General features: G+C 55.0%; 4 protein-coding genes across 8 annotated transcripts; 2 read left to right on the forward strand and 2 right to left on the reverse strand.

The window, feature by feature from the left end:
- Window positions 1–13231: 13231 nt before the first annotated feature.
- LOC102406615 (beta-lactoglobulin-like) lies at window positions 13232–17948 on the forward strand. 2 transcript variants are annotated; one of them, XM_006062183.4, is made up of 7 exons: window positions 13232–13388; window positions 14057–14196; window positions 15057–15130; window positions 16227–16337; window positions 17016–17120; window positions 17335–17351; window positions 17766–17942. In XM_006062183.4, the coding sequence occupies exons 1-6, from the start codon at window positions 13293–13295 to the stop codon at window positions 17349–17351; spliced, it is 543 nt and encodes a 180-aa protein (XP_006062245.1). In that variant the 5' UTR covers window positions 13232–13292; the 3' UTR covers window positions 17766–17942.
- A 10716-nt stretch (window positions 17949–28664) lies between these two features.
- On the reverse strand, window positions 28665–39196 carry GLT6D1 (glycosyltransferase 6 domain containing 1). The gene is made up of 5 exons (XM_006062184.4): window positions 39116–39196; window positions 37973–38052; window positions 31089–31136; window positions 30238–30375; window positions 28665–29565 (listed from the first exon to the last, which is right to left on the reverse strand). The coding sequence occupies exons 2-5, from the start codon at window positions 38044–38046 to the stop codon at window positions 28899–28901; spliced, it is 927 nt and encodes a 308-aa protein (XP_006062246.1). The 5' UTR covers window positions 38047–38052; window positions 39116–39196; the 3' UTR covers window positions 28665–28898.
- A 1764-nt stretch (window positions 39197–40960) lies between these two features.
- On the forward strand, window positions 40961–43773 carry LCN9 (lipocalin 9). The gene is made up of 7 exons (XM_006062185.3): window positions 40961–41086; window positions 41221–41357; window positions 41635–41708; window positions 41956–42066; window positions 42260–42361; window positions 42503–42544; window positions 42778–43773. Exons 1-6 carry the CDS (start codon window positions 40991–40993, stop codon window positions 42520–42522), a joined length of 540 nt encoding a protein of 179 aa, XP_006062247.2. The 5' UTR covers window positions 40961–40990; the 3' UTR covers window positions 42523–42544; window positions 42778–43773.
- A 1669-nt stretch (window positions 43774–45442) lies between these two features.
- SOHLH1 (spermatogenesis and oogenesis specific basic helix-loop-helix 1) lies at window positions 45443–59730 on the reverse strand. Of its 4 annotated transcripts, XM_045162382.1 has the most exons (9): window positions 59537–59730; window positions 58895–58967; window positions 58407–58544; window positions 57837–57984; window positions 57258–57376; window positions 57071–57168; window positions 56187–56373; window positions 55661–55731; window positions 54696–55065 (listed from the first exon to the last, which is right to left on the reverse strand). In XM_045162382.1, the coding sequence occupies exons 2-9, from the start codon at window positions 58951–58953 to the stop codon at window positions 54845–54847; spliced, it is 1041 nt and encodes a 346-aa protein (XP_045018317.1). In that variant the 5' UTR covers window positions 58954–58967; window positions 59537–59730; the 3' UTR covers window positions 54696–54844. The 4 variants fall into 4 exon arrangements, with proteins under 4 accessions (XP_045018318.1, XP_045018319.1, XP_045018317.1 ...); XM_045162383.1 differs by lacking the exons at window positions 54696–55065; window positions 59537–59730 and adding an exon at window positions 45443–46018 and having other exon boundaries at window positions 58895–59051; XM_045162384.1 differs by lacking the exons at window positions 54696–55065; window positions 59537–59730 and adding an exon at window positions 50682–50845 and having other exon boundaries at window positions 58895–59051.
- Window positions 59731–60948: the final 1218 nt, after the last annotated feature.

Below are 60948 nucleotides of genomic sequence, written 5' to 3' on the forward strand. Positions count from 1 at the left end.
GATGTCTGCCCGCCCCCCGCCCCCGATGCAGCCTCTTCTGTCCCGGGGGCTGTCGGATGCAATTTCCCTTTACCTCACCCACCTCTACTATCGCAGGGTTGCGAAACCTTATTTGTTGGTAGGGCTGTTCACCCTAGATATCATACATTTTCATTTATGTTTCTTAACAAAATAGATTTCTTGGCCCCTCCTGCCCTCCCCAGAGGTGGGGGTGTCAGAGCTCCAGGGCAGGGAGGGGCCGCGGCCTGCTCTGTTGGCGCATCCACAGGGACAGCATCAAAGAGGCAGGGCCGCTGTCCCTGCCCTCTTGGAGCTCAGGGCCCCCTCCCCATGGGAGCCATGGCCAGGCTGATCCACGCCCCCCAAGAGAGAAACGGGAGCGAGAAACGGGAGCAAGAAACGTTCCCATTTCGGCTTCCTAAGCCCCTGCACAGTACTGAGGATGCTTCTTTCTCTCTGTAAGAGGCAGGAGGACGGGGTTGGGCGGACCATCCAGCCACGTAACCCCCAGCCCTGACACCCGCTCAGGGCTGGACCGGGCCCCAGGCCATTTGGCTCTACACCCCGGCTCTCAGCTGACTTTCCCTCCAGAGGGAAAGCTCCCAGCAGGAAAAGAGGACGAAGGACTGAAGCACCTTTCTGTGACCGCCCAGGGCAGCGGCCATCCCGGCCAGGTGCTGGCAGGGGCTGCAGGCCAGCCTGCTCGATGTCCCACCGTCACTGCCCTCGTCTGTCCCCTACCTGTAAAATGGGGCACGCAGAAGGTGCGACCCCATGGGCCCTGGGTGAGGATGGAGGGAGAAATCAGCCATCCTGCTCCCGGAGCAGCGTCCGCACAGAAAGTGCTCCGTGACCACCAGCGGCCAGCATGGCTGCCCCGGCACCCCCGTCCTGTGACCCCGCCTTCTCCACCATCACCACCAGACGTCTGGGCCAGCCCAAGATGGTGTGACAGCTCCCCAGTGGGTACCTCCTGCCAGCAACACAGTAGTCCAAGTGACCATCGACCGTCGAATGGATAAAGAAGCTGTGGTACGCACGCTGCTGTATTTAAAATGGATAACTAACAAGGACCTACTGCATAGCACTGGGAACTCCGCTCCGTGTTATGTGGCAGCCCGGATGGGAGGGGAGCTTGGAGGAGAATGGATACTTGTATATGTATGGCTGAGTCCCTTCACTGTTCACCTAAGACCATAACAGTGCTGTTAAGCGGCTATCCCCCAGTACAAAATAAAAGGCTTTGTTTAAAGAAGAAAATGTGGTACATGCATACAGTAGGATATTATTCAGCCACAAAAAATAACGAGTTAATGCCATTTACAGCAACATGGATAGACCTAGAGATGATCATACAAGGTGAAGTCAGACAGCAAAAGACAAATATCATATGATATCGCTTATTTGTGGAATCTAAAAAAATATGGTACAAATGAACTTATTTACAAGTTAGAAATAGAGTCACAGATGTAAAAAAACAAACAGTTACCAGGGGGAGAGGGGAGGGATAAACTGGGAGATTGGGACTGACGTAGCCACACTACTATATATAAAATAGATAACTAATAAGGACCTACTGTGCAGCACAGGGAACTCTACTCAATACAATTGCCTGTATGGAAAAAGAATCTTAAAAAGAGTGGATATATGCATGTGTATAACTGATTCACTTTGCTTAAGGCAGAAACTAACATAACAGTGTAAATCAACTAAAAATTAATTAAAAAACAAGAAAAACATAGTCAATTGAAAGCAAGCAGAGCCAACTCTGGCAGAGTTTAATAGGAAACTTTCCCAAAAGACCATGGTGGCCAGACTTTCAATCTGGACAAGATGGTGTGAACCCATCTCCCCCTGGTATTTCTCAAAATGTTAGTTGCTCAGTTGTGTCCAACTCTTTGCCACCTCTCCAGGCTCCTCTGTCCATGGGATTCTCCAATCAAGAATACTGGAGTGGGTGGCCATTCCCTTCTCCAGGGCATCTTCCCAGGCCAGGGATCGAACCCGGGTCTCCCACATTTGCAGGCAGACTGTTTACTGTCTGAGCCACCGGGGAAGCCTCATCTCTCCCCGCTTCTCCTCAAATGTGTACAAACCCAATGTCAGAGCTTCCAAGCACAAGAAGCAAAGCTGATGAGCTGAGAGGAGAGAGGACAGACCTATGATTCGAGCTGGGGCTGAACACCCAGCCCCTTCGAGCAGGTGACCTAGGGGACAGAGTAAAACCAGTCAGTGATGGTCTGCACTGTGTAACCAACCGATCGAGTTTGACTGGCTCGTACACAACACTCCACCCAACACCAGGATGCACCTCTTCCCTGCGCCCATGGACCGGTCACCAAGACAGCCCACACTCCAGACCCCACAGGTGAAGGGCCCGGTCCTACAAGACTGCTCCCAGATCCCACTGCAGATGCCGACTGGAGCTCTTACCGGCGCTCTGACCACTCCACTCCGGGCTGAAGATGAAGGTTCCAGTGACCCCCTCCTCGGGTTTGATTAATCTGCTAGAGCAGCTCACAGAGCTCTGAGGAACATTTTACTCACTCGATCATGGGGGATTTATAAAGATTATACCTAAGGAAGAGCCAGGTGGGAGAGCTGTGTAGGGCAAGGAATGGGAAGGGTTGAGAAATGTCCGTGCCAGGTGTAACACTCTCCCCAAGTCCCCACGTGTTCACCAGCCTTGTGAGTACAATACACCTGGACAACCTTGAGTGCACACCCTGTCCTTTGGCTTTATTCCTTGGGTGTGCATATGTGCTCCGTTGTGTCCGACTCTTTGCAACCCCAAGGACTGTGGCCTGCCAGGCTCCTCTGTCCATGGAATTCTCCAGGCAAGAAGACTGGAGTGGGTTGCCATGCCCTTCTCCAGGGAATCTTCCCAAACCAGGGATCGAACCTGCATCTCTTGCATCTCCTACATTGGTAGGCAGATTCTTTAGCACTGAGCCACCTGGGAAGCTAAAGATAACTACACCAGGACACGAATAGCAAATTTCTCAAAACCAACAACAGAGAAAAAATTCAGGGGGAAAAAAGGAACAAAGTTAAGGATGGCAGCACTTTTAAGTATGATTTTTGCTGGAAATTGTGGTTTTATACACTCCATTAGGTTAAAGAAAGCCCCTTCTGTTTCTATTTAAATAAAAGGTTTTGTTTTGGCTTGCTTTTAACCAAGAATTGCTGTTAAACTCTAACCAACATGTTTTCTGCTTTGAGATAACCAAATCGTTTTTCTTTAACCTATTGAGGTTGTAAATTGCATTAATACGTTTTATAACATCAGATGACCCTTGCATTGCTGGGGAAAAAATAGTTAGTCACGATGGATTGTTATCCAGTGCTGATTTGATTTTCTACTTGTGCCCTGGGGTACATTTTCCACTTACATTCTAGGCAAGCTTTCTTATACTATTGTGTCTTTTCTTTCTAAGCACCAGCTGATCAAACTCAAATGAGATGTATTTATCTTCCAAGTGACAGAGCTCGAGTCAAACATATTAGAAATAATAACATATGGATGTCAATTTAAAGAAGTGCCATATTCTTTATCACCAGCCTCTGGTTCTTTCCACAGAAGGAATTACTGCAGGAGCTATTAAACTAAAGACACCTCCACTGCTATATAAATGTTCCATAGTTATTAAAATAATTATGCTTTTAATAATTGCATTATTCAGTTTAGTTCAGTTCAGTCGCTCAGTCATATCCAACTCTTTACGACCCCATGGACTGCAGCATGCCAGGCCTCTCTGTCCATCACCAACTCCCAGAGTTTACCGAAGCTCGTATCCATTGAGTCGGTGATGTCATCCAACCATTTCATCTCTGTCGTCCCCTTCTCCTCCCACCTTCAATCTTTCCCAGCATCAGGGTCTTTTCTAATTAGTCAGCTCTTCGCATCAGGTGGCCAAACTATTGGAGTTTCAGCTTCAACATCAGTCCTTCCAATGAACACTCAGGACTGATCTCCTTTAGGATGGACTGGTTGGATCTCCTTGCAGTCCAAGAGACTCTCAAGAGTCTTCTCCAACACCACAGTTCAAAAGCATCAATTCTTCGGCGTTCAGCTTTCTTTATAGTCCAACTCTCACATCCATACACGACTACTGGAAAAATCATAGCCTTGACTAGATGGACCTTTGTTGGCAAAGTAATGTCTCTGCTTTTTAATATGCTGTCTAGGTTGGTCATAACTTCCTTCCAAGGAATAAGCGTCTTTTAATTTCATGGCTGCAATCACCATCTGCAGTGATGTTGGAGCCAAAAAAAGATTAAGTCAGCCACTGTTTCCACTATTTCCCTATCTATTTGCCATGAAGTGATGAGACTAGATACCATGATCTTAGTTTCCTGAATGTTGAGCTTTAAGCCAACTTTTTCACTCATCTCCTTCAAGGGGCTCTTCAATTCTTCTTCACTTTCTGCCATAAGGGTGGTGTCATCTGCATACGTGAGGTTATTGATATTTCTCCCAGCAATCTTGATTCCAGCTTGTGCTTCTTCCAGCCCAGCATTTCTCATGATGTACTCTGCATATAAGTTAAATAAGCAGGGTGACAGTACACAGCCTTGCAGTACTCCTTTCCCTATTTGGAAGCAGTCTGTTGTTCCATGTCCAGTTCTAACTGTTGCTTCCTGACCTGCATACAGATTTCTCAAGAGGCAGGTCAGGTGGTCTGGTATTCCCATCTCTTTCAAAATTTTCTACAGTCTAGTGTGATCCACACAGTCAAAAGCTTTGGCATAGTCAATAAAGCAGAAATAGATGTTTTTCTGGAACTCTCTTGCTTTTTCAATGATCCAGCAGATGTTGGCAATTTGATGTCTGGTTCCTCTTCCTTTTCTAAAACCAGCTTGAACATCTGGAAGTTCACGGTTCATGTATTGCTTTTTACTTTTAAATGATTTTGCCCTGGAGAATGGCTTAGAAAATAGCTGTTTTCCAGAATTTAACATATCGTTCAACCAGACACATTCTTAGCAGCACTCAAGACTTTCTGTGAAGTGGGTGTATTTGTAAATTCTGGTCACACAGAGCTGATCCACAACTACATTTCTTGCTCTGTGGCACCAGTCTTTTCCCCCATTCTCTCTTCTGAGCTTCGTGTTATCCTTTGCTGAATTTCCCAAGGAGAAGGCAGAGAATCTGGCTTCAGAATGCGCGTTTCCCTCAAAGAGACACCGAGCAGACCTTGCATTAGGACTGTCTCATCTGAGATACCCGTCCTGCCCCTGGCCATGCTTCTGGGGTTAGGGCCATAGACCCTGCAGGGCAGACGGGGGGGGTCTGGCCCTGGGCTCACCTTTGTTCCCAGTACTGGTAGAAAAGTCAGAGAAACATATTTTGCAGTCTTTAAAAAAGAATCTTTATTATTAGGGTTACTAAACCAAACTTGGATGCTCTCACTCACACGCAGTAAAGCCAGTCTCCTGACGCCAGGGTCGTGGTGAAGAAAAGGGCAGTGTTTCCTGGGTCGGGAATATCCCCTGGAGAAGGAAATGGCAATCCACTCCAGCACTCTTGCCTGGAAAATCCCATGGACGGAGGAACCTGATAGGCTGCAGTCCATGGGGTCGCAAAGAGTCGGACGCGACTGAGCGACTTCACTTTCACGTTTACTTTACTGCAGGTGCCAAGCAAGGAGTCCAAGTGCTCAGAAGACCCAAACTCCCTCAAGGCTTTCAGGGAAGGGTTTTTCAAAGACAGGAGTGGGCTACAGGTTATGTGGGCTACAGGGTATCTGATCAGCTTGTGGACATTCTTCTTACTGGTTAATGTTGAGGTCATCGGGAGTCACCGTGGTCAGCCTTCTAGTTCCACCTGATCTGGGGTCCACCTGGTCTGTGGGCAGCATATAGTTACCTTCTTCCACCTGGTGGGGGGGAGGGTCTCAGTATCTGCAGAAAAACTCACAGGACATGGCTCAGGATATTCTCCATAGCCCTTGTTTAGTCACTAAGTCGTGTCTCACTCTTTGTGACCCCGTGGACTGTAGCCCAAAGGCTCCTCTGTCCATGGGATTCTCCAGGCAAGAATACTGGAGTGGGTTGCCATAGCCCTTGAGGAGGAATTAAATGTCCTGGACTTTGCTTAATGGCTAAGTCATTACTGTATTTACTTGTTTGACTGTTTCCTTTTCTTCTGTATTTTCTCACTTCTCTGATTAAATGTACTCTTTGGAAGTGCGGGAAAGCTTAGGAGGCTAAAGCTTTTTTACAGACAAGAGGCAGGCGGAGGACATGGGGTGGGGGAAAGCCTGTTTTGGGGAGGCCCCATGGGGTCCTGCTCAGTTTCACTAGGACATTGGCGAGGGCGGTGACTCCTCCCTGCCCAGGACATCGCTGACCATATTTTTCCTGATTTATTTGAACTACAGTCCTGTAAACTAAGCTTCATCAAAACTCAATCATGCTTCCTCCTAACTCACGCACTCCTGTGTCTATTCTGTCCACAAACACGGACCCTGCTGGGAGATGAATGAGCTCATAGCCCTGACCTGGAGCAACTCTATCTCATCTCCCTTTTTTTATGTGTCTTCTCTCAGCAGCCCCACCGTGCTTTTAAGAAATTAGGAGACACAGAAGGAGTGATGACTCTCTAAGTCGCTCAGTCTAGTCCCGACTTGTTAGATCCAGTCCAAACCATGTGTGTTGAGGCACGTGTGTTTCGGTGAACTTCAGGAGGCTATTCTGAGAATTAGCACAGTTGCCCAGGAAACAGCCAGTGTTTTGGATGCTTCCATTAAGCGAGGCTCAGAACCGAGTCATCCGCACTCAGGTATTGCAGTCCAGGTAACACGCCTGTCTCATCTGTGCCCTCTTAGCCACTTCTTCCGCCACACTCAGGACCAGGATCTCACCTGCTGCTTAGCTGCTCAGGCTTCAGCATGTGCAGCACCACCCGGGGCTTCGTCATCAACAAGGATCCCGAGCCCCGACGCTTGTGAAGGGAATCTCAGTCTTGGTGTGGGCCTGGTCATGGCTCGTTAGCCCCAAACTCCCCTCATGCACATTGCTGCTGGAAGTCAGACCCAGAGAGACAAGGGCAATGGCCTCTTAATTCCTGTTTGTGTTCTTAATATTTCATCTAATGAATCTTAAATATCTTTACTAAGATAATCTTCTCAAAAATCTCCAAAGGCTCCTTATTGTCTTGTGAATTAAGTAAAATGTTTCTCTGACTTTTTGAGATTTCCAAAAATGTAAACCTAGTTAAAATTTTAATTTGTTCACTCCTAATCTACACAAAATGTATACAGGGTTATTTCATGTTTCTTAAATACACATTATCCTTCTTGCCTCTAGCTTCGCTCGTTCTAGTCCCTCTTGTTAAATTCTTGTCGGTGCTTCAGGTCCATCTCAAATATTTCCTCTTCCTTAAAAGGAACGCACTGCCTACATTTTCTTCTAGGACTTTTAGTTTCAAGTTTACATGTAAGTCTTTAATCCATTTTGAGTTTATTTTTGTATTAATTGTTAGAAAGTAGTCTTGTTGTATTCTTTTGCATGCAGCTGAAGAGTTTTCCTTACGAACAAAGCGAGTGGAGGTGATGGAATCCCACTTGAGCTATTTCAAATCCTGAAAGATGATGCTGTGAAAGTGTTGCACTCAATATGTCAGCAAATCTGGAAAAATCAGCAGTGGCCACAGGACTGGAAAAGGTCAGTTTTCATTCCAATCCCAAAGAAAGATAATGCCAAAGAATGCTCAAACTACCACACAATTGCACTCATCTCACACACTAGTAAAGTAATGCTCAAAATTCTCCAAGCCAGGCTTCAGCAATATGTGAACCGTGAACTTCCTGATGTTCAAGCTGGTTTTAGAAAAGGAACAGGAACCAGAGATCAAATTGCCAACATCCGCTGGATCATCGAAAAAGCAAGAGAGTTCCAGAAAAACATCTATTTCTGCTTTATTAACTATGCCAAAGCCTTTGACTGTGTGGATCACAATAAACTCTGAAAAATTCTGAAAGAGATGGGAATACCAGACCACCTGACCTGTCTCTTAAGAAACCTATATGCAAGTCAGGAAGCAACAGTTAGAACTGGACATGGAACAGCAGACTGGTTCCAAATAGGAAAAGGAGTGCGTCAAGGCTGTATATTGTCACCCTGCTTATTTAACTTATATGCAGAGTACATCATGAGAAACGCTGGGCTGGAAGAAGCACAAGCTGGAATTAAGATTGCCGGGAGAAATATCAATAACCTCAGATATGCAGATGACACCACCCTTATGGCAGAAAGGGAAGAAGAATTTAAGAGCCCCTTGATGAAAGTGAAAGAGGAGAGTGAAAAAGTTGGCTTAAAGCTCAACATTCAGGAAACTAAGATCATGGTGTCCAGTCCCATCACTTCGTGGCAAATAGATGGGGAAATTGTGGCAACAGTGGCTGACTTATTTTGGGGGGCTCCAAAATCACTGCAGATGGTGTTTGCAGCCATGAAATTAAAAGACGCTTACTCCTGGGAAGGAAAGTTATGACCAAACTAGATAGCATATTGAAAAGCAGAGACATTACTTTGTCAACAAAGGTCCGTCTAGTCAAGGCTATGGTTTTTCCAGTGGTCATGTATGGATGTGAGAGTTGGACTATAAAGAAAGCTGAGCACCAAAGAATTGATGATTTTAAACTGTAGTGGAGAAGACTCTTGAGAGTCCCTTGGACTGCAAGGAGATCCAACCAGTCCATCCTAAAGGAGATCAGTCCTGAGTGTTCATTGGAATGACTGATGTTGAAGCTGAAACTCCAATAGTTTGGCCACCTGATGCGAAGAGCTGACTAATTAGAAAAGACCCTGATGCTGGGAAAGACTGAGGGCAGGAGGAGAAGGGGATAACAGAGGATGAGATGGTTGGATGGCATCACCGACTCAATGGACATGAGCTTGGGTAAACTCTGGGAGTTGGTGATGGACAGGGAGGCCTGGCATGCTGCATGCAGTTCATGGGGTCACAAAGAATCAGACATGACTGAATGACTGAACTGAAGAGTTTTCCCAGCACCATTTATTGAAGAGACTGTCTTCCTCATTGTGTATTTTTGTCTCCTTTGTTGTCGATTAATCAACCATTATAGTTGAGTTCATTTTTTGACTCTATTCTGTTCCATTGATCTCTGTGTCTGTTTTCATGTCAGGACCATACTGCTTTGGTGACTGTAGCTTTGAGCTATAGTCTGAAGTCATAGAGCCTGATACCTCCAGCTCTGTTCTTCTTTCTCAAGATTATGTTCTGCTGTTTGGTCTTTAGTGTCTCCACACAATTTTTAGAATTATTTGTTCTAGTTCTGTGAAAAATGATGCTGGTATTTTGATAAGGATTGCGTTGAATCTGTAAAGCTGCAGAAATAGTCATTGGGCAATATAGTCACTTTAACAATATTAATTCTTCCAACCTGTGAGCATGATGTATTTTCCCCTCTATATCATCTTCTATCGCAGTTTTCTGAGTACAGGTCTTATACCTCCTTGGTTAGTCATTCCTCGGTATTTTATTCCTTCCGATACAATTGTGAATGAGATAATTTTCTTAGTTTCTCTTTCTGATAGCTCATTGTTAGTGTATAGAGAAGCAACAGATTTCTATGTATTAATTTTGTATCCTGCTATTTTACTGAATTCACTTACTAGCTTTTTGGTGACATCTTAAGGATTTTCTTAAGAAAATGACATGGTATGGTATGACAAGCTGTCAAGTCACCTGCAAACAGTGGTGGTTTTACTTCCTTTCCAGTCTGGATTTCTTTTATTTCTTTTTGTCTGAGTACTGTGACTAGGATTCCCAATACTATATTGAATAAAAGTGGCAAGAGTGGACTTCCTTGTCTTATTTTTCTGATCTTAGAGGAAATGCTTTCAGTTTTTCACCATTAATTATGATGTTTACTATGGGCTTGTCATATGTGGCCTTTATTATATGGAGGTTTATTCCCTCTATACCCACTTTGTTGAGAGTTTTTATCATAAAAGTATGTTGAATTTTGTCAAAAGGTTTTCCTGCATCTATTGAGATGATTTTTATTTTTCAATTCATTAATGATTTTTATTCTTCAATTTGTTAATGATTTCCATTCTTCAATTTGCTAATGTGGTATATCCCATTGATTGATTTGCAGATATCTTTGTATCCCTGGGATAAATCTCACTTGATCATGAGCTTTCAATGTATTTTTGAATTCACTTTGCTAATATTTTGGTGGGTATTTTTGCATTTATATTCATCAATGATATTGACCTAAGGTTTTTGTTTTTTTTTTGTAAAGTTTTTGTCTGATTTTAGTATCAGGGTGATGCTGGCCTCATAGACAGAGTTTAGAAGCATTTCCTCCTCTTTGATTTTTTGGAATAGTTTGAGTAGGATAGGTATTAACTCTTCTTTAAAGGTCTGGGGACTTCCCTGGTGAGCCGGTGGTTGAGAATCCGCCTTCCAGTGCAGAGGATGTGGGTTTGCTCCCTGGTCGGGGAACCTTTAATAAGCTCCCACATGCTGCAGGGCGACAAGCCCCCATGCTGCAACCACTGAGCTGCACCCACTGTGTGCCCACGGGCCACAGCCAGAGAAAGCCCACAGACAGCAACGAAGTCCCAGCACAACCGGAAAAAGAAGTTCGGTAGATACAGCTGTGAAGCCCTCTGGTCCTGGACTCCTTTTGAGGGAATTGTTTAAAAATTATTGATTCAATTTCATTACTGGTAACTGGTCTGTCCATATTTTCTATTTCTTCCTGGCTCAGTCTTGGGTTTGTACATGCCTAGGAAAGTGTCCGTTTCTTCTGGGTTGTCCCTTTTATTAGACATGCGTGGGGGCACACAGCGCCGAGCAGTGACACTCATACCGGCTTCCTGGGGCCAGGGTGGGGGCCCCAAGCAGCACAGCATCCTAGACTGTGTGAATGCCCACTGACCCTGCCCAGCCCCACAGTTTCATTCTGAGAAGTGATTTCTTGCTTCTGCACTTACAGGCCCAGGACTTGACCTGCTTCTGAAGAGCAGGGGTTTTGGCAGGAGGGGGAGATGCTGAGAGCTGATGGGGGTCCAGGTCTCCTCCCAGGTCCCACTCTCTGGGGCAGCGCTTGGAAAAGATTGTCCAGTCTCCCTCCCATAGTGGTCAGTGCCAGCTGCCCCAGGCCAGAGGTGCTTTATTTCTGTCTCTCTCTCTGGATGGTATTCTCTGGAAGCTGAAGGTTCCTGGAAGTTATGAATAGCTTCGCCCTGAAGGGCATGGTTTGTGGTCACGGTTCACAGGAATTTGGGAGACCCTGCAGCTCGGACATCCCGAAGTTGGTGGCACCCTGATTTCCTAAGCTTGCTGGGGAACGGGGCGCTGTTTCTCCCTGGCTGACCTCCCTCCGCCCTGCATCACCCAGTTCTGAGAGCAGAGCGGTGCTGGGGGGCACAGCCTCTCGCATCTGACACTAGTGTCCAAACCACCCGTGCTGGTGTTCGGGGGGCCACCTATGGGGAAGGCTCCTCACTGCAGGGGTGCCCCTGTCCCCTCAGAGATCAGAAGTCCCAGTCCGGACGTCGAATGGCCGAGCTCCCTCCAGAGGCTCCAGGGAGGGATCCTTGCCCCGCCGCCGCCGCCTCCAGCTCCTGGTGCCGCACCCTTGGGCCCAATCTCGTAGACGCCTCAGTCCAGTCTCTGCCTCCGTGTTCACTGGCATTCTCCCCATGTCCCCTCCGTGTCCCCGTTTTCTCTCACAAGGACACCGGACATAAGATTAGCCCCTATTCCAGCATCACCTGAACAGCCCACATCTGTAAAGACCTAGATTCCAAACAAGATTCCATCCTGAAGTTCCTGGTGGACGTGAGTTCTGGAGCGACACCCTTCAACCCCATCACAGCTTGCAGTTCATCGCCAAACACGGAACCTGGGATTTATCGTAAAACCCAGGTTCTTCATGAAACACTGAGCTTCGAGGCTTGTTGCAAGAATTAAAGGTGCTAATACAGATCAGGGCAAGGACCAAAGCTGGCCAAGCCTCCTCACAGGAAAGGGATGTCTGGGGGTGGCCGGGGGTCTGCTCCCGTGGGTGGGCTCTTTCTGGTACAGTCACTAACAGTCTCTCCGGGAAGGAAACCAGAGGCCAGAGAGCAAGCCAGAGCTAGTCTAGGAGATCCCTGAGCCTCCACCCAAGATGCCAACCAGGCCAGCGGGCCCCCTGGAAAGACCCTACAGTCTAGGTGGGGAACAGGAGCCAACCCACCAGGCCCCGCTATCAGGAGACACCCCCACCTTGCTCCCGTTCCCCTACCCCAGTACGCCCACCCGACCCCTGAGATGAGCGGTTTAGTTGCTTAGAATGTCAATTGAAGGCTTTTGTACCCCCTTTGCCAGTGGCACAGGGCACCCACAGCCCGCTGGGTACTGATGCCCATGTGGACTCAGCCAGGAGGACTGTCCTGCACCCTCCCTGCTCGGGCCCCCTCCATACTCAGCGACACACCCAGCACCGGCATTCCCACCGCTCCTGAGGTCTGAAGGCAGCTCGCTGTAGTCTGAGCAGTGTGGAGGGAAGTGCCCTGGGAGATTTAAAATGTGAGAGGTGGGAGGTGGGAGGTTGGGTCCTGTAGGCCTTCCCATCCCACGTGCCTGCACGGAGCCCTAGTGCTCCTCAGTCCTGCCCCCGCCGCAGGGCTCAGGCCACTGTCCCATCCTGGCGGTTATTATGACTGGAGTCATTGTTGTTGCCATTTTTGCTACCCTAAGTGGGCAGCGGGTGCTTGCAGAGCCCTCGATACTGACCAGGTTCCCCCCTCGGAGCTCGACCTGAACCCCATGTCACCCTCGCCCCAGCCTGCAGAGGGTGCGGTGACTGCAGAGATCCCTTTACCCAAGGCCACGGTCACATGGTTTGGAGGAGCCGGTGCCCAAGGCAGAAGCCACCCTCCAGGACACACCTTTCCCCAGTGCTGGCTCTGACTTGTCCTTGTCTAAGAGGCTGACCCTGGAAGTGTTCCTGGCGCTGGCAGCCAGCCTGGACCCAGAGCCCAGACACCCCCCCCACCGCCCCCACTTCTAGGGCCTACCAGGAACCGTCCAGGCCCAGAGGGGGCCTTCCTGCTTGGCCTCGGATGGAAGAAGGCCTCCTATTGTCCTCATAGAGGAAGCAACCCCAGGGCCCGAGGATGGGCCAGGGGGGATTCGGGGAACCGCGTGGCTGGGGGCCCGGCCCGGGCTGGCTGGCTGGCCCTCCTCCTGTATAAGGCCCCGAGCCCTCTGTCTCAGCCCTCCACTCCCTGCAGAGCTCAGAAGTGCGACCCCGGCTGCAGCCATGAAGTGCCTCCTGCTTGCCCTGGGCCTGGCCCTTGCCTGTGGCGCCCAGGCCATCATCGTCACCCAGACCATGAAGGGCCTGGACATCCAGAAGGTTCGAGGGTGGCCGGGTGGGTGGTGAGTTGCAGGGTGGGCAGGGGAGCTGGGCCTCAGAGACCAAGGGAGGCTGTGACGTCTGGGGTTCCCATCAGTCAGCTAGGGCCGCCTGACAAATCCCCCGCAGGGGCAGCTTCAACCAGGTGTTTAGTGTCTTGCATTCTGGAGGCTGGAAGCCCGCAATCCGGGTGTCGGCCGGGCTGCCTTCTCCTACGGCTGCTCTCCGGGGAGCAGACGGCCGTCTTCTCCCTGCGTCCTCTGTGTGCCCTGATTTCCTCTTCCTGTGAGGTCACCAGGCCTGCTGGATCCACGCCCGCCCACACAGCCTCACGTGACCTTTGTCATCTCGTTAAAGGCCGTGTCTCCAGTCATGTGTTGAGGTTCTGGGGGTTAATGGGACACAGTTCAGCCCCTAAAAGAGTCACTCTGCCCCTCAAATTTTCCCCACCTCCAGCCATGTCTCCCCAAGATCCAAACATTGCCACGTGTGCGGGGGCTCATCTGGGTCCCTCTTTGGGCTCAGAGTGAGTCTGGGGAGAGCATTCCTCAGGGTGCAGAGTTGGGGGGAGCATCTCAGGGCTGCCCAGGCCTGGGTGGGACAGAGAGCCCACTGTGGGGCTGGGGGCCCCTTCCCGCCCCTGGAGTGCAGCTCAAGGTCCTCCCCAGGTGGCGGGGACTTGGTACTCCTTGGCCATGGCGGCCAGCGACATCTCCCTGCTGGACGCCCAGAGTGCCCCCCTGAGAGTGTATGTGGAGGAGCTGAAGCCCACCCCTGAGGGCGACCTGGAGATCCTGCTGCAGAAATGGTGGGCGTCCCCCCCCAAAACATGGAACCCCCACTCCCCAGGGCTATGGACCCCCCCAGGGTGGGGTGCAGGAGGGACCCAGGGCCCCAGGGCCAGGGAACGGGGCTCGGAGTTTCCTGGTATCCCTGGAGGTCCACCCAAGGCTGCCTATCCAGGGCTTCTTCTTTCTTTTTTTTTCAACTTTTATTAATTTGATGTTTCAGAACATCATCAAACAAATGAACATAAAACATCATTTTTGTTAACTTGGAAGGGGAGATAAAATCCACTGAAGTGGAAATGCATGGGAAAGATACATACAATAAGGCAGGTATTCTGAATTCGCTGTTAGTTTGAGGATTACAAATGCACTTGAGCAACAGAGAGACATTTTCATCATTTCTAGTCTGAACACCTCAATATCTAAAATGAACAAGATGTCATGGAAACAAAGTGGGGTGGGGAGAGGCCCGTGTGAAGGCCGCTGGGCAGCTGCAGACCGGGGTCCTCGGGGCCCAGGCAGTTCCCACTACCAGCCCTGTCCACCCTCAGACGGGGGTCAGAGTGCAGGAGAGAGCTGGGTGGGTGTGGGGGCAGAGATGGGGACCTGAACCCCAGGACTGCCTTTTGGGGGTGCCTGTGGTCAAGGCTCTCCCCGACCTCTTCTCCCTGGCTCCATCTGACTTCTCCTGGCCCATCCACCCGGTCATCTGTGGCCCGAGAGGTGACAGTGAGTGCAGCCAAGGCCGGTTGGCCAGCCAGCCCCTATGCCCACGCCACCCGCCTCCAGCCCCTCCTGGGGCCGGCTTCTGCCCCTGGCCCTCAGTTCATCCTGATGAAAATGGTCCATGCCCATGGCTCAGAAAGAAGCTGTCTTTCAGGGAGAATGGTGAGTGTGCTCAGAAGAAGATCATTGCAGAAAAAACCAAGATCCCTGCCGTGTTCAAGATCGACGGTGAGTGCCAGGTCCCTGGGGGAGGCCCACCACCCCCCGGGGACTGTGGGCAGGTGCAGGGGGCTGGCGTCAGGCCCCGGGATCCTAAGGGGCTGGTGGTGATGAAGACACTGCCGTGACACCCGCTTCCCTGGCCTCCCTGCCACCTGCCTGGGGCCTTGGGGCCAGTGGCCATGGGCAGGTCCCGGCTGGACGGGTCTGACCCCCCAGGGTGACACCCGAGCTCTCTTTGCTGAGGGTGGGGTGGTGCTTGGGGCCCTCAGGCTGAGCTCAGGAGGTACCTGTGCCCTCCCAGGGGTAACCAAGAGCCGCTGCCCGCTCCAGTGGTCCAGGTGCCCCACGACCCCAGCCCACCCCACGGCTCCTTCATCTCCTGGAGACGAACTCTGTCCGCCCTCACTCATTCACTTGTTCGTCCTAAATCCGAGATGAGAAAGCTTCGAGGTGGGGTTGGGGTTCCATCAGGGCCTGCCCTTCCGCCTTGGCCCCCTCAGGACTCACTCTGACTGGAGGCCCTGCACTGACAGATGCCAGGGTGCCCAGCCCAGGGTCTCCAGTGCCATCCGGCTGCACAGGGTTTGGATGCTGGTCCTGCCCCCAAGCTGCCCAGACACTGCAGGGCAGCCAGGGCCACCCGCTGGTCTCGGTCAGGGTGAGCCCCAGCTGCCCCCACTCAGCGCTACCCCCCAACAATGCCCCTGTCCTCAGGACGCACCCCTCTTCCCTTGCTGGGCAGTGTCCAGCCCCACCCGAGATCGGGGGAAGCCCTATTTCTTGACCACTCTGGTTCCTGGGGGAGGGCAGCCTCAGACTGAGTGGTGAGTGTTCCCAAGTCCAGAAGGTGGTGGAGGGTCCCTGGCAGATCCAGAGTTGGGCTTCCAGAGTGAGGGCTTCCTGGGCCCCATGTGCCTGGCAGTGGCAGCAGGGAAGGGGCCGCACCATTTTGGGGCTGGGGGATGCCAGATGCCCTCCCCACCCCGTCCTCGCTGAGTGGTGACCCCGGGGGAGCCCCACTGGTCATGGGGGGTGCTGGGGGCTGACCAGCAACCCCCCCTCCTGCTGGAACTCACTTTCCTCCCGTCTTGATCTCTTCCAGCCTTGAACGAGAACAAAGTCCTTGTGCTGGACACCGACTACAAAAAGTACCTGCTCTTCTGCATGGAGAACAGTGCTGAGCCCGAGCAAAGCCTGGCCTGCCAGTGCCTGGGTGGGTGCCAACCCTGGCTGCCCAGGGAGACCAGCTGTGTGGTCCTCGCTGCAACAGGGCGGGGGGGGGACGATGGGAGCAGGGAGCTTGATTCCCAGGAGGAGGAGGGATGGGGGGGCCCCGAGTCCCGCCAGGAGAGAGTGGTCACATACCGGGAGCCGGTGTCCTCTGGGCCTGTGGGTGACTGGGGACGGGGGCCAGACAAACAGGCTGGGAGACAGGTGGGCTGCAGCACTCTGATGTGACCATCACGATGGAGCCGGCAGTCACTATGAATCTAACAGCCTTTGTTATGGGGGAGTTTCAATTATTTCACCAAATAAGAACTCAGGCAGAAAGCCATCTTTCAACTGTCACGTCCTGAAAACAAATGGCAGGTGACGTTTTCTGTGCCGTAGCAGTGCCCCTGGGCGTCTTCAGGGCCCCTGTGCCAGGCGGGCGTGGGCATCGGAGAGTGGAGGCTCCTGGCTGTGTCAGCTGGCCCAGGGGGAGGAAGGGACCCGGACAGCCAGAGGTGGGGGGCAGGCTTTCCCCCTGTGACCCTGCAGACCCACTGCATTGCCCTGGGAGGAAGGGGAGGGAACTGGGCCAAGGGGGAAGGGCAGGTGTGCTGGAGGCCAAGGGCAGACCTGCAGACCACCCTGGGCAGCAGGGGCTGACCCCGTCCCGGCCCCACAGTCAGGACCCCGGAGGTGGACGACGAGGCCCTGGAGAAATTTGACAAAGCCCTCAAGGCCCTGCCTATGCACATCCGGCTCTCCTTCAACCCGACCCAGCTGGAGGGTGAGCACCCAGGCCCCACCCTGCTCCCGGGGCAGGAAGCCACCCGGCCCAGGACAACCTCCTCCCATGGTGACCCCCAGCTCCCCAGGCCTCCCGGGAGGATGGAGACGGGGTGCAGGGCCCCAAGGTGGCCCCCTCCCCTCCCCAGCTCCCTCTGTCCCAGAGTGTCCAGTCCCATCCTGACCACCCCCCCACGACTCTCCCTCCCCCACAGAGCAGTGCCACGTCTAGGTGAGCCCCTGACAGCGCCTCTGGGGTAAGCTGCCTGCCCTGCCCCACGTCCTGGGCACACACATGGGGTGGGGGGTCTTGGTGGGGCCCAGGATCCCCCATTAGGCCCTGGGGTCCCCCCGTAGGAATGGCTGGAAGCTGGGGTCCCTCCTGGAGACTACAGAGCTGGCTGGCTGCATGCCCGCTCTTGTGGGGTGACCTGTGTCCTGGCCTCACTCACACGCTGACCTCCTCTACCTCCTTCCTGGCAGACCTAAGGGCCAAGGTGGAGGCTCAGGAAGTGGGCACCTAAGGGGGAGACTAGGGGGGTCCTTCTCCCGAGGAGGGGCCATCCTGAGCCCCCAGCCACGGAGAGGCTGGCAAGGGTCTGGCAGGTGCCCCAGGAATCACAGGGGAGCCCCATGTCCATTTCAGGGCCGGGGAGCCTTGGCCCCTCTGGGGACAGACGACGTCACCCCCGCCTCCCCCATCAGGGGACCAGGAGGAACCGGGACCACAATCACCCCTCCTGGGACCCAGGCCCCTCCAGGCCCCTCCTGGGGCCTCCTGCTCGGGGCCGCTCCTCCTTCAGCAATAAAGGCGTAAACCCGTGCTCTCCCTTCTGAGTCTTTCCTGGACGACGGGCAGGGGGTGGAGAAGGCCCGGGACAGGGTGGGGAGTGGTCTGGCTCAGAGGATGATGGCAGGGCTGGGATCCAGGGCGTCTGCATCACAGTCTTGTGACATCTGGGGGCCCACACACATCACTGCGGCTTTTTGAAACTTTCAGGAACCAGGTAGGGACTCGGTAGAGACATCTGCCAGTTAACTTGGAGTGTTCAGTCAACACCCAAACTCGACCAAGGACAGGAAGTGGAAAATGGCTGTCTCTTAATCTAATAAATATTGATATGAAAACTCAAGTTGCTCATGGATCAAATTATGCCCTTTTATGAATCCAGCGACTACGGTCGGTATCAAACTTCATGTACCCAAAACGCACTGATCTTTTCTGTGCTAAAATGAAATAAAGAGATTTCCCCAAGATACAGGAGCTGGGCAAAAGAGGTCATGGTTGGAAGGGGACTTGTTCTGCACACACAGCAAGGAGATCCAGCCAGTCCATCCTAAAGGAGATCAGTCCTGGGTGTTTATTGGAAGGACTGATGTTGAAGCTGAAACTCCAATACTTTGGCCACATGATGCGGAGAGCTGACTCATTTGAAAGGACCCTGATACTGGGAAAGATTGAGGGCAGGAGGAGAAGTGGATGACAGAGGATGAGATGGTTGGATGGTGTCACCGACAAAACGGACATGGGTTTGGGTAGACTCCAGGAATTGGTGATGGACAGAGAGGCCTGGCAGGCTGCGCGGTCCATGGGGTCGCAAAGAGTCGGACACGACTAGGCGACTGAACTGAACTGAACTGAATGGAAAAGAGGTATACAGCAACGTGGGGATTTTTTAGATAATAAGAATAATTCACACATAACACAGTGTATATACTCATGTTTATATACATACGCGAGTGCTCAGTCACACTCAGTCGTTATCTGACTCTGTGACCCATGGACTATAGCCCTCCAGGCTCCTTCTGTCCACAGAATTCTCCAGACAAGAATACTGGAGTGGATAGCCATTTCCTCCTCCAGGGGATCCTCCCAACCCAGGGCTCGAACCCGCGTCTCCTGCATTGGCAGGCGGATTCTTTACCACTGCACCACCAGGGAAGCCCGTGTTACTATCTGTGTCCCACTTAATTACCAAAGCTGCTCCAAGAAAAAGCCCCTGTGCCTCTGAGCTTCCCGGCCTGCAGGAGGTGGTGGGGGTCTGTGACCTGGGAACACCCTCCCGCTTCAGAACTCCCGGGCCCCGTGACCCACACTCCTGCAGACAGCCGCGTAGTGCTGCTTTTCATGACTCATTATCTTAAAAAAAAACTGAGGTCTATTTTGTGACTTCACTGCTGTAACTTCTGAACATCCAGAGCGATGGACAGCCTCCTCCCCAGGCCTCAGGGGCTTCAGGGTGCCAGCCTTCATCCACGAGTCACCAGACACACGGGGGCGGCCCCGCCTCCAGGGTGCTCACAGTCTTCCCATCGTCCTGATCAAAGAGAGAGATCAATGACTTCTCAGGAGCAAGCGGACATCCACAGGACACTGAGGTTCACCAGACTGAGCTGGTCCTTTTGAACCTAAAGACACACAGCTCTCGAAGGTTTTCTCGCTTTGAATCTGGATTTAATGCCTATTTGCCCCTCAAGAGGGAAGACACTCCTGCATGTCCCCAGGACAGCCGCTCGGTGTCATCCGAGGCCACTTAGTATTATCTGACCACACCCTGGAATTAATTGGTCCAAACTGGACACAAACCTTGGTGGGAAGTTTCATCCCAGAGGCTCAACCATCCTGCTTTTACCACCTACATCTTTCTTTTATGTGTATATATGTATTTTGTTTTCATTTTTTGGCTGTGCTGGCTCTTCGTTGCAGTTCAGCACGCAGGCTTTCTCTCTAGTTGCAGTATGAGAACTTCTCTCATTGCGGAGCTCAGTCTCTAGAATGCATGAGCTCAGTAGCTGCGTCATGCAGGCTTAGATGTGGGATCTTTGTTCCCTGACCAGGGATCAAACCCCATCCCCTAGCCTGGAAGGCAGATTCTTAACCACTGGACCACCAGGGAAGTCCCCTGCCTGCCTGCATCTTAACCTCAGTTCAGTCTGTCAGTCGTGTCTGACTCTTTGCGACCCCATGAATTGCAGCACACCAGGCCTCCCTGTCCATCACCAACTCCCGGAGTTCACTCAGGCTCACGTCCATCGAGTCAGTGATGCCATCCAGCCATCTCATCCTCTGTCGTCCCCTTCTCCTCCTGCCCCCAATTCCTCCCAGCATCAGAGTCTTTTCCAATGAGTCAGCTCTTCGCATGAGGTAGCCAAAGTACTGGAGTTTCAGCTTCAGCATCATTCCTTCCAAAGAACACCCAGGGCTGATCTCCTTCAGAATGGACTGGTTGGATCTCCTTGCAGTCCAAGGGACTCTCAGGAGTCTTCTCCAACACCACAGTAAACCTAGCAAACTGCAAATGTAGGAGGACTCAGAGCCTCTGTAACTGTTACAGGTGAATCGGGTTAGCATCCTGTCAGTCACCTGCTGTGGGGCAAGGCCGCTCTCCAGGACATGCCAGCCCCATGTTAACTGGATGCGTCAGCTATAGCCCTTTTTCACTTAGCCTCTGATGCCTTAGCCTTGTGACTGTCCTGGGTCTGCTAAGGCTGGGCAAACACGGTGACCGCCACCTGTGAGCCATGTGGGTGGAGTGCCCAGCTCAGAATCTCATGGGTGTCTCTGACTCACGTGAGCAGGGACAGATTGAGGAGGGAGGAGGGGGAGGGAGGAAGGAAGGGAGGGGGTCTGGGGAGCACCACTGCCCACCCACGCCTGGATGAAAGCCCCTATTCCCCCTACTTTCCAGATCTAGCTGTTTCCGGCCTGGGGCCCCTCCCTTTGGCCTTCAGAGAGGCCATTCTTTAGCGATGTATTCGCTGTTTCAGCAGAGTTCTTTAAATTTTCAGCTTCTGCATCTTTTTCAGAAAGGATTTAAGTCTTGGGTGTTGCTTCCTATTAAAGAGCCCAGCAGATCCACTGGCTGAGCTCGATCCACAGCCGCGCTCACAGGGGAAAGTCTGAGCACTTGGCCCCTGAGACTAGACCCCAAGAGCCAAGACTGGGGGCTCCGGGCACCACGTGGCCAAGGAGCTTCACCCGCCCTGTGCCCACACCCCTGCAGGCAGGAGGTCGCTGTCTGACCAACCAGCTGGCCACCAGCCATGCACACCTGGTCTCCCCAGCTGACCCTCAAGCCTCGCTCTCGCTCTCCATGCCATCTGGACCCGAGACGAGGACAAGGAGCTCGTCTTGCTCTGGACATGAGCGTGTTCCCTGCAGCTCTCGGGGCCTCCCAAGGGACAGGCCAGAGATCAGAACCAGAGGGACACGTGGTTCAAAGTCGAAGGCCAAACTTCAGAACCTCCAAAGCTTTATGAGGAGGGGCCGGTGGGAAATGCACACACAGCCCCCTCCTGAGGGGCGGCCCACAACCCCCACCCCCGCCCCGTGCCCCTGTGGCCGGGGAGCCCTGGGTGGGCTGTGTTTCCAGCCCTGGTGGGTCAACTGGGGAGACGGATCTCAGGGGCCAGGATCTGTGCTGACCGCAAGGATGTACCACGGCCTGGATGACAGTCACAGCCATAGACACCACGCAGCCGCCCTGCAGTCCCCGAGTCTGTCGGCACACGGCCCCTCCCCCATGAGAAACTGAAGACCCCCTGGGTAGGGAGGCACAGAGCGGGCAGCCTAAGTTCAGCTCAAAGCCCAGGTGACCGGGCACAGCCAGGCCCCAGCCCCCACCCCAAGACCTGGAACTGCCAGCCAAGGACGGAGTGGGGGCCAAAGCCCCTCACGCCCCATGCCGGCAGCCATGGGCCAGCCCCCTTCTCTGGCTGGGAGACCTCCAAAGCCCAGGGGTCCGAGAACCCGGGGGATGCAGGAACCCCAGAACCTAGGCCGGCACCATGCCGGGAGGGTGACTCCAGGTAAGGTCTCTTGTCTTTCCCAGAGAGGGGGTGAGCAAAGGACTAAAGGTCACCGTCCATCCCACGGGGTCCCGAGGCCAGTCCCAAGGCCCCGGTGAGTAGCCCACCACTCCAGCCTGGATCCTGCAGGGGGGTGGGGTGGGGAGCAGGGGCCTCCATGCCCAAGGCTGGCCCTAGGGGCAGGAAGAGACGTCCTCAGGGTGGCATCTCACGGCCCATGGGGCAGAACCAGCTGGGCACCTGCTGAGGGTCCCCGCAGTCCAGGGAGGCAGCCCCAGGCTCCTGCGCTCCGTCAGCCCCCACTACAGCAGCCTCATCGCCTACAGCCGTGGCCAGGAAGCGGCGGGACCACCAGCCTGGCAGCACTCCTGGGTAGGTGCCGGCTGCCCCGGGTCAGGGCTGAAGGACAACATCTTGCAGCCCGCTGCCCTGCGCAGGACAGAGCAGCCACGCACATGGACGCCATGGAGTCACATTGGGCTTAGAAGGTGGAAGCGCCTCGGAGGGAAGACAGGGCCCTGGGGATGGAGTAGGGTGTGGGCTGTGCTGGGCAGGGGGCCAGGCTGTGCTGGGCAGGGGCCTGGCTGAGCTGAAGACTGGCCAGGTGAGGGGGGGACCCTCCGGGGTCCTCACCAGAGGGGCCCAGGCCTGATGTAACCTTCCAAGGAGGCCTGATGCACTCCGGAGTGGCCTGGAGGGGCCAGTCCTGACAGACCCCATGCCAGCCATGCAGAGAGAAGTCCTGCTTTAGAGGTAACACTCAGGCAAGGGGACAGGGCCGCGGCCATGGCAGCAACCGCAGGGCCTGGCAGGGAGCCGAGAGGAGGAGTCTCGTCTGAGAAAGGCCCCCAGTCCCCGCCTCCAAGCACTGGCCCCTCTGAATTCAGCCAGCACAATGCCAGGGACCTTGAGTGGCTGGGGCAGTATCTTGAGTACATCTCCAGGTTCTAGCCGCAGGAAGCCTCCGCCTTCAACCTGGACGGTGAGTGCTGCCCTCCAGCCACTTCCCCTGCGCCCCCAAGAACAGGGACAGGAGGAAGGGGGGAGGTCCTCTCCCACTAGCAAGACCAGAGCAGCTGGAAACATGGCCTGCCTCTATTGGGCACCGACACGAATCTCTTATCTGCCAGACCTCACGAATGCCCTGCAACATGGTGGGTGGGCAGATATCCATGTCCATCCTGCAGGTTCGGACTCCGAGGCTCAGAGAGGTTCAGAAACAAGGCCAAGGTCACACAGCCTGGAGGAGGCAGTGGGAGACAGCCTCTCCCCTGTACCCCTCCCCTCCACATCATTTAGTTGATCAACAAGCAGGAGGGCCAGCCCCACTCTGGGAGTTCAGGATGCAGGTAGAACAAGACAGACATTCCTCAGCCCTTGTGCGGATTACCTGGGGCCACTGAGGCTCAGTCTCTAATTTATTGGGAAGGGGGACCCCAGAGCAGGGGAGCTCGGCCAGGGAGGCTGCCTGGAGGAGGGAGCGTTGCAGGCACAGACGGGAAGGGGAGGGAGAGCCGAGCAGTAGGTGGGGTCGTGGGGTCTTGTGGGTCATCTCGGGGCAGGGGGCCGTGGCCGGACCTGGGGCTGGACATCAGAAGACAAGGTGGTCGCGGTGGCTGTGTGCCCTGGGCTTGATTGATGGGTGGTCTTCAGAACAAACGGATGGAGGCCCTAGAGTCTGACCTTGTTCTCGACCCTCCACAGCCCCGTGCTCCCCACAGGAAGCCTAGCTCGGCCCCCACACCCCAGACCTTCCTGCCGGGTCTCTCCTGCCCACTGTCCTCGCCCCCCCCCCTCCCCTCCCCCACACCCGGGCTGGCCGAGGGGCTTTCTGAACCTCTCTGCCCCGCCAGGAACCTCCCCGACCCCGAGCCCACCCCTCCCTCGCCGCGGGCCACCAGGTCCTGCCAACCAACAGCTCAGAGGCCGCAGCCTCTCCCAGTCTGGCCCACAGGCTTGAAAACACTCTGGGTGTTGGGAGGGGTGGCAGGCAGCCCCCAAGTCCCACCGAAGTAGACACAGCGTTGCTGTCCGGTGAATGGAGCCACCATCTGGGTCCTTCAAGTGACCCTGGGCGGGGCAGGGCTGGCACTGGCCATCCGGCCCGCACTTCCATCGGGCTCTGGACTCCAGGAGCCCGCACCCCCGTCCCTGCCCAGCCCAGAAGGGTGCTGAGTGACCACAGTGCCAGCCCAGGCTCCCAGAATAGTCAGGTGAGCCCGGGCCCGTGCACCTGCCGGAGAAGGGAGCCGAGGCCGCCTCGCCCTCCCCTCTCCAAGCACCCAGACAGAATGTCCCTCCTCATCCCAGGCGAGCCAGCGGCCACCTGCCTGCAAGGCCGGCTCCTAGGAAGCCGGGTCAGGGCCTCAGCACTAACTGCATGGAAATGCCAGAGGCAGGCGTGGCAGGATCCTGCCTCCACCCTCTGCAACAGCAAGGCCTCCTGGGAGGTCACACCTCAGGAGGGCGGCTCCCACCACGGTCACTGCGCTAGGACAGCACCGCGGCAGGGACTCCGCCGGCCACCTGTGCAGACCCCACCTGCCTTTCATGCAAGGGGTAGGGTGGTGAACAGGTGCTCAGAGCGTGGTAACTTTCTTATGGACCAGCAACCCAGCAAGAAAAAGACAGGTGGCACGTTAAAATCATGCTAAAAAAATTCTCACGCTGGGACATTGAGAAAAATGACCTGAATAAATACAAGCTTGATATTCTTGCAAAGTCTTCAATGTCATAAATATTTAATAAGTTTAAGCTAACCTATACAGTTCAAGCAATTTAATCAATATTTCAGTGGGATATTTCCCTCGAATTGTATACCTGAATCTAAAAGCCACAGGAAGGAATAAACGTTTTGAAATATTTTAGATAGAAGAGTAATGCAAGTTGATCTACCATTCAATCATAACTAATAGGGAACTAAAATGACCGAAAATGCATGGCTTTAGCTGGGAGACAGGATGAAGCATCAGTAAAACTGGACATAAAGTCAATAAATGAACACAAGTCATACAGTAACTTAATATGTTATGCAAGTGGCCCATCTTAAAAAGTATTATTTGTTCAACACGTGTGTGTGTGTGTGTGTGTGTGCACGCACGCTTGACTCAGTCACTCAGTGGCGTCTGACTCTTGGCCACCCCATGGACTACTGTAACCCGCCAGGCGCCTCTGGGATTTTCCAGGCAAAAATACTGGAGCACGTTGCCATTTCCTACTCCTACACAGGAAGGAATAAACGTTTTGAAATATTTTAGATAGAAGAGTAATGCAAGTTGATCTTCCTCTTTACTCTTCCTCATTACTCTTCTTAGATAGAAGAGTAATGCAGGAGATCTTCCTGACCCAGGGATCCAACCCTCACCTCCTGCTTCTCCTACATTGGCAGGAAGACTCCATTCAACAAGAAGTGTGTGAGAAATGACCAAGATATCTTGAGGGAAAAAAATAAGGTTATATATCTAACTCTGCACATTATCTTAAAATTAATTCTGAATGAAAAGAAATCTTGAAAGCTCTATATTATCTATAACTAAGGGATGAGATACCTACCCTATGGATACAAATCTCAATATAATTATGAAAACAAACTTTGGAACCCCAAAAGCACCATCGACAAAACTGAAACAGGAACGACAACTTGAAATGAGTATTTTCAGCACATTTGACAAAGGGTTTACATCACATCACAAACTCACTGAAAGCGGAAAAGGAACACCATGTTAGAAAAGTGAGCCAGACAAAAATTGGTCATTTGTACACGCACAAATCAAATGACTGATGGGTGCTAAGTCGCCTCGGTCGTGTCCAACTCTTTGAAACCCCATGGATTCCAGCCTACCAGGCTCCTCTGTCCACAGGATTCTCCAAGTAAGAATACTGGAGTGGGTTGCCATTTCCTCCTGCAGGTCAAATGGCTCATTCAGTTCAGTTCAGTTCAGTTCAGTCGCTCAGTCGTGTCTGACTCTTTGCGACCCGATGAATCGCAGCACGCCAGGCCTCCCTGTCCATCACCAACTCCCAGAGTTCGCTCAAACTCACATCCATCGAGTCAGTGATGCCATCCAGCCATCTCATCCTCCGTCGTCCCCTTCTCCTCCTGCCCCCAGTTCCTCCCAGCATCAGAGTCTTTTCCAATGAGTCAGCTCTTCGCATGAGGTGGCCAAAGTACTGGAGTTTGAGCTTTAGCATCATTCCTTCCAGAGAAATCCCAGGGCTGATCTCCTTCAGAATGGACTGGTTGGATCTCCTTGCAGTCCAAGGGACTCTCAAGAGTCTTCTCCAACACCACAGTTCAAAAGCATCAGTTCTTCGGTGCTCAGCATAATGGCTCATAACTATAGTTTAAAATGAGGTTTGACAGTGGTCCCTAGTGGTCCAGTGGCTAAGGCACCAGGCTTCCTGCAGAGGGCTCGGGTTCCATACCTGGTTGGGGAAATGAGACCCCAACATGCCTTGTGGTATAACCCCCCCAAAAATTTTTTTTTAATTTTTAGAATAAAGCAACTATAGCTTAAAAATTAAAAAAATAAAATAAAATAGGCTTTGATGTCCCAAGCAATCAAAGAAAAAGATTCTATGTTTGCTTATCAAATTAGCAAAATTTTTAAAAAATTTAACTCAGCACTCACAATGTGGGGAAGCATACTTTTGCTGGGGGGATGGAAATGGAAAATGTCATTCAGGGGTGACCTGTTTGCATGAGTCCTTTAAACAAGTTTGTTCTTGAACCTGGAAATTCTAGGCATTAAAAATCTTTCATTACCAAGGAATTCACAGTGCTTTCATATTGATCCCACAATATCTTTCAAGGTAGAAGTTTAGAACCCTTCTCAGTAAACCCCCTAGCCTTCTCCATAAATTGTTAGGGGGGAAAAAAAGTTAGTTTTTGTCTGTTTGTTGGTTTCAGCACAGTAGCTAAATCACACCCTCCCCTCTCTAGATATGACCTAGGAGAGCTGATAGTGATCTTTGTGAGGTAGGGCTTGTGGCTAATGGAATATCATACTCTGTTTTGAAATAATATTATAGATTTTTTTTTTAAATCAAGAGCTGCTCTGTGATATAAGAAAGGATGAGTCACTGAAAACAGCATCATGATTTAGCCAAAGGTGACAACTGAGACAGAAAAAGTAGAAGGAGCTTGTCGTTGTTGTTGAGTTGCTAAGTCGTGTCCAAGTCTTTTCCAACGATGGACGGTAGCCCGCCAGGCTCCTCTGTCCATGGGATTCTCCAGGCAAGAATGCTGGGGTGGGTTACCATGCTCTCCTTCAGGGGATCTTCCCCACCCAGGGACCGAACTTCTCCTGCACTGGCAGGCAGGCTCTTTACCACTGCACCACGAGGGAAGCCCTATAGGATGAGCTGACCTTGACATGTGTTCTTTAGGGAAAGCTTCCTGATGAGTGGCGTCCAGGGCGGGGTTGTAGACATACCATGGGCACGGACAGGGCTTCTCGCTCCAGGGCTGGACATCAGCGAGTGTGCGCCTCATGCCGCCTACCTTTCCATGGCCTCTGGCTTCCACTCCAGGAGGTGAGTGTCAGTCTTCTGAAGATTTTAGTGTTTCAGTTGTGACGACTTTCGGATCGTGCACTGTGTTACTTTGCCACAGACGGGGGCTTAAAGGACAGAAGAGCCCTTCTCCCAGCTCTGAGGGCTGGATGTTCAAGGTGGAGGAGGCCTCTCTCCCGGGCGTGTCCTCGCTTCACCTTCCCTCTGTCCTAGGCACGTCAGTGCCCCAATCCCCTTCCAGTAGGGTCACTGGTCCTACTGGATGAGGACCCTTCCTAGTGACCTCATTTTGCCTCAGTCATCTCTGTAAAGGCCTTTTCTCCGTATTGGTTATGGTCTGAGGTCCTGGGGACTAGGACTCCATGTGAGAATTTGGGGGAGGACAATACTGGCCTTCACACTTACGCAGCCTGCGTCCTCTCCCAGGAAAGAGGGTTCATTAAGAAGAATGGCTGTGGGGACGCCCCTGGCCATCTGGAGGTCAAGACGCCACACTTTCCACGCAGAAGGTGCAGGTTTAATCCCCGGTTGGGAGCCTAAAATCCCACGTGCCTCACAGTGCAGCCAAGAGAAGGAGGAGGAAGACGGCTGCCTCCTTAGGATATGGGATTCTCCGGCCCTCACACTCACTGCCAAGAACAAACCTCTGCTAGCCACGTCAGTCCCCATTCCCACCACCCATGGGGGCTGGTTTCCCATCCTGAGCCTCATGGCGCTCCGAGCTGCCCATGTCGAGCCCTTTCGAATGTGCAAAGGGAGCGCCACAGAATCGCATCTCCCTGCTGCCCTGCAGCTGCCCGAGGACTCGGGCCAGTGGTACCGTCCCTGCACCTGGCAGACATCTGCCTCCACCCCTGTGCTCAGCCCCTGTCTTCTCAAAAATAAGTAAAATGCCGAGAGATTTTAGAAATGAACTTGACACTTCTCTGTGTAAACAATAAGAGAAAGACATGTATTTGGTAGGAAGTCTCTAGTTCATGCATGTCTAGTCACAAGCTAGATAGGGTGAGACGGTTCCAGGTGCTTAAACACAGCAATGTGCCTCCTCAGCCTGAAAAGCAACCCCCCCGATGGACTTGCGAGCCATGAAGTTTCATTTTCTCCTCCACACATCATCCTTTGCCCTTCTGTGTCCATGTATATATATATATATATATATTTTTTTTTTTTTTTCTGAACTAGAGCTTTTCTCCATTAAAAAAAATTCATTTTATGCCTCCAATTATGTCCAGGTTATCTACAATGTATAGATATTAACATCACCATGTGTTAAACATTCAATAAGCAACATTTTATTCTTTATCCTGCAGTGGCCAAATTGGATGGCCCAAAATTGCAGGGAGAAAAATGTCTTGTGGGTGAGTATAAACATCTGTGTCTCTCAAACCTGGGACATATGAAGACATCCCACCTATCAGGGGGAACCATTGCTGGCGGGGCCTGCGGTCCCGGGGAGTCAGTGTCTCCTTTTGGACTGCTGGGCCACCTTGATGTACTGTACCTGGGGCGGCGGGTAGAAGTCGGTGTCCCAGTTGTACTCTGGGGATAAGAGCTTGGCGGGCTTCCGGAGGAAAAAGTATTTGTTGAGGTGTTTTTCGTAGGAGCTGTTCAACCTGAGTCCGAGGTCGTGGATGACGCCATTCAGGTACTCTTCCGCGAGGTTCAGGACCTCCAGGGGTGTGCCGCCCACGAATGCACCATCGTAGTAGAAATCACCCTGGCCAGACGGGATGTAAGCTGCCGACTTGGGCCTCCTCTCGTAGGGGAAACTCGCACGGTCCTGGAAGTACCACCAGCCATGGAGCTGAGCCACCAACTCGCCCAGGACCTCCACGCCCACATTGTTCTGGAAGATCTGGGTGACGGTCATGCTGAAAAGGAAGTCGACCTCGCCCTGGATGTCCCAGATAATGTGCTTGGCCAAGCTCTTCATGCGCACGAGGTCGTTGTCCCACCATCTGCTCTCAGTGACGATGAACACTTTGAACTGTCGGAGGGGCTCCCACTTGATCTGGGGCAGCTTGATGAAGGTGTCCATCATAATGTAGAAGATCACTCTGTAGCCGGTCAGGAAGTACTTATTTGCCGAGTTCAAGAACAGCTCCAGGTACGGATCTGCAAGCCTGCGAAACACAGTGCAGAGGAGGACGCTCGCCTCCCTAAACGTTTTCGGAAGGGCATCACCAAACACTATCCACATGGGGGGGCATCAGGTCAATGCTGCAGAATTCCCATGGAGGAAGGCAGGAGGTCGGGCCTGTATTTCAGCTGCAATGGTTACAGAAGGGGGAGGTAGTGGGCTGGGGAGTCTGAGAAAAGCCTCTGAAGTTTTGGAACGACTGTTGGAAAAAAGAGTGTGAGAGCTAACTGGATATTAGTGGAAAGACAGCTAAGTGATATTAATGATCCAGCTAAGGGAGGAGAAGGACTTCACAGAGGGCTCCCACAGTAAAGAATCTGCCTGCAATGCAGGAGACTCAGGTTCAATCCCTAGTCAGGAAGATTCCCCGGAGAAGGAAATGGCAACCCACTGCAGTATTCTTGCCTGGGAAATCCTATGGACAGAGCAGCCGGGCAGGCTACAGTCCATGGGGTTGCAAAGACTCAGGCGGGACTTGGCGACTGAACAAGAATAACAACAAGGAAGGAGAGAAAAACAATGTCCTGCTTTGCACAGGCCATCCACAAACAGTGGTTACAGAGGCCGACGAGTGGCCCTTTGGAGGTGGGAGGTCCATGGACAGTGGTGTGCATTTTTTCAAAATAAAGTGTGGCACAGGCTTGGCGACCCCTACCTGCCAGTAGCAAAGACGGCCAAGCCTGTTGTGAAATTCTGCCTTCTGTAGTGTTTTTCCAGCGCCTTTCTGCTGAAAGTGCCTTCCCAGACAACAGGAGCAAGCCAGCTCGTGGTCGTGATCACATCGGGGCGTCTTCTGTTGAACAAAAGAGAAACCGGTGGAACGGGTACCTTTACAAGGACAGCAGCAGAGGCTGCACCGGTGATAACAGGTAAGACTTGTAGAGTCCCTTTCTGCGTGCCGGACACCGTGGCTCCTGCGGTCTGGGCTGTGAGCATGCCGTGGAAATTTTTTTTCAATTTTTAAAGAGGCATAATGTAAACAAAAATTTAAATATCTGCCTTGTTTGACTTAATGACTCTTTTGGGAATCTACCCCACAGATGAACTCACCAGACAATGTCAGAATGTGTATTAATATGTACAAAGTTAGTCACTGGAGCGTTCCTGGCAAGAGCTGCAAGGTAAACAATCTAAAACCAGGAGGGAATTGGCTAATGGATGATGACACGTAATCAGGAAGCAAGGTACCCCAGAATCACAACAGGGGACAGGACTCTTCTCTGAGAGCTGAGGCCAAAATCAGGAGAAGCCGCTCATCGAATTTTCAATAAATCAGGAAGCTTCCAACAAGTGGAGCGGGTCAGCATGAACTCCAGCGACTGGGACCTCCCAGGATGGCTGTAATTTGGTGACTGGGGAAAAAGAAAAGACCTAATTACCGCAGATTGAATTCCTGTGTGTCTGGGTCTGGGTCTGTGTGCATGTGTGCAAGTGTGTGCCTCTGTTGTGCATGTGTGCATGGGTGTGTGTGTGGATGTGTTCACAGGCAGACATTTTCATCTTTACCTGGGGTTGAACCAGTCTGAGAGCTGAAGTTCTTCTTCTTGATTTTTCCTGGATGTGAAGGGAAAACCAAGTTATTATGAGTCAAGCATTCATTCAACAAGTATCTGCAGAGCCCTTGAAGTGCTGTTAGGCGCTGGTCCAACAGCAGTGGACCCGCAGCCCTGGACTCCACCCCCCGGGCACCTGGGGCAGAGAGATGGCTCTAAAGAAGCCCCAGGGGTTGGTGCCAAGGGGAGCCACAGAGCTTGGAGTGTACTGCTGAACGCAGCACGTCCAGCCCTGATTTGGGACCAGGGACAGCCAGCTGGGGAGGAGACATCTTCCTGGGTTTGGAAGGGAGAGATGTGCAGGGGAAGGAGATGACGGCCAGGGAGGAAGGCAGGGAGGAGTGTGTGGTTGGGAAAACTAGCAGCAGGTTAGAGCTGTGTCCAGACAGAAGGCAGCCCTCCCCCTCTGTCTACTGGAGGCGCCCCCCCACCACTGTCTCCAGGTCGCTGCCCAGTGAAGCAAGTGGTGCAGGACCACCATCCGGCGTCCTGCCTCTTCCTAGATCAACACCAGAGTCCTTGCACTTATACCCATGGTACACACAGCTAATGCACTAACAGAGGGCAGAAAAGAAGAAGTCACTCCGTCATGTCCAACTCTTGCAACCCCGTGGACCATAGCAGGCAGGCTCCCCGTCCATCACCAACACCCGGAGCTTGCTCAAATTCATGTCCTTCGAATCGGTGATGCCATCCAATCATCTCATCCTCTGTACTCCCCTTCTCCCCTTGTCTTTAGTCTTTCCCAGCATCAGGGTCTTTTCCAATGAGTCAGTTCTTCGCATCAGGTGGCCAAAGTATTGGAGCTTCAGCTTCAGCATCAATCCTTCCAGCGAATATTCAGGGTTGATTTCCTTTAGGATGGACTGGTTGGATCTCCTTGCAGTCCAAGGGACTCTCAAGAGTCTTCTCCAGCACCACAGTTCAAAGATATCAATTCTTCAACGCTAAGCCTTCTTTGAGGAGTTCCCTGGTGGCTCAGACGGTAAAGCATCTGCCTACAATGCGGGAAACCCGGGTTCAATCCCTGGGTTGGGAAGATCTCCTGGAGAAGGAAAGGGCAACCCACTCCAGTACTCTTGCCTGGAAAACTCCATGGACGGAGGAGCCTGGTCCATGGGGTTGCAATGAGTCGGACACAACTGAGTGACTTCACTTAAAATCCACACTGTAATCTTTATAGGGAATCGCTATGGCAGCCCACACATTCCGCCTCCTGCGGGGCAATGTCTCCATCGATTACTCGGGATTCTTATGAACGGGATGTTGTCTCTTCTCTGTCATCTATGTACTTGTTGATTCAGTCCTTTATTTATATCAATGTGCACTCAGGAAGATCTGCTTTATGCTTTGGGATATAACCCAATACAACTTTCTTTTCTTGCTCAGGTTCTTCCCACTTTATCCGCTAGAAGCTCTTTCACAGGCTCTTTTGTCCCTTTGCTCCAGGCTCATCCTGTATACGTTCTGTCCCCCGTCCTAGAAACAGCCACATATCTCCAAGGAAGCCTGGCTTGGGGTTTTGCTTTGTTTTGTAGAATAATATTAGAAACCAAGGTCTGGGGCTGGGAGTGCTCGCTGCTCCTGTGGGCTCCTCGTTTCCAGGTCCTCTCAGCTGGGCAAGCACGGAAGGCGTGTGTGTAGTTGTGCCAACTGGCACACAGGCATGTATCTGGAAATACTTCCCCAGGTAACTCTCCCCTGCTCCACGAAGCTACACGTCAGTGCAGACTGGTGTCTCCAGCTTTAATGCATCACCGCAGGGATCACCTAACTGTCCCCTGATTACCCACGCACAGTCACTCACCGTCCACTCACTCAACTGTTCCGTCCCCAGATGCATGCACGCTGGCATCAGAGCTGCCATCCTGCCCTCCTGTGGGGAAGTGATGTTATCCACTGGAGACAGTCCCCTGCGTGGCTGTCTTCCCCTTATGTTTACAGACTCCAAAGAGCTGAGCCAACTCATTGGAAAAGATCCTGATGCTGGAAAAGATTGATGGCAGGAAGATAAGGGGGCAACTGAGGATAAGATGCTTGGACGGCACCACCAACTCAATGGACATGAATTCAAGCAGATTCCAGGAGTTGGTGAAGGACAGGGAAGCCTGGCGTGCTGCAGTCCATGGGGTCACAAGGAGTCAGACACGACTGAGCAGCTGAGAAACAACAAACTACAGACTCCACTGGTTTCCAAGGTGACTTCTCTCAGCACCTTCCTCAGCCCTCAGGGAGCTTACTTCTGGCATGTTTGATACAGTTCGATGACTTTGGTCACATACAGCAATCCTTCCTGGGATTCCCTCGACTTCCTAAATGAGAGTTCAATTTGTCTAGGTTAAAATTCACTCTTCATTAGAAAATTCTAAGGGTTTTGAAAAAGGTGTAGTGCCACAGGTCCACCATAAGCAGTTCCACTGCCCCCAGATCTTCGGCGCTTGTCCAGCCACTCCTCCCCAAACCCCCAAACCCCTGATCCCTTTACTGTCTCTGCAGTTTTGCCTTTTCCAGAATTTCATGTGGTTGGAATCATACAGTAGGTAGTCTTTTCAGATTGGCTTCTGGCTTCTTTCCCTTACCAATGTGTACTGATACTTCCTCTGTATCTTTTCCTGGCTTGATAGCTTGTTTCTTTTCATCGTTGAATCCTATTCATTTATCTGGATGCACCGCAGTTTATTTACCCATTCATCTACTGCAGGACATCTGGATTGCTTCCAGATTTTAGACATTGTGAATAAAGCTGCTATAAAACCTTATGTGGGCTGTTTGTGAACATACGCTTTCAAACTACGTGGATTAATGATACTTAAGAACACCAAAGCTGGATCACCAGAAAGACCATATTTAGCTTTGTAAGAAACCATCACGCTGTCTTCAAAGTGGCTATACCATAGGGCTGTGCTCATAGACGTGTCGTGGTGCCTGGTCGTTGTCTTAATTTGCAATTGAAAGTGAAAGTTGTTCAGTTGTGTCCGACTCTGCGTGACCCCATAGACTAAACAGTCCATGGAATTCTCCAGGCCAGAATACTGGAGTGGATAGCCATTCCCTTCTCCAGGGGATCTTCCCAACCCAGGGATCGAACTCAGATCTCCCACATTGCAGGCAGATTCTTAACCAGCTGAGCCACCAGGGAAGCCCAAGAATACTGAAGTGGGTAGCCTATCCCTTCTCCAGGCAGGGGATCTGCCTGACCCAGGAATCGAACCAGGGTCTCATGCATTGCAGGCAGATTCTTCACCAGCTGAGCTACCAGGGAAGCCCAATTATCTAATGACAAATGATGTCCAGCATCTTTTTAGATGCCTACTTGCCATCTTTTTGTCTTCTTGGGTGAGATTTTGCCCATTTTATAAAGTTTTTCTTTTCCTTGTTGAGTTTTAAGAGTTCTTTGCATATTTTGGATACAAGCCTTTTTATCAGATCTGCGTTTTGCAAAGGTTTTGTTTTTAAAGACATTGTCTTTCATGATAAGACTGCTTTTCAAATGGCATCTGGGAAGTTTGCACTGCTCATGAAGGAGCGCACGAGACATGGGCACAAATGAAGGAAGAACTTGCATTTTTCTCCACGAGAAACTGAGCTGGCACAGATGCGTCCCTGGCTCACACAGGTTCTCACAGGCTCACACAGGCTCACACAGGCTCACACAGGCTCTCACAGGCTCACACAGGCTCTCACAGGCTCACACAGGCTCCAACAGGCTCACACAGGCTCCCACAGGCTCCCACAGGCTCTCACAGGCTCCCACAGGCTCACACAGGCTCCCACAGGCTCACACAGGCTCTCACAGGCTCACACAGGCTCACACAGGCCCACACAGGCCCACACAGGCTCTCACAGGCCCACACAGGCCCACACAGGCTCTCACAGGCTCTCACAGGCTCACACAGGCTCTCACAGGCTCTCACAGGCTCCCACAGGCTCTCACAGGCTCTCACAGGCTCACACAGGCTCTCACAGGCTCTCACAGGCTCCCACAGGCTCCAACAGGCTCACACAGGCTCTCACAGGCTCTCACAGGCTCACACAGGCTCTCACAGGCTCACACAGGCTCACACAGGCTCTCACAGGCTCTCACAGGCTCACATAGGCTCTCACAGGCTCCACAGGCTCACAGGCCCAACAGGCCCACACAGGCTCTCACAGATCACACAGGCTCCACAGGCCCACACAGGCTCACAGGCTCCCACAGGCTCTCACAGGCTCCCACAGGCTCCCACAGGCTCACACAGGCTCACACAGGCTCTCACAGGCTCACACAGGCTCACACAGGCTCTCACAGGCTCACACAGGCTCTCACAGGCTCTCACAGGCTCACACAGGCTCTCACAGGCTCTCACAGGCTCCCACAGGCTCACACAGGCTCACACAGGCTCTCACAGGCTCACACAGGCTCTCACAGGCTCACACAGGCTCTCACAGGCTCACACAGGCTCACACAGGCTCTCACAGGCTCTCACAGGCTCACATAGGCTCTCACAGGCTCCCACAGGCTCCCACAGGCCCACACAGGCCCACACAGGCTCTCACAGGCTCACACAGGCTCCCACAGGCCCTCACAGGCTCACACAGGCTCCCACAGGCCCACACAGGCCCACACAGGCTCTCACAGGCCCACACAGGCCCACACAGGCTCTCACAGGGTCTCACAGGCTCTCACAGGCTCACATAGGCTCTCACAGGCTCACACAGGCTCCCACAGGCCCACACAGGCCCACACAGGCCCACACAGGCTCTCACAGGCTCACACAGGCTCACACAGGCTCACACAGGCCCACACAGGCTCTCACAGGCTCTCACAGGCTCACACAGGCTCTCACAGGCTCACACAGGCCCACACAGGCTCTCACAGGCTCTCACAGGCCCACACAGGCCCACACAGGCCCACACAGGCTCTCACAGGCTCACACAGGCTCTCACAGGCTCACACAGGCCCACACAGGCTCTCACAGGCTCTCACAGGCTCACACAGGCTCTCACAGGCTCACACAGGCTCTCACAGGCTCACACAGGCCCACACAGGCTCTCACAGGCCTACACAGGCTCTCACAGGCTCACACAGGCTCCCACAGGCCCACACAGGCTCACACAGGCTCCCACAGGCCCACACAGGCCCACACAGGCTCTCACAGACTCACACAGGCTCACACAGGCTCTCACAGGCTCACACAGGCCCACACAGGCCCACAGAGGCTCTCACAGGCTCACACAGGCTCTCACAGGCTCACACAGGCTCCCACAGGCCCACACAGGCCCACACAGGCTCTCACAGGCTCACACAGGCTCACACAGGCTCTCACAGGCTCACACAGGCCCACACAGGCTCTCACAGGCTCTCACAGGCTCACACAGGCTCTCACAGGCTCACACAGGCTCCCACAGGCTCACACAGGCCCACACAGGCTCTCACAGGCTCCCACAGGCCCACACAGGCCCACACAGGCCCACAGAGGCTCTCACAGGCTCACACAGGCTCACACAGGCCCACACAGGCCCACACAGGCCCACACAGGCCCACACAGGCTCTCACAGGCTCACACAGGCTCACACAGGCTCTCACAGGCTCCCACAGGCCCACACAGGCCCACAGAGGCTCTCACAGGCTCACACAGGCTCTCACAGGCTCTCACAGGCTCCCACAGGCCCACACAGGCCCACAGAGGCTCTCACAGGCTCACACAGGCTCTCACAGGCTCTCACAGGCTCACACAGGCCCACACAGGCCCACACAGGCCCACACAGGCTCACACAGGCTCTCACAGGCTCACACAGGCCCACACAGGCCCACACAGGCCCACACAGGCTCTCACAGGCTCTCACAGGCTCACACAGGCTCACACAGGCTCTCACAGGCCCACACAGGCTCTCACAGGCTCACACAGGCTCTCACAGGCTCTCACAGGCTCTCACAGGCCCACACAGGCTCTCACAGGCTCACACAGGCTCTCACAGGCTCTCACAGGCTCACACAGGCTCACACAGGCTCTCACAGGCCCACACAGGCCCACACAGGCTCACACAGGCTCACACAGGCTCCCACAGGCTCTCACAGGCCCACACAGGCTCACACAGGCTCCCACAGGCCCACACAGGCTCTCACAGGCTCACACAGGCTCTCACAGGCTCTCACAGGCTCTCACAGGCTCCCACAGGCCCACACAGGCTCACACAGGCTCACAGGGCAGGTCACGCTGTCCTGCTTATGTCAGAACAAGATGGAACTTTGGGACCACTTGTAATTTGTCTGAAATAGCAACTCGGTGCTATGACTTCATTTTAGTTTTTCTTGGTGACCTTATTTATGTAAAATAGGCTATCCCAGGGACTTCCCTGGTGGTCCAGTGGCTAGGACTCTGCGGTTCCAGTTCAGGGGGCCTGGGTTTGATCCCAGGTCAGGGAACTATATCCTACTTGCCACAACTAAGGGTTTGCCTGTCGAAACTAAAGATCCTGCATGCCACAGTGACGATCCAAGACCCTGAGTGTGGCAACTGAGACCCAGCGTAACCAAACAAATAAATAGTCTCTAAAGTTATCCCCGACACTCTGCTCTGTTTGCTCTGCCTTCTCCCCCTGCAACCTTCTCCCCCTATGACCGTGGCTCCTTGAGCACCTAGGACAGAGCCTGGGGCCCAGCCAGGGCTTGATCACTATGTGCTGGATGTTTAAAAATGAAAGAATGAAAGTATACTTGGCTTGGTCCCACAGAGAGGGGAGGTAACATCTGATTCATTTCGAAAGTGTTATTAACAGCTTTGGACAAAACTCGGGAGGTTTCGAGCAGCTCTGCCAAGCACTGCAGGCGTCGATTCCCCGAGGTCTTCTATTTACCTGGAATAATGATCAAACAACAGGAGCAATGAAAGACCCAGAATCAACAGCAGCATTTTCCTTTTACAGTTCATTGTCTCCTAGAGGAGAATGAGAGAGAAGTCAGTTTTAAACAGTTGAAAACTTCTGCCGCCTCCCGATGACGGACTGGTGGACTCATTCAGACACACTGGGGCGCCAACCCAGGTGTCTGGTCCCAGGATGCTCAGCCCTGGGGAGAGGGCGGGGAGACAGGGACACCTCTGCTCCACTAAGGTCTCCTGGGAGTGCTGGCCACTCCTCTGGGGACGGAGTGCTGTCTTGGATACCCCTGGGCCTTAGCAATGTCCACCTTGGCTTCGTAGAAGACATGTGACAGACCCTGCCCTCGAGAGCAGGGACAGCAAAACCAGGCCGTGACGAGGGTGCCGTCTGCCCCCAAAGTCGACCTTTTCCTCTTTCTCCCCCAGCGATAGTAAGATGCACCATTTGCCCCAAGACTACAGCAGGCTAAGCACAAATGAGCTTTCTCCAGGCAGACGCTGGAACGGGGATTACGACCTGAACGAAAGCCGTCAGGTGCTAACAGGGAGACTTTGGCTCTAGCCAACGCCGGGGCTTATGTCACGTGTTCTCCGCGGGGTCGCTGTGCGCATGTCTGCAGGGCTGTGGGCTGTGCCCTGAGCAGAATGGAGACGCTGAGGTTCCGCTGCCAGCACCCGGTTGACCAGCACGCGGCCTTAGCTTGCACGGACCAGGAGTAGCCAAGTGTGGCTGTCAAGCACGTGAAGTGGGGCCGGTCTGAGTTGGGATGTGCAGCAAGTGCTCAACACAGACTAGGCCTTAAAGACGAAGGAAAGAACTTTATCTCATCAGTAAATTGATAGCGATTACTGGATTTGCTGAGCTAAGCGCAAACGTCTGACAAAACGTACTCTACCTATCTCTTTTGATCTCCTACTTTGAAAGCCAGCAAAGGCTGGTCACGTCGTACTCCAGCTGGACACTGGCCAGGCTTCCACTGCCCTACGAGGGGGCACTGCCTCCCCCACCCCCGCCCCCGTGAACCCAAGCAATGCCACCGGGCAGGGTACCATGGCGAGGGAGTCTCCAGCAGAGCGTCTCAGTGACAACACTCCCGAGGCAGGCGCCAAGGCAGCTCACCTGCTTGGATGCTTTTCAAGTGTCTTTTTGGGTCTCTCTTTGTAGAGTCCCAGGCCAGACACCGAGGTGGGCTCGTGTGGCATTGAGCCTTCTGTGGGTGGTGATGTCAGCACCCCCTTTGATGATGTAAGCCCCAGAAAGTCTGGGTCACAATGACGCTGCCCGGGGCTCCTCATGGTTGCTGGACGACAGGACTTTGTCCTGTTTGAAAAACTAAAGGGTATTTTTTTTAATATTTATTTATTTAGTTGCATCGGGTCTTACTTGTGGCATGCTAGATCTTCGTTGCTCGTGCGGAATCTTTCTCTGCGGTGCATGGAGTCCTTAGCTGTGTCTGTCATACGGGCTCAGTAGCTGCAGTGCACAAGCTTAGCTGCTCCAGGGCAGGTGGGATCTTAGTTCCCCAGCCAGGGATCAAACCCACGTCCCCTGCCTGGCAAGGCAGGTTCTGGCCATGGGACCATCAGGGGAGTTTCTTATTTTACATTCTCTTTTGCATCTCACTTCCTCTGTCATCCCTCCCTGCTTCCTAGAGACTGACCTTACAGAGGAGTTTTAAGTAGTTTGTGCACGGTTGTGACAGAGAAGGGTGGCCCTCTCCTCTGTCATCTCCAGGCCATGGACTCCCCGAGGAGAGCAAACCCCTCCTTCTGCTTTTCAGCACATTTTTAAAGTACATCTTTCTGATTATAGAAATAACACCTTCAAGTTATAAGATCTGTCAGATGCGTTAAAGCATCTGGGGTGTGGGATGGGGCCGTGTGTGCACACACACATGAGTGTGCATGGGTGTGCTTTGACACATGCATGTTTGCATGTATGTACTTGTGTGTCCATGTCTGTCATTGTTCCTGGAGCCGAACATCCATGGCTGCGTCTCGATGGGAAGGTGACCCCAGCAGGCACGGGGGCGAGGGTGGTGGGGACAGGCCGTGGACACTCCTCTCCTGGGCTCAAGAATCCAGCCCGTTCCAGCAGCCCTGAAGGGCCCTTCAAGCAGGCGTCACCCTAGACAGAGTCACAGGGCCCCAGTGCCAAAGCACTGACCCCTCAACTTGTCCCGTGGGGTCACAGACGCCCTGACCCCGGGAGGCATGTCAGAGCTGTGTTGTGGTCACAGCCGTCCTCCATGACAGAGCCTGTGACCTTCCAACCAGATCCCGGGGGCTGTCGGTGTGCAGAGAGCACTTCTGTGAAAAAGTGCCTCCCGGCCCAGCCTCCAGGAATCTGGCTCGTGGACCAGAGGCACCTCCTGAGACTGGGTGCTTCACTCTAACCCTAGAGCCTGGACACAGTAGGTGCCCAATAAAAAAAAATATTCTATCAACACATAAAGCGTGTCTGTTCTCTAAAATAGGACTTAGCGTCTGATGCCCCAGTTGGTCCAGCTCAGCCTGCACCCTGACCACCAGCCCGCCTTGTGCCTGGATGCACCAGGGGAGTGAGGAGCTGTCCATCGAAGCTTAGGACCCTGACCTGCACGCGTGGCTGCCAGGACCCCTCAGTGCTCTGAAATCAGAGCACCCAGGCAGGCTGGGCTGGAAGGGGCGCCGTCCTCTGCCGCTCGCATCCGAAGGCTCCGATAGGCCCTGGTGCCACCCGCCTCTGTGGCCGGCGGGGCTTCAGGCCAAGACACCAGCCTGTCCCCACTTCCCTTTGCGACTTCAGACCCAGCCAGGCCCCCATCTGGGCAGCAGCCAGAGCCAGTCGTTGCCTGCGGAGGACGGGGGTGGCCATGGCGGCTTTTGGCCGAGTTCCCAGTAAGTGGAGGCCTGTGCAGAGGATGCAGAAGAGCTGGGGCCGGAAACCACAGCACAGGGAGGGGGATAAAGGCAGCGGGCAGCAGGCAGGCCGGGCGCCCACCCACTGGAGGGCATGGCGCTGCTCCTGCTGAGCCTGGGGTTGGGCCTGGTCTGCGCCCAGGATTTCAACCCCCGGCGCATTGTGCAGAGGAACTATGATATTTCCAAGGTGGGGCTGCGGTCCGGGCTCTCCCCGGGGGTCTGGATGCTAGGTGGGAGCCGCATGCCCAGGACCTGGCCCCGGGAGGGAGCAGGCACCAAGAAGTGAGGACGCCTGCACCCACCGCGACCTCTGCCCTCCAGGTCTCTGGGACCTGGTACTCCATCTCCATGGCTGCAGACAACAGGAAGCGGATAGAGGAAGATGGAGACCTGAGGATCTTCATAGAGGGCATTCAGGTCGTGGAGGATGGTGGTCTCAAGCTCAGTTTCCACTTCATGTGAGTGCTGTGCCCATCCTCTGGAACTGGGGAGCACGGAGGCCCCTGCCCACCCTGCCCCCTGCAGTCTCACCCCCCGCCCCTACCCATGTGGATTGGTGTCTGACCAAGCTGGGGGTGAGGGGGCGCTGTATGTGGGGCAGGGGGCACTGGGTAGGGGGCAGCAGAGTGCTGAGGCTGGGGCAGGGGTTCAGGGTGAAAGTGTGGGGAGGGGTGGGGGGCGCTGGTCACGCGTGGTTGGGTGGGGTTGCGCTGTGAGCATCACCCCGGGCTCCAGGTTGCATGCAGAGTGCACGGACGTGGCCGTGGTCTGTGGCAAAACAGGCAAGAGCGGGGAATACACCATCAACTGTAAGTGGACCCTTGTCTGACAGCCCCACTCCCGGTGAGCCCCGATTTAGGGGTTTATGGGACCCCCTGACAGCCGACCCCAAAGTGAGAGGGGTTGGCCTGGCCTGTAAAGGGCGGCGGGAGGGCAAGTGGGGGCGTGTGCATGGGGAGCTCTGGAGCATCAGGGGACCCCGCCGGCCCCTGCACCCTCGAGAGTCTGTGGCGTGGGCCCCAGGGGCTGCAGGCTCTGAGCAGAGCTTCTGTGCAGACCTGGGGGAGAACAGCCTGCGGATCCTGGAGGCCGACTACCAGCGTTACATCATCTTGCACATGCGGAACTTCAGGAATGGGACAGCCACGCAAGTGCTGGCACTCTACGGTACTGCGTCCCAGGGCCCCTCCTTGCTTCCCGCGGCCCCATCCCCGGGGAGGTGCGGGTCTGGCCATGCCCTGAGGTGCCCGCAGCCCGTGGCATCGTGTGGCGGGTACCCACCTCGTCCAGGTGCCCCACACCTGCCACTCCTTCCCCTCGCCTCCCCTCCCCACTTGGCCCCAAACTGTTCTGTCCACAGGACGGTTCCCAGAGCTGAAATCCAGCTTCCTGGACAGATTCCACAAAGCCTGCAAATCACACGGACTTGGCCCAGAAAAGATCGTCCCCTTCAGCAACCAGGGTAGGCATCACTCCCTTCCATGCCAGCAGCCTGGGCCAGCGAGGCACTCAAGGGGATGGGGGGGTGGGGACGGAGCCCAGGGCCTGGGGTGGGGCGGGGACCTCAGGCAGTCCCTGTCTGAGAACCTGACTGTCTTCCCAGATCCTTGTTACACGAGGTAGAGGCGCCCATCCAGGCCTTCTGGTGCGTGAGCTCAGCTGGGGGCTGGCCGGGTGGCAGAAGAAGCTGGAGGGACGGTGGGGGCCCCCTCTCCAAGCCCATCCCTCACCCTGCATGCGGGGTTCATCCTGCCCCCAAAACGGGGAGCCTCCTGGGGTGGTGGGGGCTCGGCAAACATGCCTGCCTCCAGGTCTGGGGTGGCTGTGATGCTGGACCGCAAACCAGGCCCCAAAGAGCAGCAGCTCATCTTCTTGCAGTTCTGAGCCCAGAGTCTGAAATCCAGGCGTGAGCAAGGCTGAGCTCCCTCTGGAGGCTCCAAGGGAGGGCCCCACCTGCATCTCCCAGCTCCCCGGGCCCGTGGCCACATCACGCAGTCTCAGCTCCTGGTCGCACTGCTCCTCCTCTGGGTCCGTGTCTCTCTCCTTCGGTCTTTTTTGAGGACATGTTGTTGGAGCGAGGACCACTGGCCTTCTCCAGGACAACCTCATCTCAAGATCCTCACCCTTATCCCTTCTGCAGAGAGCTCTTCCCTGAACAAGATCCCATTCCCAGGTTCCGGACACTGAGATCTGAGGGCAGACGTATTGTTGGGGTCGGGGGGACTGTCCACCACACAAAGTCTCCTCCTCCAGCTGACCTCCCCTCGCAGGAACCGGCCTGGCCCCCGTAAGCTCACCCCCTCCTCCTGCAGGGACTGGCCCGCCAGAGCATCTCTTCTGAGAAGCAGGGGCCTGCAGGCCCCTCTGATGAGGGTCTGTGAGGTTTGGGGGGGAGGGGTCCCCAAGGTCGTCAACCAGCCCATGCGCCTCTTCACTCCCTTCTCTCTGATACCAGCGACCCCTGCCCTCACCCCACCTCTTGGTGAGTTCACTGGGAGGTCCTGAGCAGCCCACAGTTGCTTCGTGGGTTAAAAGTTGACTGTCCACTGGGCATCCACCAGAGAGACGTGAGATCATGTCCACACCACGACCTCTGAGCAGCTCTGCCCAGCGTCCCCCAGCTGTGACAGCCTGGGGCTCCCCGCGGGCCAGCAGCCGAACAAAGTGTGGTCGGGCCTCACACCAGAGACAACGCAGACGACGGGCCTCCAGGGAGTCAGGTCGAGAGAAAGCAGCCAACCTCCAGGGCTCGGTCTCCAGGGACAAAACCGCAGCCATCTCAGGGGGCAGCGGTGGGGGGGCCCTGGAGGAGGGCAGGGCTCTCACGGGGCCGGAGGCTCTGGGCAGCGGCGGACATGGCTGCCGGGCAGGAAGGACAGAGAATCTGCAAGGGTGGGTGGTACCCACCCCAGCATGGGTGGGGGCAGCGGGGGAGGTCGGCATCAGGAGAGGGGATGAGGGGACTCGGAGCTCTCTGCACATCTACCTGTGAATCTCCAGTGCTCCAAAATAAAAGGTTAAAAAGAGAGAGAGTTGGTCCTTCCTTCCCAGAAAATGTTACTAGGCTCCTCCCCCTCCCCAGGGCCTGGGGCACTTCCCACCAGCCCTGGCCTCACTGGGGCCCAGCCCCCGCCACCCCCAGGGCCCCTGCCCCCACCCCAGGGTTCCCTCCGCCTCCCCAACCTGCCCTCTGAATAGGGACCAGACCACCCCCATGTGCTTGCCAAACCCCTACCCGCCTGCAGTGCAGCTCAAGGGGGAGCTGCAAGGCGGGTCAGGGGGCACCACCCCAGGGTGAGGAGGAGTTGGCCCCATCCCTCCCCCTGCAGGGGCGCACAGCCTCTGCCCTGGAAACCTTGCGGATGGGGGCCAGGGCTGCGTGGAGGACCAGGAAACCCACCCCGCCCAGGACCACTGTCTGTTCAGTCACTGAGTCAGCTGCCCTGGGAACGGGCCCCAGGCGGCGGGGATGGAGAGCTTTGAGTCCCTTCCTAAGGAGCCAAATGCAGGACAAGGAGACGCCATCTGGATGGCCTGGAGCCTGGGGAAGCCCACATTCTCATGAGCCCGGCCTCCGGCTCCCTATCTGGAACCCCACTCCAGCCTGCTGGGCCATGGCAAGGGACACATAGGAAGCTCCCCACGTGGCTGGGGCCTGCTGGTGTGGAAAGCTGGTGTCTGGGGAGAACTGGGGCAGCCCAGAGGGACGCTTGGGTGGGGGCTCATGACTCTGGACCACAGGGAAGCAGCATCTGCTCCAGAAGGAGGCTCAGAGGGGAGCTGAGCCCAGAGCAGGGTGTCCCCAAGCTGCTGGCTGTCTGAGCCAGGCTCTGGAGCTCTGTGTGGGACTGGGGCTGCCCACTGCCCAACACAAACCCAGAGACCCCCAGGTAGAAGGAAACAGGTGCAGCGGGCAGCAAAGTTGGAGCCCACAGTCCACAGTCAGAGCACAGGGGTGAATATCCGGAGGAAACTCTAACTTGAAAAGATACACGTACCCCAGCGTTCACTGCCTCACTCTTTACAGCAGCCAACGCACAGAGGCGACCTAAATGTCCCCCTGCGGGTGGATGGATAAACAAGATGCACACACATACAAGGGAATACTTATTTAGCCATTAAAAAGAATGACATAATGCCATTTGCAGCAAGATGGATGGACCTAGAGATTATCATACTAAGTGAAGTAAGAAAAAGATAAATATCATATGGTATCTCTTGTGGAATCTAAAAAAATAAATGAACTTATTTACAAAAGAGAAATAGATTCACAGACATAGAAAACAAACTTGTGGTTACTGAAGGGGAAAGTGGGGTACATAATTTAGCAGTTTGGGATTAAAATATACACACAACTACGCATGTTGCTGTTCAGTGGCTAAGTCGTGTCCAATTCTACAGACTCCATGGTCTGCAGTCTGCCAGGCTCCTCTGTCCATGGGGAATTCTGGGCAAGAACACTGGACTGGGTCGCCATTTCCTCCTCCAACAACTATATATAAGACATGGGTTTGATCCCTGGGTTGGGAAGATCCCCTGGAGGAAGGCATGGCAACCCACTCCAGCATTCTTGCCTGGAGAATCCCATGGACAGAAGAATCTGGTGGGCTACGGTCCATGGGGTCATAAAGAGTCAGACACGACTGACTTATATTGGCTGCATATATAAGACAGATAATAACCAGGACCTACTGTACAGCAGGGGAAACTATATTCAATACCTTATAAAAACCTATAATGAAAAAAACTGAAAAAATATATATATAACTGAATCACATTGCTGTCTACCCGAAACACTGTAAATACACTATACTGCAATTTTTAAAAACTAAGTTGCTTGACAATGGTTCAGTTCAGTCGCTCAATCGCGTCCGATTCTTTGCGACCCCATGGACTGCAGCACGCCAGGTTTTCTGTCCATCACCATCTCCCGGAGCTTGCTCACACTCTTGTCCATCGAGTCGGTGATGCCATCCAACCATCCCATCCTCTGTCGTCCCCTTGAACAGTATGAAAAGGCTTGAGGAACAGTAGGTAGAAAAGACATCCGGTTGCCCCAGAGCGCCAGTGGGGTCTTAAACAGGAATGTTCTTCTCAGCATCTGTATTCGTTCTACCTGCTACGATGTGAAAGATTTTGTTTCCAGGAGAGAAAGACAATGGTAGCCCTGACAAACCCCCATCCGGCCCTATGTGGCCCCACCTGAAGGTGCCCATCGCCAAGGCAGCTGGGCCAGAGTCAAGCACCCAGAGCGTTGGACGGGACGCCAGCGGCAGTTTTGGAGGCTGGGTCCGGCAGAGGCAGAGGGCATTGACGTCCTGAGCTTTCTGGACTTGTGAGCAGGGGTCCCCGGGACCCACGTCCACTGAGCCACATGAGTTACTCCTGGACGGGACTCTGCCAGTCCAGTGCGGGTGTGGGCAGACTCCAGGGCGGAGGCAGCCCCAGGGGCCGGTGGAGTGCGGCAGGTCAGACAGCACGGCTGGCCGGGGGAGGACAGGAAGGAAGGACGGCTGAGCCCTCCCACCCAGCTGGGCAAGAGGCACCCATGCATGCAGCTCTTTCATCCCCGATCCCCCACGCCTTTCCTCTCTGGAAGGGAGCAGCCTTTTCTCTCGGCCTCGGGCGGCAGAGGGCAGGAGGAAGGACCCTCTGGTGGGCTTTGTCCAGACCCGGAGCCGGCCCAGACGGGGCCCCTGGCTGAGCAGGAGCAGGGTGCGGAGGGCTGGGCCCCACGTAGGCGGGCCTGAGGGCACGGAAGGATCGCAAAGCCCCGCGTTGGGGGAGAGAGGCCAGGAAATACAGGCCAGCCGCCCCAGGCCACGCCTGAGCTCCGGACACCGCCCTGCAGACACGGCTGCTAGAAAGAGGGCCAAGTTGGAAAGGCCTAGGTTTGATCCCTGGTCAGGAATCTAGACGTCCCATGCCACAACAAAGAGTTCACATGCTCAGAACTAAAGATTCCGCATGCTGCAACTAAGACCCAGCACAGCCAAACAGAGAAATCTTTTTTTCAAAAAATGAAGAGCATGTCAGCAACCACAAGCAGGGTCCAAAGGCCTGATACACACTGAACTGGAGCCTTGTGGAGAGAAGGGAGTGACACAGGCCAGCATACACACACCCCAAAGAAACAACCAGAACATTGTAAAGAAATAATGGAAAAACAAAAACCCAAACTTGATAAAAGACAATGCTTGGATTCTAGACACTCAACAAACTCCAAGCAATGCAAACCACTGTCAGGCTCCCTGAAACTCAAAGGTAGCATCACGCAGGAAACTCTGGCTTTGCTTTTCCTCTGAAATGACAGAGGACGGAGGATGAGAAACCGTCCCTGGAAAGTGCCGATGGGGTAAACAGACTTTGAGCCAGAGTTCTAACGCAGGAAGCGTCCTCCAAGGAACAGGGCCCCGTGATAGAGGCCATCAGCTCTCGCCCGTCCCCCAGGGCCGCAAGCTGGAATCCGGGAGTGAGGCTCCAGAGGCCTCTCTGAAGGCCTTGCTACAAAGCCAACAGTGAAAAACAAACCACCCAGTTTAAAATCGGGCAGCAAGTGGGAACAGACACTTCACAACAGGAGGCAGACGAATGGCCAACCAACCCGTGAGAAGGTGCCTGCCATCACTAGTCACCAGAGAGGTTAATCCAAGCCAAGGTGTCCTCCGACGTCACACCCACTGGAACAGCTAAAATTAAGGGCTGACTCACCCCGTCTCCGCAAGGATGCAAAATGAGCATTCTGGAGTGTTTTCGGTGGGGATACCAAATGGTACAGCCACTCTGGGAAAAGCTTTTGTAGTTTTTAATAGAAGCACACCTGCTCAGGATCCAACGATTATACTCTTTAAATATTTAATTAACTATCTAGTCATTCCTTTAGTATTGAATGTTTGTTTAGTATGCAACACTAAATATTCAGTTTTGGTCCACAAATAAATGGAGTTGTAAGTCACTAAAGGACTTCCAGATTGAGGGCAGGAGGAGAAGGCGGTGACAGAGGATGAGATGGTTAGATGGCATCACTGACTCAGTGGATATTAATTTGAGCAAACTCGGGAAGATGGTGAAAGGGAAGCCTGGCATGCTGCAGTCCATGGGGCTGCAAAGAGCTGGACACGACTGAGCGACTGAACAACACCAGAGGACTTCTATGGGCGAGAGTCAAAGGCCACAAGGAACCCAAACGTCCACTGACAGCAAGATGATCCGAGCAACAGCACAGGACTGCTGCTCAGCGGTGAGGATGGGCTGACCACAGCTCTGTGTGACGGAGAGGAATGTGGGTGTGCCCACGAACGCCACCCACACTGGAAAGGAAGACATAAAACTACCTGTTTGCAGATAACATAATCTTATGTGCAGAAAAGCCTTAAAGATCCTACCAAAAAAAGTTGAGTACTAAAAAAAGAATTCAGCAAACTTGCAGGACACAAAGTCAACACATAAAAATCCACTGTGTTTCTGTACACGGACAATAAAGAAAATTTGCAAAGGAAATTGTGAAGACAATTCCATTTACAATAGCATCAAGAAGAGTGAAATACTTAGAAATAAACTTAACCAAGGAGACAAAGACTAGGATGCTGAAAACCACCGCTGAAAGAAATTCAAGATGCAAACAAATGGAAACACATCCTAGGTTTGAGGATAGGAAAACTTCACATTGTGAAGATGTCAGTACCACCCAAGCCATCAACAGTTCATTGCAACCCCTATCAAGATCCTAAAGTTTTCTTTTTTTCAGAAATAGAAAAACCCATTTTAAAACCCATATGGATCCCAAGAAATAGAAAAGCCCGTTTAAAAATTCTTATGGGAACTCCAGGGATGCAAAGTAGCCAAAACCACCTTGGAAAGCAGGGCAAAGTGGAAGACTCACACTTGCTGATTTCAAAACCTACTACAAAGTTACAGTCATCAAAACAGTGTGGCACTGCATAAAGACAGACTACAGAGCAATGCGGCAGAACAGAGGGATCAGAATCAAACCCTCACTTCTATGGTCAAATGAATTTTGACCAGGGTGCCAAGACCACTCAACAGGGAAAGAACAGTCATTTCACCAAACAGTGTTGGGAAAACTGGATCTCCACATGCAAAAGGATAAAGGTGGACCCTTACCTTACATACATGCAAAAGTTAACTCAAAACGGCTCAAATAGAAGAGCTAAACTGTAAACCTCTTACCATCTCCACCACTTCTAATGGGACGGCTCCGTGGCATCAAGCACTTTCACGCCGCTGCACACTGGGTGCTAAAACGCAGGGAGAGCTTTGTACCTGTGGGTCACGCCAAGGTTTCTTAAATATGAAACCAAAGGCACAGATAATAGAAAAAAAACTGAACTATGCTAACAAGGCAACACAGAATGGGAGACAACTTTCGCAAATTCTGTATCTGATAAGAGACCAATATCCAGAATATATAAAGATCTTTTCCAACTCAGTAAAAGACGCTTACTCCTTGGAAGGAAAGTTATGACCAACCTAGACAGCATATTCAAAAGCAGAGACATTACTTTGCCAACAAAGGTCCGTCTAGTCAAGGCTATGGTTTTTCCAGTGGTCATGTATGGATGTGAGAGTTGGACTGTGAAGAAGGCTGAGCGCCGAAGAATTGATGCTTTTGAACTGTGGTGTTGGAGAAGACTCTTGAGAGTCCCTTGGACTGCAAGGAGATCCAACCAGTCCATTCTGAAGGAGATCAGCCCTGGGATTTCTTTGGAAGGAATGATGCTAAAGCTCAAACTCCAGTACTTTGGCCACCTCATGCGAAGAGTTGACTCCTTGGAAAAGACTCTGATGCTGGGAGGGATTGGGGGCAGGAGGAGAAGGGGACAACAGAGAATGAGATGGCTGGATGGCATCACTGACTCGATGGATGTGAGTCTGAGTGAACTCTGGGAGTTGGTGATGGACAGGGAGGCCTGGTGTGCTGCAATTCATGGGGTCACAAAGAGTCAGACACGACTGAGCAACTGATCTGATCTGATCTGAACAGCAACAACAACATTTAAAAATGGGCAAAGGACTTGAATAGACATTTTCCCCAAGAAGACATACAAATGGCCAATAAGTACTTTAAAAAAAAGGGTCAAGATCAATAATCATTATGGAAATTGAAATCAAGCTATCACTTCACACCCATTAGGGCGGCTGTTATAAAAACAAGTGTTGACGACAACGTGGAGAAAACTAGAACCCTCATGCATCAGTGGGAGTGAAAACCAGTGCAGCTGCCGTGGGACGCAGTATGGCCGTTTCACAAATAAACACAAGAGCTTTTAATTGATCCAGCTATTACATATCTGAGTACACACCCCAAATAATGGAAAGCAGGAACCCAAAAAGATATTTGCCCACCCAGGTTCATAGCAGCAGTGGTCATGCCAACCAAAAGGCTGCAGCAACCCAGATGGCCACAGACAGACAGGTGAGCCCATGTCACATCTAACGATATTCATTCATAAAATATTCACAATGAAATATCATTCAGACATAAAAAGTGAGAAACTCTGACACAGGCCTTTTTACCATCTGAGCCACCAGGGCCTGTAAGAGGTCCCTCAGTTCAGTTCAGTTGCTCAGTCGTGTCCGACTCTTTGAAACCCCGTGGACTGCAGCACGCCAGGCCTCCCTGTCCATCACCAACATCACCGGAGTTCACCCAGACTCATGTCCATAGAGTTGGTAATGATATCCAACCATCTCATCCTCTGTCATTCTCTTCTCCTCCTGCCTTTAATCTCTCCCAGCATGAGGGTCTTTTCAAATGAGCATCATGTGGCCAAAGTATCGGAGTTTCAGTTTCAGCATCAGTGCTTCCAATGTATATTCAGGACTGATTTCCTTTCAGATTGACTGGCTGGAATTCCTTGCAGTCCAAGAGGTCCCTAGAGGAGTCAAATCCATCGAGACGAGTGTAGACGGTGGAGCTCAGTGGCTGGGGGAAGAGAGAAGAGACAGTTTTTTGTGGGGACACAGGGTCCGTCTGAGGAGATAAGAAAGTTCTGGGGAGATAAGAAAGTTCTGGAGATGGATGTGGGGGTGGTTATACAATGACGTGAGTGTGCCGGATACCCTAGAACTGCAACCTTCATTGTAAAGCAATTATCCTCCAATTTAAAAATACATATACATATTTAGAAAGTGGTTGAGACCGTAAACTCTACGTTAGGGATGTCGTATCATAATGAAAATGAATTTAAAAGTAATGTGGATGAATCTCACAAACATAATATTCCACACAGAATAACTGGACACAAAAAGATATGCCCTGTGATACTGCTTTTGTGAATTTCAAATACATCTAAAATCAAAGTATGAGACTCCACCACATATGAGAGCCCTTCCAACAGCCGTGCCAGGGACCCCGGGAAGCCGTATGCATCCTGGTGGCAGGCGTCTCTATGCAAAAGCCAGGTCTTCACTTCCTGGTCTAAGGTCCACTGGGTCAGTGGCTCGGCCACCTGCACGCTTGCCACACTCACACCCACACCACTGGAGGACACAGCAAGGTCCAAGGCAACCAAAGGCTCCTACTGGGAGGACATGAGCAACGCGGGTGGACCAGCCCCTCCAAAAACAACCCACTAGTGGGGAGCCGCCTGCAGACACAAGACCAGACTCACGCACGGGCCGGGGCAAGCGGGCAGCCTGGGGCCAGCATGCAGGGCTGGATGAGACGCATGCAGAACACCTGAGTCTCCATCCTGCCAACCTGCAAGGTGGAGGGCTGAGGGAGCCCCGGGTTTGGACCTCAGGGCCGCCGGGCTGGAGGCCTGCAGGGTCACTTGGACGAACACCCGTGGAAGGCCCGCAGCCAGCCCCCAGACAGGCTGGTCTCCTTCTGACCACCTGTCCAGGGGCGGCTCCCGTGCTGCTGCAGAGCTGGCTGTGGTATTAAACAGCTACCCATGGGCTGGCATTTTCAGGGCTACCCTGGCTTCCGTGGTCTCTGTGGTGGCTGAGCAAGTTGGGCACTCTTGACATGAATGCCCGCACGTGGCTGAGGTCACCTAGGCCCTGGGACAAAGAGGAAGCTGTTTGCCATGTGGGCAAGGACACAGGGGTGCAGGGGCCTCAGACAGGTCTGTTTCAGGAGGCGGCCTCCACAAGAGCTTTCGTTCCTGCGGAAAATTCGCATCTCGGGAAGCTGTTGTGACTCTGCCAAGGGGCCTGCCCAGGGCCCTGGGCAATGTGATTGTTGTGGAGCCCCTGGCTAAGGAGGGACCCCTTCTGGGGGTTTGAGTGGGGGTGCTCTCACCATGGGGCCCCTGTGGAGGAGGCCACTGAGCACAGAACCGGGTGATCGGGTGTAAAACCCCAGGTCCCAAGTCAGCCGAGCCCCAAGTTTGATGCTGTGATGCAGAGCGGTCAGGAGCTGATGTCTGGAAGCACGGTGGCCTCATCAGGAGACCTGCCTGAACTGGAAACAGAGGCAGCCAGCTGAGCCCTGGCCACCTGCAGAGAACACCCTGAGGCCTGGGGAGGACAGGGAGGGCAGCGCCGGAGGAGGGGACCATGACCGGGACCCGACCCACCACCAGCACTCCAGGCGCGACCTCACGTGACCCACCAGGCCTCGCCCCACATCTAGGAAAACAGGCAGGGATGCAGTGAGCCCAGCTCGTGGCACTCTGGCCCCTCCATGGCCCCTCCGGTGCCAGCGTGCTGGCTCGGGGCCCCCTCACAGCACCGCACTCCGCAAGCCCGAGCGGGCTCAGCTCCGATGCCCCACACGTGGGACCATGACTCGGGCTCCTGGCAGTCATCGACCACTCCCAGCTTCCCCCATCGGCAGCCACTTTAAGCCTCCCTCACGCAAGCTGGTCCCCACCGGACTTTGTCATTCAACCTAAGAGAGCGCCCCAACAGGAGAGCTGCTGGGCTCCCCGTGTTCACTGGAGTGTGAGTTTGAGGGTTCCCTCCTCACGGATGGATGTGTCCTTGCCAAGAGGTCACAGCCTAGTGGTGGGCAAGGGACCCTGGGACCACAGCCCCCTCCCCAGTAAGTGGAGCCTTCCAGACCCTGGAGGGCAGCAGAACCCGCCCCCTCCTAGCTCTGTGGGGAGGCCCCAAGCAGGCCATGCTCCAGGGCAGGACCTGTGACCAGAGACGGCGTGAGAGTCCCAGGTGGCACTGGGCACCTCGACCACAACACCAGCGAGTACTGATCTGTGGTGGCCGCCAAGTTCAAGGAGCAGGGTGGGCAGCACAGAGGGGCAGGGGAGGCAAGCCGGACCAAGGGTGTTGGCCGACGGCTGGTCAGCTCCAAGGACAGCCAGCTGCCTGCCACCGAGGCCTGGCCGCACTGGCCCGAGCTGAGGGATGGGTGGGCCTGGGAGATGGTGCAGCCCCAGGGTGCTGGGGTCCCGCTGGGCCTGGCAGAGCCTGCTGTGTCCTGGGGCCAGGCAAGCAGGACCCCCTGGGGTCGGGGGAAGGAGAGTGGATCACCTTGAGAGATGCGGGATTGTGCTGAGGCCTCCCCAACTCACAGAATTAGTAATCACCGGCTTGCTGGTTTTCTAAACTCACCCCCAGACACACAATTACAGCCAACAAGACACGCAATCAGCCTCGCTGATTTGGTTCAGCGAGGGCCAGAGAAGTGGAGGGGGCGGAAAGCAAGCAGTTTCGTGGACCCCAGCTCCTTGGCTCCAGCAGTTTTGACCAGGCCAGGCAACAGCCTGGGTTCTCCCCACCGTGGAGGGGCTTTCTCTCCACTCCCCCAGGCAGCTGCAGCGAGAGAGGCCAGGTCCCAGCCACCAGCCCGGGGTGGGGGTGGTGGGTCATCTAAAGCGTTCAACGCAGGAGCTTTATGTATGCAGCCCCAGGGCCAACAGGACAGGCCCCGGGGCCCGGGGCGGGCGCGGGTCTTGGCGGCTGCCCTTCCTGCCACGCTCCTCCCATGACAGCCCAGGCACCGCTGTCAACCCTGACCCGGGACCATTCCCGGCACCGGGTTCAGCCCCCCGCCCCCAACCGTGGGATCGAGGCAGCACAGGTGAGCCCTGCCTACCACCTGGGGCAGGGTCCTATCCCCCAGGGTGGGTCCACCTGTCCCCCTGGGGCCTCAATCAGGCTTCTGAAAGAGCTGAGCCCCCACCCCGGCCCCCCGCCTCCCTCCTGGGGTGCTGGGTTAAGGTTGCCCAGGGCTCAGATAGGGTTCCTCCAAGTGGGCCCAGAACCCGGGGTCTCCAGAAAGGGACACGCAGAGGCCAGGGAGGAGTGAGCCCCTGACCAGCCTGGCTCAGAGACTGGCACCACCTTCACGGTGGCCGAAAGGTAGTGGGACTCGGACAGGGTCACCCTGCCATACCGGAGTGGAGGGGCACTCCTCCCAGGAACCCAGTGCTTCCCAGATTCCGAGGTGGACGGGAACAGCTAGGAGTCCAAGCATTAAAAGCCAGGCAGCCTCTGTCCCGGGCCCCCAACAGGCCCTGTGAGGGGAGCGCCGAGGCCCCCACCTCGAAGACAGAGGTCCGTCCTGCCCCGGCACCTCCTGGCCCAGAGACAGGCCTCCTTGATGGGCATCTCTGGAGCTCCCGGGACCAGCATCACAGGGGCAGAGCGTCCCACACCCACCTCTCGGGGAGCAGGCCCAGGACACAGGAGTCTCAGTCCAGGGAGCCCCTGCCCCCGCCACCCCCAGCACCATTATTTAGAGATCGCACAGGCCAGGAGCCTCACAGAAACAAAACCCAGGCAGACGCCTGCACTGTGAACGGAACTGGTGCCATCTGCCCAGCGAATCGCATCAATTGCACAAAAGCTACACAAGTTTTGCTTCCTCCAGGAAAAGCGCTCTCCTCTTTAATACTCAGCCTCCGCTCTGCACCAGCCTTCGCTGGAATTAGACCACAGCTGCAGCCCAAACCCAGAATAAAACCCCACCCGAGTGTGTGGCACGTGCTGCCGAAAAGGTCCCGTTCCCCAGGTCTCAGCAGGCGAAGAAGTCAGGGAAGATGCTGTCCACCTCGTCCCGCAGGACCGGGCTGGGGCAGCTCCCATCTGAGCCCCACGGCTCCAGGGGCCCGTCTGGGGGCTCCTCCTGGGGGCCAGACTCGGGGTCTCCCAGGAAGCCCGGCTCGAGCCTGTCCAGCGGGCTGTTCCTGACGGCCACCCGAGAAGGGGCGCCGCTGCCTTTGCCCTCCAGGGACCCTGGAAGCAGATGGGACATGTCAGTAGAGCAGACGAGGACCCCAGGACCCACGGTGGGCAGGGTAGGGTCAGCGTAGAGGAGATGACGCCCCTCCTCCCCACCCATCTGTCCCACCCCACCAAGAAGTCCCCTGCTCATCCTCAGAAGGGCCCCTGACCAGGTGGGTGGGCCCACTCCTGCTGGCCCTGCTCAAGACCCCCGGGAGGGCCAGAACCAAGGAGGTGCACCCCCTCCACGCCAGATCCTGCACACGCTCGACTCACCCCACACCCTCGTGCCTCTGTGGGCACGAGTTCTCAGGGAAAGCTCCAAAGCCGACTCGCAGCCACTGACACCCAGCACTCATACACTCTCACCCACAAATGCCCACCGCCGATAAGCACGCACCTCACCTGCCATCCCCCCGCCCCAACCCAGTGGTCCCCAAAAAACCGGCAGAGAAGGGAACGAGAACTCAGATACAGACACTGGAACCTTGGCGTCACTCGGCAAGCTGGGGCCCATCTCCCCATGGTCCCAGCCGCCTGCCCCCAGCCCTGCCTGAGGACCAACCCAGGCTCCAGGTCGGGGGTGGTAGGGAGGTGGTCCACTCACCCAGCCACCAGTCGGGACCAGGGGTCAGCAGAACGGACGCACCATCTGCCACATCACATCCTGACACAGACCTGGACAGGACGAGAAGGAAGCCCCACCCTGATCGTCCCAGGTGGACCCCGGGCCTTGCACCTCGAGAGGAGGGCGTGGGCCCGGAAAGTCAGCTTACTGACGGGTTGCTCCCTCCCGCCGGACCCTGCCACCCACCCACCCACCCAGCCCGCTGCCAGCTCCTCTCCAGCCCCCCGAGAGCTCTCAGCCCACGCCCCAGCTGGTGGAACTCACAAAACACAAACTCATTTACCATCAGCCAAAACAAACGACAATTAGGAAGACAGGAGTGTTTCCCGACACACACACACACTACAAAGCCACACGGCAGAGTCTGGCCACCCGGGCAGACAGTGAGGACGGGATGGGCACAGACCTCCTGGGCAGTGGGTCCGGGCAGCTGGGGCCAGGGTTGGGGGGCTGGGGGGCTGGGAGGAGGCCTTGGCAGCTCGTGCACACGCGCCCGGGCACCCACCTGGAGTCCGGCATCAGGGCTTTGTCGGCCCCCGTAGTGGGGGGCCCTGCCTGGCCCAGGCAGCTCCGGGGCTCCTCACTCACCAGCGGGGAAGGGGGCTGCTGCGAGCGGACCGGCCACAGAGGGGATGGCCTCAGGACCTTGGGGGGTCTTGGACCTGGGGACTGGGGGACGAGGCTGGGCGACTCTACGAGGGAAGCAAGGAGTGGGTAAGGCAGAGTGACCCCCCCCCGCCCCCCGCCGAAGACCGCAGCCCCTGCCCACTGCATCCTGCACAGGGAACGCCTGAGGCTCGGGAACAAGGTGCCAACAGGCAACCAGGAGAAAGTAAGGGTCCAGAGGCGAAGCGCCCGACACCTGGGGCCAGGGAGGCCGCCTGCAGGACGTGGCCGCTTGGCCTCAGGCCAAACAGGTGCGGCTCAGACCCCAGGACCCTCATACCCCACCGCCTCCTCTATCTCCAGGACCCCTGTCTACCCTGCTGTGTAACCCCTCCACCCCCCGTGTACAGCTCTCAACTTTCCCTGGAGGCCCAGCTCTGCTTGGAGAAGAAAACGGTAACCCACTCCAGTATTCTCGTCTGGAGAATCCCACGGACAGAGGAGCCTGGAGGGCTACAGTCCACGGCGTCACGAAAGTCGGACACGAGTCGGCGACTAAACCACCGCCAGCTCTCCTGCCGGCCCTGACCACAGCGGCACCCCTCCCCGCCTGGGTGGGCACGCACTGTCTTGCCTCCTGGGGCACTCAGGGAGTGGCAGTCATGGTCCGGGGAGCCACCCACAGCTGGGTGTCCAGCACAAGGGGGACATGGTCATCGTGGCAGCCTCATGCGCCTGGCTGTGGACGGCACGAGGGGAGGACGGGGACCCACTCACACTCACCAGGCAGCGCCGGCGGCCTGTCCAGCATGTCGGCCACCCCCGACAGGGCCTCACCCTCATCCACAGCTGCGGCCTCACAGCTCGGGGGGGCCTGATGACTGCATGGTGTGCAAAGACAAAAGGAGAGCCTCTGAGTGGTCTGCACGCACCCCCCCACCATGGCCCCTGGCCCCATGGGGACACTGACATCACACTGGATGTTCCCACGCCGGCATCCGGGGCGCCTGCCGGGGCCTGACTTGCCAGGGCCAGCTGCAGGACATCCGTCTGCCACGCGAGCCACGGCTCCTTGGAGGAAGCAAGAACCTGAAGCGGAGACAAACAGTAGAAACGCAACCGAGACTGTCAACTGGAAAACACGCACAGAAGGCAGGCTGTGATCGGCCCCTGGACACCCCGCCTGGGGTCGCCGAGATCCACCCTGAGCACAGACCCTGTGCTCCGGACTGGAGGGGGGGAGGCTGAAGTTGGCGCCCCGCCCCCGAGGGGGGGGGACTTTTACCCATGCCAGCTTTGGCACCATGGGCAATGGCAAGGGATGTAAGTGGAAACCACAGTTCATCTCCTGGGTTCCCAGAGGAGGTGTGATACGCAAACGAAGGTGTGTCTACTGGAAACAGCAGCCCTGGGCGTGCGGGGCGGGGACACCAGGGAAGCCAGGCCGCCCGGTGGTCGGAGCTGCCAGGGGACAGAGGGGGACTGGGAGCAGGGAGACGCCCATGGCTCCTCCGCAGAGGGCTAACCCAGCGGTCACAGGAAGACTCACAGCCTGCTGCTCCCAGCCGGGCACCAGAGTGCCTGCCAGCTGGAGGAACTGCACTGCCATCTCCAGGACCGAGGCCATGTCCTCCCGCCGGCCGTCAAACCGCGGCAGCAGACCCCGCAGGTGCTCACAGCTCAAGGATATCCGCTTCCTGCTTGCAGAGAAGGGACCCCCGACTGTAGGGTTGTCTGGCTTGGCCAAAAAACGAGAGGGCAGCCCCAGAAAGCCTTGAGCCCTTCAGGAACCAGGTCAGAGCACTGCCCTGACCCCAGGGACCCTGGACCCCAGTTGCAGGCTTAGCAGGACGTCTGCCACAGGCCACCACCAAGCCTAGACCACCACCCCTGCCTGGAGCGGGGACCGGCCCCAAATGTACAACCTCGAGTGGTCCTGAACTTCACGTCAAAGAAAGGGCTGCACGGGTGGCCCTCCCCCAGCACGAGGGCTCTATTTACCTTGAGAACACGCTACAGCGTGCCCTTACCGAACAGCTGTCTGAAACGAGGCGGCGGGCGCAGGCCTGACCTCCTTGGACCCCCGCCCCCACCGCGCGGCAGCCACGACGGCCCCTACCTGCGCTCCCTCTCGCTGAGCACGTTCCGTGGCAGGTGGGAGCCGGAACCCTCCGCCACCGCAGGCCCCTTGGTCTGGCCCGAACCCTGGCCAAGGTGGTCCTCGCAGCAGACCTGGGTGCTCGATGGAAAAGGGCCACTGCCGCGAGAAAAGACACGAGCGCGGGGCTCTGTGACCCCAGAAAACGCCCCTAGTGCCCAGAGGCGGTGATGAACGTCTTAGAGGGGGTGGGCTCAGGACAGGGGCCTGGAACACGGCCCTGAAGTTCCTGCCTCTTGGCACCCCTCCGTCTTCCGCCCGCAACCTTCAAGGACCCGGGGGTCGGGGTGGGCCCCAAGCGGGCCTGCTGGGTGGGGCTAGGACTCAGTTTTATTTCAATTGGAAAGAAGAGTTGGACCCGGACCACCGCCCGCCCCCCACCCGCCCAAGCATCCCTGGGCAAGGGCGTCCCAGCTGATCCCCTCCAGCAACCGCTCCCCAGTTCTCACCTGCATCCCCGGGAAACTCGCGGAACCCCAGCACGGGGCTCAGAAGCCCGGGACGCCATGAGCGCGCGCACAGCTGCGGAAGAGAACCGCAAGGCCCCGGACCCTGCCACGTGCGCCCCGCCCCACGCACGCCGTCCTCCAAGCCCCGCCCCCTCACGTGCGTTCTACCCGCCCCCACGTGCTTCCCGCCGGGAAGGAGCCTGCCCCGCGCCCGCGCGCTCTGCGCCACCTCCACCCCGCTGCCCCACTTCTGCCCGGCTTCCTGCGTTGAGGTCCCTCTGTTGGAGAAATTGCCAGAAAGGCACGCCTGGGTTAGTGCCCAAGATGGACAGTCCTCCCCCACCGCTTCCGGCTGGGCAGCCCAGCTTCCCACTGGAGTGAGGGTCTCCTCTCACCTGCCCGCCGTGGGCACCCCCAGGTGCTAGTCCCGAGCTGGGGTGCTCCCCTGAAGGATCTGACAACTGAGGGTGGGGGGCAGGGGGCAAGGACTGAGAGTGGAGGGAGGGGCCGGACGGGTCCATCAGGGTGAGGACCGAACTGGGCAAAGCTTCCCAGTGAAGGAGCCCAGGTGGGTTCCTGGGCTGGCACGTGGGCCTGGTGGGCAGGGAGGACCGCCTCTGTGGCAGGAAGCGTTGGTCTTACCTGAGAGCGGAGGAGGGAACTACAGGGCCCGGGGGATTAGAGGAAGGTTTTAGGATCCTTGTGGGCCCCCTTGGAGGCAGGAGTGAGAGGCTGGGGGAGCTACATGCAAGAGGAGCCGGGAGGCTGGTCAGCAGAGATTGCGGGACTTCGGCTGGTTAAGGATGGGCAGAGAGCCTTCACCCGCCTCTGAGGGCCTGCAGGTGCCCCTAACCCAAATCTCATCCTTGTCCAGGGGGGTTCTGCCTAAGCCAGTGCCACCACTGACCTAGGAGCCAGGGGCATCCCCACACCTCCCAGGCCTGCCTCTGATCCCACCCACCCTCTCTCTGCCCTCCCTAGCTTCCGGCTTACTGGAAGGCTGGCTGGCCTTCCTGCCCCTTCCACCTAGGCCGTGGCCCACCCGCCTGCCCACCACCTGCCCTCCGGTTTTCCTGCCCTGACAGGGCCCTTGGCTTAGGCCTCGCTGCACGGAGCCGCTGTCTCTAGCAGGTTGGTGCGGGCAAACCTCCCTTTGCCCACTCCTGACGCTGAAGTGTGAGTGGCTGGGTCTCCAGGCCTGTGCTCCTCTCACTGGATCTCCGGGGGCTGGCCCAGTGCTGGGCATGCAGCCCACCAAGTCCGGTGGAGGGATGATGGAAGAAGGGAGGGAGGGAGGGAGGGGAAAGTGGAGACGCCGCCTCTTTCAAGGAGGCGGACTTTTAGTGGGAGAAGAGGGTACTAAGTCCTTATTTCAGTCGGGAGGACGTCAGAGCTCATGCTGAAGGGGGCTTCTGGGGGCATGCGGGGCCCTTCCTGGGGGAGGCCACGGTCGGGGAGACCTCATCTCCCAGGAGGGGAAGCAGAAGGGAGCTGGGGCAGGTGTCCCTGCGGTGAGTGGAATCCACCCCAGGTGGTCGTCCTGGGACAGGGCCAGGCGCCAGAGCAGAGCCTCTGTCCCAGGAAAGCGAGAAACCTGTCTGCAACTGAGGAGGGGCTGGGGGCTGCAGGAGGGCGTCCTCAGGTGGACTGTGGACCGTGGGGACGCCCGGAGATGGCTGAAATGTGGCCCTGGAGGTCCTGAGAGCTGATGGCTTGGGCCTGACTCTCCAGCCCTGCTCAGCTCCACAGCCTGAAGGCAGCACGGAGGAGGGGCCAGTCAGCGCAGGCCAGGCCGCGGGTCAGACGCTGGAGGACAGGCGGGGCCATGACTCAGGGCCCGCGGTGTTGGGACATGCAGGAGAGAAGGGAGGAGGCCAGGGCCTGGGATGAAGCGGGCGCTGAGCAGGGGACCCAAGTCACAGTCGAGGGCGATGCTAAGAAGGTGTGTGGATCTGATGTCAAGTCTGGGAGCAGGGAGACCCGGTTACGCTCAGCCCATAGCCCGGCTTCTGGGCTGAACCCAAGAAAGGCTGGGGACGGTCAGTTCTGCTAGT

The sequence above is a fragment of the Bubalus bubalis genome, chromosome 12 (assembly GCF_019923935.1).
Source record: "Bubalus bubalis isolate 160015118507 breed Murrah chromosome 12, NDDB_SH_1, whole genome shotgun sequence".
In the NCBI taxonomy this organism is placed as follows: Eukaryota; Metazoa; Chordata; class Mammalia; order Artiodactyla; family Bovidae; genus Bubalus; species Bubalus bubalis.

What these genes read in the sequence shown, in the direction of transcription:
- LOC102406615 (XM_006062183.4), top strand. Translation starts at nt 13,293, where the DNA reads ATGAAGTGCCTCCTGCTTGCCCTGGGCCTGGCCCTTGCCTGTGGCGCC. An exon ending in AGGGCCTGGACATCCAGAAG is followed by an intron (nt 13,389 to 14,056) that starts GTTCGAGGGTGG and finishes GGTCCTCCCCAG; the next exon opens with GTGGCGGGGACTTGGTACTC. An exon ending in GAGATCCTGCTGCAGAAATG is followed by an intron (nt 14,197 to 15,056) that starts GTGGGCGTCCCC and finishes GCTGTCTTTCAG; the next exon opens with GGAGAATGGTGAGTGTGCTC.
- GLT6D1 (XM_006062184.4), bottom strand. Translation starts at nt 38,046, where the DNA reads ATGAACTGTAAAAGGAAAATGCTGCTGTTGATTCTGGGTCTTTCATTG. An exon ending in TTGTTTGATCATTATTCCAG is followed by an intron (nt 31,137 to 37,972) that starts GTAAATAGAAGA and finishes CTTCACATCCAG; the next exon opens with GAAAAATCAAGAAGAAGAAC. An exon ending in TCAGACTGGTTCAACCCCAG is followed by an intron (nt 30,376 to 31,088) that starts GTAAAGATGAAA and finishes TTTGTTCAACAG; the next exon opens with AAGACGCCCCGATGTGATCA.
- LCN9 (XM_006062185.3), top strand. Translation starts at nt 40,991, where the DNA reads ATGGCGCTGCTCCTGCTGAGCCTGGGGTTGGGCCTGGTCTGCGCCCAG. An exon ending in GGAACTATGATATTTCCAAG is followed by an intron (nt 41,087 to 41,220) that starts GTGGGGCTGCGG and finishes TCTGCCCTCCAG; the next exon opens with GTCTCTGGGACCTGGTACTC. An exon ending in GCAAGTGCTGGCACTCTACG is followed by an intron (nt 42,067 to 42,259) that starts GTACTGCGTCCC and finishes TTCTGTCCACAG; the next exon opens with GACGGTTCCCAGAGCTGAAA.
- SOHLH1 (XM_045162382.1), bottom strand. Translation starts at nt 58,953, where the DNA reads ATGGCGTCCCGGGCTTCTGAGCCCCGTGCTGGGGTTCCGCGAGTTTCC. An exon ending in CAGGCCGCCGGCGCTGCCTG is followed by an intron (nt 56,374 to 57,070) that starts GTGAGTGTGAGT and finishes CTTCCCTCGTAG; the next exon opens with AGTCGCCCAGCCTCGTCCCC. An exon ending in GCCCTGATGCCGGACTCCAG is followed by an intron (nt 55,732 to 56,186) that starts GTGGGTGCCCGG and finishes CGTCCTGTCCAG; the next exon opens with GTCTGTGTCAGGATGTGATG.